Source organism: Tamandua tetradactyla, chromosome 11 (assembly GCF_023851605.1).
Source record: "Tamandua tetradactyla isolate mTamTet1 chromosome 11, mTamTet1.pri, whole genome shotgun sequence".
In the NCBI taxonomy this organism is placed as follows: Eukaryota; Metazoa; Chordata; class Mammalia; order Pilosa; family Myrmecophagidae; genus Tamandua; species Tamandua tetradactyla.
In genome coordinates, this window is record NC_135337.1 from 83,980,351 (window position 1) to 84,046,810 (window position 66,460).

A 66,460-nucleotide genomic window follows, 5' to 3' on the forward strand; every position below is an offset into this window, starting at 1 on the left:
AACTTTCCCTGGATGCCTTAGATTGGACATTTCTACAGACTTGTTTTAATTGGGACATTTTCTCGGCCTTAGAACTGTAGACTAGCAACTCCTTCAATTCCCCTTTTTAAAAGCCGTTCCATTTCTAGTATACTGCATTCCAGCAGCTAGCAAACTAGAACACTATACAATAAAAAATGTTAAAAAAGAAAATAGTACAAACCCCATATAGAGAACGCCAATAACCAATGTGAAGTTTGCCATGCATTGTCTTTGTGTGTGAGAGAGGGAAAGGTGCCAAGGCGTCCCTTTGGGAATCTTGTACATTGGCAAGGGCACATGACACATAAAAGATAACGAACGTGCGGCCTCCTTTAATGTCCCGGAGGAACCTGAAACCCAACTGGTCCAAAACAAAACTCACCAGCCTCGCCTCCCTCACCCAGCCCAGCCCCTCATCTTGTGTTCCTATCTCCACCGCTATCACTACCATCAACTGAGTTGTGAATGGCAAAAAAATCTCCAATGTTCATCCCTCTTCTCCTTGCCTCCTCTCCCCAACAATTTGGCAGACCCTGTCAATTCTAGCTCCCAAATAGGATCTCAATGCCTGCATTCTCTGGAGCTCCAAAGCCAGCATTCTAGGGTTGACGTCCTTACTGAGGTCCCTACAGCCCACCTGCCACCAGTAGGATTGTCTTTTGGGGCCAGGTTTCCGGATCTGGCTCTGTGTACTCAACATGGACAGTGCTCAAGCCATCCCCTCCTGCCACAACCAGGGGGACACGTGGCCATGGCCAGAGATATCTCCGGTTGTCACAATTGATGTGGAGGGCTGCTAATGGAATCTAGGGGATTGAGGGCAAGGATTCTGTTAAACATCCTACAAGGCACAGGACAACCTCCCACAACCAAGAACTGTCCAATCCCCAATGTCAAAATAGTCCCAGGTGTGGGAAACCCTGCACTAATACTACTCAGAGTGTGAAACACAGACTTGTGCTGATCCCAAACTACTGATCACCCACCCAGATGAGAGAGTACAGATAATAATAAGCACTTAGAAACTTTATAGCAATTTGACAGAGTAATTATATTTCAGTTGGCTTGTATTTTGCGTGTCTTTTTCATTAATTTTTTTTATTTATAGGTCGCTTTTTAGAAGAGTTTTAAATTTACAGAAATGTTGATCAGAGAGTAGAGTTCCCATATATCCCCCACGTACTCACATACAATTTACCCTATTACTTTTTTTTTTAACTTTTTATTGTAGTAATGTGCAGACAACTTGGAATTTTCCCATTTGAACCACTTTCTAGTGCACAAGTCCACAATACTAATTACACTGACAATATTATACCACCATCACCAGCATCCATTACTCCAATGTCTTCATCACCTCCAACAGAAACTCTGTACCCATTATGCAGTGTTTTCTCTATTACTAACATCTTACATTAGCACAATACGTTGGTCATAATCAATGAACCAATTTTGATACATTATTTTCAACTAAACTCCATCGTAGATTCAGAGTTCCTCCGGTTTCGCCAGAGGTCCTTTTTTGGTCTCAGGATCTTCCCCAGAATCCCACATGACATTTAGTCATCCTGTCTCCTTAGGCTTCTCTTGACTTTGGTTTTTGGTGCTCTTGACTGTTTGGAGAAGAAAGACGGGTGTATCGGAGGATGCCCACGAACTGGAATTTCTCTCATGTTTTTCTCATGAATAGACTGGGATTAGGGATTCTTGGAGGAAGACGAGAGCTGAAGTGCCCTTCTCATCACTCCATTTCCAGGTCCCTGCTCGTCAACATGACTTAGGACTGTTGCTGTTGACCTTGACCATTGGGTTGAGGAGGTGACGTCACGTTTCTTCAGTGTAAAGTTACTGCCCTCCCCTCTCCTCCATGCTGCACTCTGGAAGCCGCTTAAGGAATGGGGAGCTCGTCTCCCCTTCTTTGAGGGCGGAATATCTACATAAATTTGGAATTCCTCTGCACAGGAGGCTTGTCTCTTCTCCTCTATGTATTAATTAATTCAATCATGCATTTTTATCCGGTATGGCCTCATGGAAATTTATTTTATACCTTGGGTTCTATTCCAACCCTACTTTCTCTTGCTTCTCATATTGTCCAGCTTTGACCTTGGGGGAGCCCTTTCAGTTGGCTCCTGTGCCCCTCTCGGTTGCCCCCATTCGATGTGGTGGTTTGTCCGTTCTTAGCACTTGCTTTCTCCTACTAGGCACGAGTGCTCACATTTCATTCTTCTAGATATTCATTTTTATTAAAAATTTATTTTTAAAAGTGTTCCTTCACCCTAGAGGGTTTGAGAAGCACTGCTCCAAAGACCCTCCACCCTCTTCCACTTTTGCCTTGCTGATCCTTCTGCTCGGAATGGTTCCCCCCCACACCCCTCAATTGCTCCTTCCCATTGACTCTTCACCCTACCTCTCCCTGCTCGGAGCAGCCTCCCCTGACCACCCCAGCTAAATCAGCCCCCACCCCGGCTGTTTTAGTTTCACCCCAGCATTTTACCCCTAGTGGAAATGATCTTAATGACATATTTGTTCATTCATTCATTACCTCCCAATGCCAAAGGTCATGGAGATAAGGAAAGCACCTGGCACGCCCAATATTGTTCTTAATTATTTTGATGTTCTAAAATCGATCATGGTGATGAAGGTACAAGCAAGTGATGATACTGTGAGCCAATGATCGGATGGATTGTTTGGATGGAATATATTCAGATGCACTATATCGCAATAAAATTGCATTTAAAGAAATTAGTTTGAACACTTCAGTGGTTCCTGATAAACTCCCTCCCATAAGGCCAAAATTCAGAGGGGCCACCATGGGACGATGTGTGGGTCAGGAGGGCAAGGCAGTGGCCCTGCCTGAATCCCACCAATAGGGCTCAATTTGAGCTGAAGGGATGGAGAGATTCCCCATCCATTCACCCACCCGCACTCAACCCCATTTGAGGGTCATGGATCTTAGGGAAGTTAGAACCAGCCTCATGATGGCAGGTCGGTCTCATGGCTCAGGCTCAATGTTCCCTTCTGCTCTCCTTGCTGTGTGACTTTAGAGCACTTAGCCTCAACTTTTCCATCTGCAAAATGGGGCTACTACTCTTTATTCTAGGGTTCTTGTGAGGATTGAATGAGATTTTGCTGGCACACAGTACCCTAAGAAAAAAATGACCTCTTCACGTGATCCCCGAAGTGCATGCACAGAGAATTCTGCGGATGATTTCTGGGGGTTCATAAACACCCCCAAACCTAGTCCTGAACCCTTGACCTACAAACCCTCAATCATCTTCACCCCCAGCCTAATAAGCAGGGCCTGGCTCATGAGTTAGGAGGCGTGAGAGCTGCTGAGAGCCCCGGGTGAGGGAGGAGGCGGGAGCCAGGGATTTGGCGAGGGCTGGAGGGGGTGACGGGGAGGGGGCCACACCATGCACACAGGGGAGCCAGTGTGTCTGGAGCTGCCCGGGCCCCGGAACAGGCCCCGGGGGCAGGTGGGACCTTGATTCCAGCTGCCTGTGGGTGGGTGGGGCGGTCCAACCCAGCCAGGTCTTCCAGTTGGCCCGGTGTGGGGGCTGGGCACAGGCACAGGCACTGTGCCCAGCTCCTGCTCCCGGACCTCCAGGTGCCCCCAGGCCCTCCTGGGGTGGAAAGCGTGCTCTCGGGTGCCCACCACACATCCCCCAAAGCGCTGGTGAGCGGCAAGCACTGCCTTCGCTGGTGTTTGTCTCTGGCGTCCAAAAAGCTCGTGGGAACTTTCCCAGGAAACAATGCATGTGAGCTGCAGGACACGCCATGCTCAAGGAAGGGGTGGGGCACGGCAGGTACACCCTTCCCTGGCAGGGACACCTCCCCGTGCCAGGGGCCCAGATTCCCCAACCGCCCCGCAGATGGGGAAACCGAGGCCCAGCAGGGGAAGGACCCTGTCCAGATCCCTCGAGGGGATGTGAAGAGGAGCCAGAGCTCACACGTCATGCACACTCGCATGTGTGCTCAAACACATGCACACTGGCCCCTTTGTGCGCCCACACCTATTCGTGCACAGGCACATCCAGACAGGAGGGCCCACGCCCCAGCTCCCCTCCCTTCGGCACTCCCACTCCCTGCCCAGTCACACGCTCTGGACCCTAACACCCTCTCCCCAAACACATGTGTAAAAGAGTGAGGGGTCTCGGGGTGGGCTCCGGGGCTGCGGAGTTTCGGGGCCTGCCTTGCTGTGGCTCCATTCCTTACATAAGTCAAGGAAACACTGGCTGTCGGCAGTGCGTGTATGTGTGTGTGTAGAGAAAGAACCGCCCTTGGTGGTGAAAATATACAAATCACACTTACACTCCCTTGGACAGACATTCACTCAGTCTCACTCATATACGGCACACAAATGCACCTGGACGCACCCAAATACTCACATTTACACACTCATAAAACACAGTGCAAATACACATGTACTTACACACGCAACCACAGTCACATACTTGCACTAATACCCCCACAAATGCACTCATACATAAAGATAAATATTCTAACACTCAATTTCTATAATTGATACACACACACCCCTCACCTTGTCACACTGACCCACAACTGCAAATACAAATATCCACAAATACACACAGATGTAAATGCCACCTTCATACACACAATATACTTGGCAACAAGTATGATATGTCAACAGTTATAGAAGCAGGAAACACACAAACCCACACCCTTATGTACACTTATCATACACACACAACTACACCCACACAAACAGGCCCACCAACACCTCACATTCACACAAGCACTGACAAACCCCGTAGGTTCACAATTATACACAGCTAAGACGTGCTGAGCAAATGCTTTGATACAAAAACACAACGGAGCACACAAATACTAAGCAAATATCTATACATAGGAACTCCGACATTTACAAAACTACCCAGTAATTTCCACAGTTACACTCATGAACACAAATACCTGCACCCAAGCATGGACAAATATATTCACACACACACCTGTGCTGCCACAATCAGACTCATATGCTACACAAATACACACACACTCTCACAAATGTGAGACATATTCGTACACACTTCGACCTACTTCCATGGTTTACACACCCTGACGCCCTCAGGCTCACACCATAAATTCACACGTGGACTCCCGCAAATACACTCACACATAAACTTGCAATTACGCAAAAAATACATTAAAAACTCTTACCTACATACACATATGCATTACACGCAATCATGCTCATATGCTCATTTACGAATGCACTTAAACAAAATACATCCTCACCTATGCACAAGCAAAACCCTCCAAATACTGCAGATGCCACAAATACACACAAATATGCATGGAGACTGCAATTATACCCAGGAACAGCCACACAACCACATTCTTTTATACATGTAGTCACACAGTTGTGTAAATATACTCACTCTCACGCCCTTTCTCTCAAATACTCCCCCTGCAATACAAATCAATCACATGCTTATACAACACACAAGTACCTTAGATGTACACAAGTATGCACACTCACAGCCACTGACAAAATACAGACCCTTACACACACACACATCTACTTACACACACACACCTCTCTCTCACTACTCTACCCTGAGGATGAAGATGCCTACATAACACAGGCCCTTGTACACTCAACACACACAAGCCTGGACACACTGACACCCAGAAACGCACACACAGACATTCTCACACTCATTCACCACCCCTATACGATCAGAGACACACACAGACGCGACTAGAGATAGATAGAATAGAAACAGGTGCAGACATGCAGACGCTCCTACTGGCCAGAAATCCCATTCCCGCTTTACAATCTTAATCCCGAATTACAGTCCCACCCTTGAGGACACACACTCGGGCCCGCAGCGGCGTCCGCAAACACAGCCCCAGACAGACCGACAGACAGGCGCGCGCGCGCCACCCCCGCCCTCGCCATCACTGCATCTTCGCGGCGCACCCGGGGAAGGGCGCGGCGACCGGGTGGGCGGTGGGAGGGGGTGGGGGGTGGGAGGTGGGGGGTGCGGAGGGGGAGCTCCCCCAGGGCTGAAGGGGGGGCGGGGAGCACCTGGGCTCCGCCCCGGGGCGGGGCCGACGCAGCGTCCCCAGCGCGGGGCGGCAGCACCTGGCTTAGCAGCGGCGGCGGCGGCGGCGGCGGCGGCGGGCCCGGCCGGGGGTACGAGCGCGGCGCCGCGCAGCCCAGCCCAGCCCAGCCCAGCCCAGCCCCGCCGCGCGCCGGCCCCGAGCGCCGCAGCCCCGGCGCCGCCATGGTGGAGGCGGCGCCCCCCGGGCCCGGGCCGCTGCGGAGGACCTTCCTGGTGCCCGAGATCAAGTCGCTGGACCAGTACGATTTCTCGCGGGCCAAGGCGGCGGCGAGCCTGGCGTGGGTGCTGCGGGCCGCGTTTGGGGGCGCAGGTACCGGGGCCGGACGGGGGTGGGGGTGGGGGCCCGGCGCGGCAGGTGCGGGAGGCGGGGCGCGCGGGCCAGGGCCGGGGGAACAATAGCGCCGGCTGCCCGGGTCCCCGGGCCCGTCCCCGGCGCGCCGGGCCTCGGGCTTCCTGCTGGCCCTGTGGCGGTGGACTTTGCTCGCCCGGCAGCGGGGAGCGCGGTGGGGGTGGGGCTGGCGGCCCAGCTCGGTGCCGGGACCCCAGGTGAGCGGGGCGGGGTCTGCGGGCCGGGTGGTGGGCTCCGGCTGCCCGCGGGCCTCCGGGGCCGGCCAACCCACCCCTCCGGGGCCTTCCCTTGTCCTCCAGCCCCCCCCACCCCCACCTCCGCTTTACACACTCACATCAGCGCCTGCGAGGACCCACCCCCACCCCGGCCCTTGCCGCGGGGGCCCCAAAGCGCTGGGGTCCACGCCACCGCGCGCCCCCCCCCACCAGCCCGGACGCGCACCTCGTCGCGGGCGGCGGCTGGGACGCTGGCGGAACCCTCGCCTGGCGCCTCCGTGGCCCTGGCCGGCCGCTGGCAGGTGTGACTGATTGCTCTATTTTACCTAGGCGGCGAGGGAGCCAGGTGGAAGGGAGACGCGGCTCATCCGGGGTGGGCTGGGGCATCGGGGCTCCCGCTCTGGGCCTTCTCCCCGCTGGGCCAGGTCTGGAGAGGATGCGGCTGATTCGGCAGAATCAAAGGCCGTGGGCTGGCTCAGTCGGGACCCAGGGGCAGGCCCATGGCCCCAGGCCAGGCTGGGAGCCAGGGGCCTGGCTGCTGGAGGGAGGGGTTAATTAAGGTCTGGACCCTTTGCAGACCTGGGGCAGGTTGGGGTGGGGCGCAGGCCCTGCTCTCCCACTGGCCCTGCACTCTGGTCCTGGCCCCAGCCGGGCACAGCCCATCCCCCCTGTGAGTGGCCTTCCCAGATCAACCTGTTCTGGGTGTGGGTCTCGATGACAACTGTCCCGTGCCTGTCCCGCCTGAGCCTGTTTCTTCCTCTTTTTCCCAGTCTCCCTCTCTGCATGCTCCTCCAAGGGACCCACTCTGGGGCTTGCATAAACCTCACCCCACCCCACCCCCACTGCAAAGATCTGTTTGAGGAAGAAAAGGGGTCCCCTCATAACCCCGTTTATGAGAGCTTGACTTTGGGAAGCAGAGTTGAGTTGAGCCCCTGGTCCACCAGAGTGTGGACAAATGACCCCCTTTCTCTGAGCCTCTATTTCACCACCTATAAAGGAGGGGCTGTGTTCACTCATTTATCCCCTCTGCAAATGCCTGTGGGGCTCCCGTGACGTGCCAGGGCATGTTTGGGAGACCCTGATACCTCTCAGCAAGGTTGCTGAGAGGCGTGAAAGAGAAACTGGCTAGAGGATTCTAAGCATGGCACCTGGCACACAGTACACCCTAACAGCCCCTAGGATTTTTTTTTTTTTTTTTTTTCTTTTTTTTTTTTTTTTTTTTTTTTTTAAAGGAAAGACAGAGAGAAGGAAGGAAGGAAGGAAGAAAGGGAAACATCTTTAAACACTTTCTTGTTTTATTGTATTTTGTTTCTCCGTTTTTGTTACATGGGCTGGGGCCGGGAATCGAACCGAGGTCCTCCGGCATAGCAGGCAAGCACTTTGCCCGCTGAGCCACCGCGGCCCCCCCTAGGATTTTTATTAATAATATTTGTCATCAGACCCTAGCCAGGGAACAGAGCAAAAATTACTACCCCATTTTGCAGAAAGGAAAATGAAGTCCCCCTAGGGGCGTTGATAGATGCCATGTCTGTCCTGGTTCTGTTCTTACTGACCGGCCTTTGTGATACCTCCAGTGGCTCCCCTAGTCCCAGGTCAAGTTCAAACCATCCCCTACTGCCTCCCCTAAACGGGGAGCTGAGGAAGTGGGACACCAGACCCTGGGAGGGAAGTGGGGAGTGTAGCTGTGCAGGACTCACAAACTCTGGGAACCTTGAGTGATGAGTGGGCACTCAGGTTATAAAGGAGAGGATGGGGGGCTGAGTGGACAGAGGAGTGGGAGGGGGTATGGGACATGGAACATGATCTGCTTAGAGTGATAAGGTCCCTGCCAGGGAGGCATGCAGCAGGGCCCAAGAGAAGAACTTTTCCTGGGAGGGAGGAAGGGAGGGAGAAAGGAAGATTCCCAAGGAGGAAGGGTTTGAGCCCTGCGGGTTGCGTAGGAGTTTGCCAAGGGGAGAGGCACATTTAGAGGCATAGGGTATGAACCAACAAAGAGTTCTCAGAGAAGAATCTGCAGGTCCTATGTAGTGGCAGAGAGGGGAGGGGCAGGAGTTGATGGAGGCTGGGGCCTTGGAGGAGTCTTGAAGGCTATGCGTGCATGTGTGGGGATCTGAGGGCATAAGGGAGCCACTGAAAGTGTTTGAGGACTGATGGAACCAGATATGCAGTTACCCTGTGGGAGTGGTGGCTCCTGGGCAGGGATGGTTCTAGTGGCCCCCAGGCAGAGGTACGAGGAGGTGGTGTAGGAATGAGGGCTGGTGGGCTCAGTAGACGACTTGCTCAGATAAGACAAGAGTTCCTAAGGGTTCTTCATTAAACAAGTGTGGGAAACACTGCAGACCTTTCCTAAACAGAGTTCGTATAGGCTTGGCAGTTGGTAGCTATGTGATCTCGGGCAGGTCAGCTCTCTGGAGCTTGTTTTTCTCATCTGTAAAAGGATTAAGTGAGCAGATGCATGCCAGGTCCTGGTCTAAGTAAATGTTAGCTGTGCTGGAGAGCAGTACTGTCCGATAAGGCCAAGAGCCACATGTGGCCACCAAATACTTGAAACGTGGCTGGTCTGAATCGAGGTGTGTTGTAAGTGTAAAACATACACTGGATTCGGAAGACTTAGTACCAAAACACACACGCACAATGTAAAATATCTCAAGTATGTTTTCATATTGCCTACAGATTGAAATGATATTTTAGAGCTATTGGATTAAATAAAATATATGAGATATTTTATATGAGATATTTTATCTGCCCAGCTCTCTGCTGGGCAGAGAGCCCTGGTTCTCAACTAGGGACAAATTTTACACCTAGGGGACCACAGCTTGGGTGGGGTCGAGGCTGGAGGCTGGGACCTGGAGAGAGTCCTGTGTAGAGCTGAGTGCTTGATAAACAGTTAGGGAAAACTCTAGCACACCTTTTCATCTTGAGGGCCCCTAGAAGTCTTGCAGCAAAGAAACTTATTTGATTAAGCGGGTGGGAGCGGGAAATGACCCAGGGAGGGGGGGAGGGGAAAGGCGGGGAGCAGACAGGAAAGAGTCTGCATTTGGGAGATCTTGGGAGCTTGAAGCCAGAGGGGGATGGGGGAGGTTGTTGATTTCCCACTGGGATGGGACTGGAAGGAGAGGCAGGCTTGGAGCGAGATGCTAAGGGTTTGTGGGAGAGGCCAGGGGGGCAGTGGGGTAGGGGGCAGCCCTTGGATGCCTGTGGAAGCCTTCATGGGGTGGGGATGGGGCATGTTGCTCAGATAGTGCTGTCAGGAGCCCCATGGTGTAAGGGCAAGTGGAGACCTCTGGAGGGAGGCTGGGCCGGGAGACACCAGCGGCCAGCAGAAGGTTTCCGGAAGGAGGTGCTGGGCAGAGAGCCCAGATGAGATAGGGGCTCACTGAAGAGCGCCGGGGCCGCCTCTGTTGGCCTTGGGTGGCTGGGAGCAAGGCAGGCGGGAGTCCATTCCAAAAGGCTGGGGCAGTTGGGGCGGAAGAAAGCAGAGCCTGGAGAGCCCTTTTCTTGCAGGGAGCTGAGCTGGGAAGGGGCGGGGATGAGGCATGAATCTATGTGGGGAGGGAGTGGGGGGGCGTTAGGTGGAGGGGGCTGTCAAGTGTGACTTTAGGAGGTGGGAAGGAACTGGGGCAAGGAGGGTCCCTGTGGGTAAGGCAGGGTCTCTAGGAAGGAGAGCCGTGAAAAGGATCATTTGGGGAAACTGTCTGGGGTGTCAGGTTCAACTCATTTTTAAGCAGTAGACTCCCCCTTCTTTCAGACATACCCAGAACCCCAAAATACCAAACAGCTGCTCTGACTGGAACAAGTATAGGGGCCCTGGTGGACCCCGTGGGGACGGCTGTGGCTGTTGGCTTTAGTCACCGCTTCCCAGCAGCTCCTCCTGCCCTTTGTCCTCCCCACCCCTGCCCTCTCCTCTGCACCAGGCTTCCTCATGCTGCTTTCCTGAGCCTGTGTCTTCTGCCTCGAGGGTGTCCCCAGTGCCCCGCACCCTGGGCTTCCCTACACACACACACCTGCCCTCCCCCCTGACCCCTTTTCATCCCATCTACCATCTCTCAGACCCATTGAGGCCCTGGACGTCCTCCCGGCTCCCGGGTTCCTCCCCCCTCAGTGTTTCTGCCATCCGTTCATTTCACCCATTCCCAGCTTCCCACCGCCCTGCCAGCTAGCACCACCCCCCTTCCTCATGGGTCATCTCATCCCCAGCCTCCAAGCTCAGAGACAGTGCAAAGTTGACTTAAGGCCTTGACTACCTGTGTGACCTCGGGCAGGTTACTTTCCTTCTCTGGGCCTGGAGCTCCTTCTCTGTAAAGCATAGTTAACAGTTGGGCCCTGGCTGTCTCCCTGGGTACTGTAAGCCTTAACTGAGTCCACACTCTCAATGAGCACAGACAGGCGGGTTGCTACTGTCCTTTGACCAGGTATCTGGGGTGGGGAGCCTTCCTAGGGGGCCAGCCTGTTCAAGCCCGGGCTGCCCTGCGAGCCCCACCCAGCACTGCCCAGCTCCAGCCTGGCTGAGCTCCCTCCCTCCCGGCTCACCCTCACCGCTTCCTTGGACCCACTCCTCCTCGACCCCTGCGGGATTGAGCCCGAAGGCCCCCCGCCCCCACTCTCCGGACCCGGGAGTCAGACCCCTTGGGTGTCCGGGGGTCGCGGGGGTCTTCAGTGCGGGGCTGGCCCTGACCCGCTGTGCGCCCTTGCAGAGCACGTGCCCGCGGAGCTGTGGGAACCCTTCTACACCGACCAGTACGCGCAGGAGCACGTGAAGCCCCCCGTAACGCGGCTGCTGCTCTCGGCGGAGCTCTACTGCCGGGCCTGGCGCCAGCTCCTGCCGCAACTCGAGGCGCCCCCCAGCCCCTCGGCGCTGCTGGCTCTGCTGGCGCGGAAGGGGACGGTGCCTGCGCTGCCCGAGCGCCCGGTGTGCGAGACGGACCTCAGGCACCAGCCCATCCTCATGGTAGGCTCCGGTCCCGCCCACCAGGCTGGCTCCTCCCCCTAAAGGCTCCTCCCACCGGGCCTGGCTCCTCCCCAAAAGACCCTGGTGGACTCTTCTCCAAGACCTAGTACCTGATCGCAAAACCTGGCCTGCCAGGCTTGGCTGTTCCATGGTTCCTTCCCTGACTCGGGGTCCCCCCCTGTTAATGCCCCTTCCTTGGGGTGGGCACTTCAAGCCCCTCCCACTTCCAGGGGCTCCTCCTTCCTTCTCCCTTGGTGGCCTCCGGGAGCTTCCAGCCTGGACGCTGGTCTCACCCTCAAGCCCTTGCCCCCACAGGGAGCTCACCTAGCTGTCATTGACGCCCTCATGGTTGCTTTCGCCTTCGAGTGGACAAAGGTACCGCCTGGCCCCTTGGCTCTGGCCAGCTTGGAGCACAAGCTTCTCCTCTGGGTGGACACGGTAGGTGGTGTTGTGCTGGGATGGGCTGGAGGCCAGGATCTCCCAGCGGCCCGAGCACTCACCTCTCCCTGACCCCCAGACCGTCCGGCGGCTGCAGGAAAAGACGGAGCAGGACGCAGCCCAGCGAGCGGGGCCCCCGACCCCGGCCAACGGGGCGACCTCAGCGCAGCCCTCGGTGAGGCTGGCTGGCTGACTGGACGGATGGATGGACGGACGGATGATTGGAGGGCTGGGCGGGCAGGGTGGGGCCCGCACCTCGTGGCCATTGCCGAGGTTGGTGGGCTGGAGGTGACTCTCTTTTTCTCTCTCTCTCTCTGCCCTCTCCCCTGCGCCCGCCTCTGCTGCCCTCCTCTCTGCCTCTCTGGCATCAGTGCCCCACGCGCTGGTATTGGAAATTGGTTCCTGTAAGTGGGGCCGTCTCTCCGACCCAGCTGCCTGCCCCGCTTGTTGCTCTTGTCTGTCTCTCGGTCTGTCTCTGCCTGCCTGTCTGCACCCTCTCCTGCCTCCCTCCAGCTGTGAGCACAGGAGGCGAGACCCTAGCCCTGGGGGGACGGGAGGACCCCCTGTTAACCAAGAAATGGTGGCATCACCCCCCCCGCAACCTTGCCGTAATGGAGGGAGTGGACCCCTTCCTCTCACTAACAAGAGGACAAACTCCTCATTAACTTAGAAGGCAGATCTACCCGCCGCCATAGCTTGTGCCCCCTTAGCTGAGATGGGGAGAGTTCCAGCCCTTCCCCTGTGGCTACTGAGCCCAGTGAGCAGGATACATGGGGAACACTCCCTCTGGCCAGAGGGAGACCCTCAAATCCCAGAGAGGCTAAGAAGAACCTTCCTAGCTGAGACCCTAGCATCCCTGAGGAAAAACCTCCAGCTTTGGGGAGCAAGATGCCCCTTCCTGAAGCACAGCAGGGCCCCCCAATTTCCAGCTCAGAGGGGTTCGGTTTGGGGCTGCTTGGGGTCCCTGCCTTTGCTCACACCTGGGCCTCCTTCCCCTCTCCCAGGGCCTGGGTTGGGGGTTCCTTATCTGCCTCCCTGCTTCCTCCATGTCCTTTCCCTGCACTGCGGGCCTGGGTCTTTGGTAGAGGGGAGACATTCCCTGCATGGAGGGCTGCTCTGGGGGGCCCTGCAAAGCTGGGGAGAGCTAGGGTCCCTAAAACCGGCCAGAGCACAATAGGATGTGCTCCAGGGCTCAGGATGGAGGTCAGGACTAATACCCCCCACTCCAGAGGTGGGCTTGGGGGCCCAGCAAGTCAGCACCCCCTCCTCCCCCCTCTGCTGACGGCTGCTCCTCTCCCCCCCAGCACGCAATTGCCTTCTGTTTGAAGGAGTCGGGGAGCAAACCCCCCATGGTAACGTATCCCCCGCCCCGGGGTCCCAGGAGTCCCTGCCCCCAGCCCCCGCTGCTGGCCTGGCTGCTCACAGACACCTCCTCTGCCTCTTGCTGCTGCCCCTCCCTCGCTCCAGGCTGCCCCCTCCCCACACTCTGGCTCTGGGACCCCCGGCTTCATGCCCCATTGGGGCGAGAACCCCAGGCCTCCCTGCCCAGCCTGCATGACCTCTGACCTAGGGGCCAGCCAAACCTCTTACCTGACCCAGCTGCCATCCACAGATCCGGTACCGCAAGGACCGTGCCGTGGCTCGACGCGCCCCCTGCTTTCCCACCGTGACTGGCCTCCAGGACCTGGCAAGTGGGGCCGCGCTGGCTGCCACCATCCACTGCTATTGTCCCCAGCTGCTGCGGCTTGAGGGTGAGTGGTTGGATCTGGGCCAGATTGTGCCTGAGGAAGCCTCCAGGTCCCTGTCCCCAGGTCCACTTGGAGACAGTGGAGGCAGTATGACGGAGTGGTTACAAGCACAGCTTCCGGGATCCCCTTTCTTCCCCTAATTAGCTGTGTGACCTTGCACAAGTGTCTCAACCTCTCTGTGCTTCATATAATTTATTCATGCAATGAATATTCATTAAGTGGGTACTGTGCCCCAGACCCTTCCCCACCCTAGTCCCCACCACTTCGCAAAGGGCATCATATAAGGCCTTCTGAGTAGATTCTGCTGCCGGGCCCTTGCGTCCCTGGGGCCCCATCCTCTTCTCTTTGGAGTCGGGGACCCAGGTATGCTGTCCCCACAGAGGTGTGTCTCAAGGACCCCATGTCCGTGGCGGATAGCTTGTACAACCTTCAGCTGGTGCAGGATTTCTGTGCCTCCCGCCTTCCCCGGGGCTGCCCACTGTCCCTGGAGGACTTGCTTTACGTCCCACCGCCGCTCAAGGTAAGACCACCATGGGGCTCAGGCAGGCCCTGGCAGACCTCCGGGGCTGGGGGCCTGGTCAGCTGAGCCTGTCCCCATCTCCAGATGAACCTGCTGGTGCTGCTAGCCGAGATGTTTGTGTGCTTTGAGGTGCTGAAACCCGACTTCGTGCAGCCCAAGGACCTGCCCGATGGCCATGGTGAGACCCGGCCCCAGGGGCCAGGTGGGGGCAGGGAGGCTGGGGCACGCCTGACCCCTCTTCCCCTGTGCCACAGCTGCCTCCCCCCGTGGCGCCGATGAGTCCCCACCCCAGAACAAGAGCGGCAGCAGGTACCGGGGCCCCAGCCACCGCTTGGTGCTCAGCCAGGGCTGGGGAGGCAGGGTTCCTGGAGCTGACATCTGTCTCTCCTTGCAGTTCTCCCATCTTCAATTTCCGCCACCCTCTCCTGTCACCCGGCGGCCCCCAATCCCCACTCCGCGGATCCACAGGTAAGGAAATGGGGGGCATAGGGGCGGCCGCTGGCACTGTAGACTCCACCCCAGCAAAGGCCATCCTGGCTGACCTTATGTTGTTTACTCATGAGCACTGCATTGGGTCCCCATGGCACCCACATGACACATGGTGACACCTGGTGACCCCCACAATGGGCCCCAGAGTGACCCTCGCCCGCCTGGCCCCCAGCTGCCCATTTCTGGAAACCTCTGGTCTGACCAGAGCACACAATGACCCATCAGTAACATCCTGCAATGCTCCCACCCCCAAGGGTCCTTGAAATCCTCCCCCTCTGTGTCCCACCTGGAGACCCTCGGGAAGGTGTGGAACCGTCAGCTCAGGTAAGTCCCCCACCTCCAGAGGCCCAGGTGGCAAAGCAGGCTGGGGTGGGGCCTGGCTGGAGACTTGTCCCAAGGGCTGACCCCTCCCTCTGGCCACCCAGCCGTCCCCTCTCCCAGGCTGTGTCGTTCAGCACCCCCTTTGGCCTGGACAGCGACGTGGATGTGGTCATGGGAGACCCCGTCCTCCTCCGCTCGGTCAGCTCTGACAGCTTGGGTCCCCCACGCCCCGTGCCAGCCCGGCCCTCCGCCCCGCCGCCTCCGGAGCCTGGGGACCTGCCCACCATCGAGGAGGCCCTGCAGATCATCCACAGTGCCGAGCCCCGGCTGCTCCCCGACGGGGCTGCCGATGGCAGCTTCTACCTCCACTCCCCCGAGGGGCCCTTGAAACCCCCACTGACCTCCCCCTACCCACCCGAGGGGGCCTCGAAACCGCTGCCTGATGGGCCCACCAAAGTACCAGCCTCCTCGGTCCCCCCGGAGGGCCCTTTGAAACTGCCCCCCTGCCTGGCCGGGGAGGCATCGAAACCCCTGGCCCTGTCCGAGGGCTCCCCGAAGGCAGCAGCTTTGTCCCCAGCGGCTGCCAACTCGGAAGTGAGAATGACCAGCTTTGCCGAGCGCAAGAAGCAGCTGGTGAAGGCCGAGGCCGAGGCCGGAGGGGGTTGTCCCATGGCCACCCCAGCAGCACCCGAGGCCCTGAGCTCAGAGATGAGCGAGCTGGGTGCCCGGCTCGAGGAGAAGCGCCGGGCCATAGAGGCTCAGAAGCGCCGGATCGAGGCCATCTTTGCCAAGCACCGCCAGCGGCTGGGCAAGAGTGCCTTCCTGCAGGTGCAGCCACGGGAGGCTGGAGGGGAGACCAAGGCAGAGACCGAGCCAGGCCTGGCCCCTGGTGGGGAGCGGCCGGCAGGTGAGGGCCAGGGTGAGCCATCTCCCCGGCCCAAGGCAGTGACCTTCTCGCCAGAGCTGGGGCCCGTGCCCCCCGAGGGCCTGGGGGACTACAACCGGGCAGTCACCAAGCTGAGCGCCGCCCTGAGCTCGCTGCAGCGGGACATGCAGAGGCTCACGGACCAGCAGCAGAGGCTCCTGGCCCCGCCTGAGGCCCCCGGGCCTGCCCCACCCCCTGCTGCATGGGTCATCCCCGGCCCCACCGTGGCCCCCAAAGCCACGTCACCCAGCCCTGCCCGCCGTGCTCCAGCCGCCCGGCGCAGCCCGGGTCCCGGCCCTAGCCCCACGCCCCGCAGCCCCAAGCACGCCCGGCCGGCAGAACTGCGGCTGGCCCCCCTGACCCGGGTGCTCACGCCGCCCCACGATGTGGACAGTCTCCCCCACCTGCGCAAGTTCTCGCCGAGCCAGGTGCCCGTACAGACGCGATCCTCTCTCCTCCTGGCTGGGGGCCCGTCTCCCGAGGAGCCTGTCGTCCGGTCTGGCCTCGTGGAGATCCCTCTGGGCAGCCTGGAAGAACCTGCAGCTGACGATGAGGGAGACGGAAGCCCCCCTGGGGCTGAGGATTCCCTGGAGGAAGAGGCGTCTTCAGAGGGAGAGCCCCGGGTTGGGCTCGGCTTTTTCTATAAGGTGAGAGTGAATACCTGAGCCAGGGGCGGGGAGGGCCAGGGCAGTGGGTAGAAGTTCAGGATGTGGGGGCGTGGGTGGGCAGACGGATGGACTGAAGGAATAGGGGTGTGGAAAGTGGACTGATGATTGGGTGTCTAGGGCTCTGATGGTGGGCGGGGCCGATGGACAAATGGGTAGGTGGGTGCATGGTCAGAGGCGAGTGGATGGGTGGGCAGAGGGGCACACGTAGAGTGGGTCAGAAGGTGGTAGATGGATGGACGGGCAGAAGGATAAGTGAATGAGGACAGAGAGATTGTCACGTAGTGGAGTAAGTAGATGGACAGAAGGTGGGTGGATAGATTGACATATGGACAGACGGAATGGGTCAGAAGATGGATAGAAGGGCAGATGGACAGATTGTCACGTAGATGGAGTAGGTAGATGGTCAGAAGGTGGATGGATGGATGGACGGACGGACAGATGGATGGATGGACAGATGGACGGATGGCAGGTAGAGATGGACCAACAAAGTGTGGTTGACCAGATGGACAAATAGGTGGAGTGCGTGGCTATGCTGAAGGAGAATGGATGGATAGACAGACAGGTATGGGGAGATGGATGGATGAGTGTGTGATGGACAAACAGACAGGAGTGGGTGGGTGGACACACAGGAATAGGGTTCTCCCAGGCATCTCCTCCCTCATTCCCCTGCCCCAACCCCCATCTCCGGTCCTTCCATTTCCCATTGCTAACCCTATCTCATGTCATCACTCCTCTTCATCCTCGTGGCACCCCCATACTGGGCCCCCCTCATCTCGCCTGGACACGTGCACTCACCTCCAGAGCAGTCTTCGCTGCCAGGCCTCACTCCCCCAACCACAGCCCCTGACCATTTTCTGCTGAGCAGCCAGGGGGATTTTTTTCTTATATGCACGTTGGAGCTTGTCATTCTGCTCTTGAAATTCCTTCTATAATTCTTCAAATGAAAGTAAAAGTCTCTTCCACTTGCCTGGGATTCTGCCCAATCCCTTTGACCTTGTCTTGTGCCACTCACCCCCAGCTCTGTGACCCAGCCCTTCCAGCCTCCTTGCCTGTCCTCAGCTCATTCTCTACCCAGGGCCTTTGTACACGCTGCTCTCTCTCCTTGGGACATTCTCTCCTCCCCCAGTGCCCTCTAGTTCAGTCCTGCTCATTGTTCTCCAGGGTGGCTTCCTCCAGGAAGTCCCCCTAGGTATCCCTAGATAAGAATAGTTCCTCCCCCAGTGTAGTTTGGCTGCACCATGTGCCTCTCACAGGATTTGCCACTGTCTGTGTGCTATTTGATTGTCGTCCCCATCGGGTTAAGTGCTTTGTGTGAGTAGCAGCATGTGGGTCTGCCCTGGTCCCTGCTCTGTCCCAATAACCCAGCGTGAGGCTGTGCCTGAAGTAGGCACCGACTGAATACCTTTGGAACAATTATGAACATGCAGGACAGATGAGTGGCTGGAGGGCTGGCGGCACATTGGACTCCAGCCGTGCAGAGGGCGGGGTGGCTGGCTGGACTCAAATGTCTGCCCCCAGGACCAAGATAAGCCCGAGGACGAGATGGCCCAAAAGCGCGCCAGTCTGCTGGAGCGGCAGCAGCGGCGGGCGGAGGAGGCCCGGCGGCGGAAGCAATGGCAGGAGGCAGAGAAGGAGCAGCGGAGGGAGGAGGCTGCTCGGTGAGGCCTGGGGATCCCCTGCCTCTTGAGACTTCTGTCTGCTGCCGGCCCCTTGACCCATTCTGACTGCCTGATTCCCCTCCACTTACCTGCAGGCTGGCCCAGGAGGAGGTGGTGGCCCCCAGCGCGGCCCCCTCGGCCCCCACAGCTCCTGCACCCCCTGCCCGGGCCACGGCCGAGGAGGAGGTGGGCCCCCGGCGGGGGGACTTCACACGGCTCGAGTATGAGCGCCGGGCCCAGCTGAAGCTGATGGACGACCTTGATAAGGTGCTGCGGCCCCGGGCAGCAGGGGCCGGGGGGCCGGGTCGGGGCGGGCGGAGGGCCCCCCGGCCACGCTCTGGCTGCTGTGATGACTCGGCCCTGGCTCGGAGCCCAGCCCGCGGCCTGCTGGGTGAGGAGCCAATGAGGGGTGGGGGGTGGGCTTCTCGGGGGAGGGGTCCGGGAGCTGCCCAGTGCTGCCTACGGGGGCTGGCTGGGTCTGTGACAGGTGGGGAGGTAAAGCAGGGTTGCAGGGTGGGTCGGGTATTTGGGGGTGATGGGTATGGCTTGACCGCTGGCCTGTTGGGGGAAGGCATCCACCAGGATGTGGGGACAGGGCTGCAGCAGGGTCAGGAGGCTTGGGCCGGGCTGGCACCGTGTTCCCTCCCCAGCCTGCCGGGCAAAGCGTGTTCAGGCATCTGTGGAGGTGCCAGGAGTCTTGGGCTGGGGCTGACCCAGTGTCCTGTGCCGCAGGCTCCCGGCTCAGCAAGGTCTACTCCCAGTCCACCCTGTCGTTGTCCACTGTGGCCAACGAGGGCCCCAATAACCTCGGGGTGAAGAGGCCCATGTCTCGGTGAGTTTACCTGGGCAAACAAGTGGTCATGTGCCAGGCAGTTTCCCAATCCAGGGTGTGCACTTGTGCCCGTAGGTGAGCCCAAGAGGCATGTTGTGACCCGGAAAGGGCAAAAGGATGTTTACATTTGCAAGGCGGGGGTTGTATGTAACTGGCAGACATACCTGCATGAATGTGAAGTGTGCCCAGGGAAGGAAGTGAACAAGAGGGGCACCTTGCCTTGGACTTGGGAGTTTGTAGCTTATACGTGTACGTCTGTCTCTGTGCACAGCCTGCCATGCAGAATGTTCTGGGCTGGCCCTTCTGCATATGGAGAGATTCCCCACCCACCCCTGACCCTGTCTCCATCTCTGACCCTCTACAGGGCTCCCTCCCCATCCGGCCTCATGTCCCCCAGCCGTCTGCCTGGCAGCCGTGAACGCGACTGGGAGAACGGCAGCAATGCCTCGTCCCCAGCGTCCGTGCCTGAGTACACAGGTGAGCGGGGCTCCCCGGGGTGCCTGCGGGCCCTCCCCGTCCCCCGGCCACCCTCATTGACTGCCCACCCCCTAGGTCCGCGGCTGTACAAGGAGCCCAGCGCCAAGTCCAACAAGTTCATTATCCACAACGCCTTGTCGCACTGCTGCCTGGCAGGCAAGGTGAACGAGCCGCAAAAGAACCGTATCCTTGAGGTGAGCCAGGGCTGGGGCCGGGGGTCGGTGTGTGTGGGGGGTGTCAGTGGCCCGGCCTGGTGCCTGACCCCCTCTGCCCTCCTCCCACCAGGAAATTGAGAAAAGCAAGGCCAACCACTTCCTCATTCTCTTCCGTGACTCGAGCTGCCAGTTCCGGGCCCTGTACACGCTGTCAGGGGAGACAGAGGAGCTGTCGCGGCTTGCGGGATACGGCCCCCGCACCGTCACGCCCGCCATGGTCGAGGGCATCTACAAGTACAACTCGGACCGCAAGCGCTTCACGCAGATCCCCGCCAAGACCATGTCCATGAGCGTGGATGCTTTCACCATCCAGGGACACCTCTGGCAGAGCAAGAAACCCACCACCCCCAAAAAGGGTGGCAGCACCCCCAAATAGCCCCGCCCCGGGCGCTCCACGCCCTGACCTCCCCTTTCCAGGGGACAGGGGGTTACTGTCGGAAGCCCTGGGTCCTGTCTGCGTTTCCAGCCTTGTCTGGGTGGGGCTGGGGTCCCCACCCCTGGAAGTTGTGTCCTGTCCTGCTGTGGGGGGGCTGAGCTGGGAGGTTCAGGGACTCAGTGCTCAGTTCAGTCCCCACCCCCACTGTCTGTCCTCCCCACCTCCTTGAATAAAATAATTTAAAGAGAGATGGGGCCTCCTCTTTGCCTTCTTAAATGCTGCTGGGTTTTTCTCCTACGCTCATCGGCTGTTCCCTCTTGGACCCGCTGGAGTTCCTCCTGCCCTGCCCCACCCCTAACAGCCCCGATGCAGCTTGTGCCAAGGTCCATCCATCAGGTCCTCCCTCCAGGGTTTCCGGCCGCCGCTTAGCTGACCATTCTGACCGCTTGAGCCACTCACTGAGTCCCCCATCCCCTGCTGTGTGGTTCTTAGCGGGTTTCTGCACTTGGTGTAGGGCCAATAGCAAACTCAGTCCCCTCCCTGCTCCTGGCTGCCCCTCTCTGCCTTTCTGGGCTGAGTTACCCACTCTGGGCCAGGGATTTCCGTGTTGCTTTCTCCTTTGGGCCCCATATGTGGGGATCCAATTGCCTCCTTGGCACTGCCACCTGATGCCACAGACCTGGTGCCTACCCCACAAGCTCGAGCCAGATGAGCTCCGGCTGCCTGGTCACCACCCAGTACTAAACGTTTCACCTCCTAAGCCCCTCTTTGGCCTCACCCACCTCTCCACCCCCACACCCACCTCCAACTCCCCACACCCCCAGCCTCCTAATGCCCAAAGCCAGTCCCCACGGGGCAGGCGGGCTGACCTTTTCAACACACAAATCTGATTATATCCCTGGATGCTTAAAATGCTTTAATAGCTTAGAGTCCCCTAATGCTTCCCAGAGCTTAGGTAAAAACCACACCCTGGCCTCACGGATGCACGAGGTCTGAAGTTCCCGGTCCTTCTGCCTTAACCACAGGGGAGAGAAGCACCTTGCTAAGTTCACAGAATGGGACCTGGGCTTGCCTGGTGCCAGAGCTCTCCACCTGCCTTCTCCAGAGGGGTGCCCTCGCCCAGGGAGACGAGGGATGTCGCTGTCCAGGTTGCAGGCAGTACAGGTCCTGGGAGAGTGGGAGCTGTTGAGACCTGGGCAGTCGGGGATGAGGCCCTAGGCTTGGGGCTCAAGGAGGCTTGCTGGAAGGACTGCCTCCGAGGCCGCGGGCAACAGAGGAACTGGGCACTCCAGCCAGGTTCTGTGGGTGAGGCTGCGGAATGTGCCCTGGCCTGGGGCCCGGCCACCCCGCCCCCAGCACCGGCCAATCCTGGGGGTGGAGGGGGAGCTGGGCCCCATGCCAGGGCACTACTGAGCTGGCAATCCCAGCGGGCACCTGGACAGCAGGAAGGAGGGAGGTGCAGACCAGGGTATACAAACAGAGGCTTTATTGGGGGTGGGGAGGGGGTTAGTCGTCTTTCAGGCTCCCGAACACGGCGGCTGGCACACTCTGCTGCTCCAGCCGCACCTCTGTGGGAGGGAGTGGGGACGGGAAACAGTCACCCGACGGGACACTCCCCCAAGCCCGGCTCCCCAGTCTCGTCCTGCACCTCACCATTGGGCTCCAGGTCCATCTCGTCCTCGTCCTCGTCCTCCCCCAGCTCAATCTCCTCAGGGTTGGCCTGCTGTGCCAGCTCCGCTAGCTCCTCGCGGGACGCATCACTCCTGGGTGGTGGGTGGAGAGAAAGGTGCAGGGGATGGGGTCCCGGAGCCTCAAGGGGGGGCCCAGCCCTACTCCCAGAGTCCTCTCCCCACCCCTCCCGCAGCCCCCGCCCGGGCCTGACCCCCACCTCACAAACAGGATCTTGCTCTGGGCCCGCAGGGGCTGGTCCCGCTCAGCCTCGGCGGCCAACTGCTCGGCCCGCTGTTCCAGCAGCTTCATGTCGTCCATACCGCTCTGCCCGGGGGCCAGGTCGGACACTGGCAGGGAGGGCGGCCATCAAGTGCGGCAGGGGCACCCTCCATAGGCACCCCTCACCCCACCCCCCAAGGACCCAGCCTTCCGGGAGTTTCCGGAATGAAGGGCGCAAGGCAATCGCCAGGGGCCCAGGGCCCAGGGGCCCAGGGGCTCACCAGTGCCCGTGGCGCTGCCCGACACCTTGAGCATCTGTGAGGCCATGAAGTTGACCTGCGTGTTGTAGGTGGCCTGCACGCTGCGCCGGATCCGCAGCATCTCCCGTATGGTGTCCTCGTTGCCGTGCCTGACCTCAAAGTCCTTCCACGTCTGCCAGAAGGTGCCCGTGGTCTGCGGGGCGGGGTGGGGTGTGTGAGCTGGGCACCTGGCTGAGCTGACCCCCCACCCAGCCCCACCCCTGCCTACCCGGGGATCGCAGATCTGCGAGCAGAAGCTATAGATGGCGCGGGCACGGTCGATCTCCCCGAGCTTGCACTCCATGTCGGCGAAGCGCAGGCACATCTCCCGGGCGTGCTCGTCCGACAGCACCTGGGCGTGGGGGGTGGGGCACAGGATGACACGAGGCACGGAGGGGGCCCTACCCTGCTCCCCTGGTGGCCCTGGGCCTGCCGCCTCCCCATGGCGGGTACCTCAATAGCCTTCTGGTAGATGCCACGGGTGTGGGTGACGCCGTAGATCTCGGCCGCCCGCTTGATGTAGATGTTGAACATGTCATACTGCTGGGCGGGCTCCACGGCCCGCGTGGCGCGCTCGTACACAGCCATGGCGTGCCGGGCCAGGCCCCACTCCTCCTCCAGCTGGGCGTACAGCAGGTACAGCGCTGCCCGAGAACCCGGGGCACCGGCGGTCAGGGGCCGGGCCCTGGTGCTGCCCCCGGCTGGCCCACCCCCACTGCCCAGGGGGCCCCTCCTCACTCTTGGCATATTTGGGAGGGCAGCCATCCAGCGCCTGCTCAAAGAGGTCCCGCGCCCGCTCCAGCTTGCGGCCCCCGTAGCGGGCAATGAATTTGGTCAGGTAGGTGCTCCAGATGTCAGACACATTGGGCCACTTGAACAGCGAGATACCACGCTCGTATGCCTGCCCCAAGGGGGAGAGAGAGGCCGTGTATGTGTGTGAGAGAGAGAGAGAGAGAGACAGAGACAGGGAGCTTGAGAAAGAGAGAGCACGCTTGCAGGGCAGGACCCTGATGCCCAGGATGGGAAACACCTGCCGGGAGAATGTGCATGCCTGGGTCAGGTCCCAGCAGGCATGTCCCTTCCTCGTCTTATTGGGTCCCCCCATTATGGCTGGGGCTGTATGCTGCCACCTCCCTCAATGACCACAAGGACCCAGAGGACGGGGCGAATAAGACTCTCACTAAACATCAGACCTGACACCCAGGGGTGACCTTATGAGAAAAGATGGGTCGGGTCCTCAGCCCTGCAGCCACAGAGGGCCAGTGCTCTGGGAGAGCGTTCACACTTCCAAGCAAAGGGGCAGGGCCCCCACAACTCAATCAGAGGGCAGGGACAAGCCAGCACCACCTCCCCACACCCTTATGTGTGACCATTCTCCACACACGTGCAAACACGGATCTCTCAGCATGGGGCAGGACTCACCACGCACATGCACACACACCACCGTGAAGAAGGTAGCAGGGCAGGGGTGGCCGCACACGCCCACACTCCCTCCACGCACATCCCGCACACAGGCAGGATGCAGCACGCCCAGCCAGCACCTGGGCAGCCCTGTGGGTTCGGCAGACCGGGCCTGGCCCCTCACCTTGAAGCTCTCCTCGAAGTACTTGTGCTCCTCCAGGAACACGGCATAGTTGATGACGATTTGGGGGGGTGGCGATGCGCAGGTCCAGGACGCGGTCGTACACGGCCTTGGTGGACTGTGGGGCACAGGCTGTCAGGACACAGCCAGGGAACCTGGGACCATGTCCTCTCCCCCATACCGCGGGCGTGTGTGCCGGCAGCTCACCTGGAAGGTGCCGAGGCTCTCCTCCAGGTCCGCGAGCATGGACCACACCTTCAGCGACTTGTACACGCGGTTCTGCACGGGCTCTGAGCCATCGAAGTATTCGGCCCGGCGGGCAGGCAGCGCCGTGGCCTTCTGTGGGGTAGGGGCAGAGCGCTCAGCCCCGTGGGTGGGGGGGGGGCCAGGCCTTGGCTGTGCACCCTGCAGCCCCTCCCCTGGGCCCGGGCCCGCCCTCACCCGCAGCAGCCGCAGGGCCTGGTCGTAGTTCTCGTGCCGCAGCTCCAGTTCGCCGCACTCACACCACACACTCGCCAAGTCATCCACCTGCTTGAAGTTGACCTTGGTGGCCTTCTCCAGGATGGTGCGGGCCTGCCGGGGGCGGAGGCTGGGTCAGACCTCACCCACACCATCTCCCCCCACCAGGAGCGGGCCTGCCTGCTTGCACGCGCACATGCACACTCTCGCACATGGCCCTGTCTGTGCCTCCTAGGTCCTCCGGTCAAGGCCATGTTGTGCTGACAGACACATGTTCACACCCCCCTCAGGACGCCAGGTGGCCGGCGCCAGACAGCGCCAGGTAAGTACACACAGACACAAGAGTGAGCACATCGAACACAGGGCTCACGTCATCCAGCTGCCCGTTGTCCTCATAGAACTTGGCAAACGCGACCCAGAGGGTGTGGGGCTTGCCGGTAGCCTTGAAGGGGTCGACGGTCTGCACGGCCTCTGTGTACGTGTTGATGATCTGGGGGCAGGCGGGTGGCGGGTCAGGGGCCCTGCAGATGTGTGGCGATGGGGGTACAGGGGCGGAAAGCAGGGGGCGGGGCCGGCACACACCTCGCGGGGGCGGCCCTGGTGCAGGACCACGCGCTTGTGCCACTCGTGCACGTGGTGCGGGTTCTGGCGCAGTAGCACACTATTGAGGAGCAGGGGCCGCCGGCTGATGAGCTGCTCGAAGCGGGCCAGACGCAGCTCCAGGTCCACGTCGTCTGGGACATGCCCATGGGGAGGTGCGGGGAGCCGCGAGGGCAGGGTCTGGGGTGAGGGCCGCAGTGCACGGCCCCCCGCCGGCTTTCCCACCCTCCCTGCCTCCCAGCCTCAGCCAAGCATCCTCATCCTTAAAGGCTCCCCTACTGTCCATCCCAGTTTCCCTCACTGCTGGCCAAGCCTCAGCTGCCCCCTGAGCTGACCGAAGACATGCCCAGATGTCCCCCAGCCCTGCTACTCCCCAGGCCCTCTTCCCTCCCAAACTCCAGCCCAAGCCCTATCCTCCCCCGACCTGTGGAACATGAGCTGTTCCCCTAGCCCTGACTCCCGGCTACTCCAAGACCCCTGCTGTCCATGCCAGCTTCCCTCCTTACTGGCCCCACCCCACCCCAGCCCCCTGTGATGGCCCTCCACCCCTGCGGTCTGGCCTGGCCCTCTTTCCCCCCAAGCCCAGGAAGCCCAGTGGCTCACCCTCCTCCTCACGCCCTAGCTCCGATGCGGTTTCCATCTTCGCTGCGATCATGCTCTCCTCGAACTGAGCATAGCTGTCGAACACCTGGGTGAAGTCCCGCACAGTCATCACAGTCCGGATGGCCTCCTCGTACACGTCCCGCGCCTGTGCGGTGGGAACAGAGTCTCAGCACAAGGGCCCTGGGCCCTCCTGGATACAGAACCCTGGCAGCACAGTCCTCTATGCTGCTCTCAGGCCAGAGCCCAGCATGGTCTTTCTGGGCCTCTCCAGGGCCCTCATTCGGGGTCCCTCCACCCCTGGTACCACTTGGCAATTAAGTCCAGAGCCGTGAGCCGGAGCCCTCCCCAGCCCTGCCCTGCCCTGCCCTTCCAGAGACAGCCTGAGCAAGGAAACTGCAGATTGAACTACACACCCCAGGAAAAACATAGGCTTAATCTTAACCCACAACTCTGTGCCTGGGAACCCACTCTAAACCGAACCTCTTCAAGAGGCCATTTTCAGTGAAGATGTGGCCCAAATGGATGCAGCTGGGTCTAAACCCAGATTACTGGAGACCTTCTAAAGAGGACTTGGAAGTCAAAGAAGCCAGAAAGAAGAGGACGCTGCCACATGATGGGAGCCAGAAACACAAGCCAAGGAACCCCAAGGACTCACTGCCCATAGCCCGCAACAAAACGGACAGACTCCAGGAGAAAATGAGTCTTGCTGATATCTTGATTTTGGACTTCTAGCTTCAAAACTGCAAGCCAAATAAATTCCTGTTGTTTAAGCCAAAGCAGTTCATGGTATTTATCACAGAAGCTCGGGCAAATCAAGATAAGACTTCACCTCGGGGAGCTCTGGTCCCTCCACAACACGCTGAATAACAGCCCTGAAGCAGTCATCTTGAGGAACAAGTGAGGGATGTGGGCAAAGCACACGGCACCCAGGAAGGATCCAATGAGTCATCAGCTTCTCCCCGGGCCCCAAAGCCCACTACGCAGGAACCCCAACCTCAGCATGACCACAGAGGCCCAGTCTTTCCTCTATTGCTCCCTTTGTACTATCCTACACTCTTATCTAACTCACATTCTCCCAGGTGCCCCCAAATCCCTCAGCTCAGGCCTCTTCCCTCTGGCTCCACCTGGCTAAGTATTACCTTGCCACCCTTTCCTGGCTCTGACTGCAGCAGCCTCCTACGGCTCTCCCACCACCAGCCTGGAAGTAGCAGCCTGAAAGAGTCTCATGCACACACTCCCTGGCAGCAATGCTTCTGCCTGCAAGGACTGTCCTGACTAGCTCACAACCTCCCTCCCTCCCCCTCCACGTCCCCCTGTAATCCCGGCTGCTGCTCCCCATACGTGAACTCCACTCCAGCCCAGGTTCCTCTGCTCCTGCCAGCTCCTCTGAGACCTCGCAGGGCCCAGCCTACTTCCCCATTGTAGGGGTAGCCATTCCACTGCCTGGTAACAAGAATCCCAACCACTGTGAGAGATGCCTCCCTTGGGCACAGGCTTGGGGCTCTCATGACACGGCCCTCCCTACACTTCACAGGGAAGTTGCTGTTACTATCATTTTGCAAATGAGGATATCAAGGCTCAAAAAAGGCACAGAGATGTGTCCAAGACCACCCAGGCCGGAGGAGCACAGCTGGGACTTGAACCAGGGTCTGGTTTTGGTGGTGGGGCTGTTCTGACACTCCCCACATCAGGAAAGCGAGCATGAACACCGGGCATGCATGTTTGTGCCCAGACAGCATGCCTGCACCTGTTTTCTGCTCACACATGGGCCCTCATGAGTGTCCTCACGGGTGTCCCAAAAAGCTGTTGGGGAGGGAGGCTGCTGGGCCACGCACCTTCTCAAAGTGGCCACTGCGGATGTAGTAATCAGCCAGCGAGCACCAGAGTTTGCCCAACTGGTCGGTGAAGCGGGTGAGGCCCCCACGGATGATGGCATCCACGTTGAGCGACTGCACTTTGTCTGGGTTCTGGGAGATGAGGTCGCACAACTCGTGCCACAGCTGTGGGGCATGGGGGCGGAACGTGAGTCTTCCTCTGGGGGGCTGCCAAAGCCCTCCCCGGCCCAGCCCATAACTGCCCACAGGCCCACCTGGTAGTTGGACTTGCCGGCCTTGGACACGAAGCGCTCGTCATTCACCACAGTGGCCAGGCGCTGTGCGGCCTCATCCAGCCGGTCGCTCGACTTGAGGTACTCGATGTACTCCTCTGCACTCTCGGGACTCAGCTGGGGACCGCCAGCCCACCACCTGCGGTCAGTGGGGGCCAGGGGCCACAGCGCCATGCTGCCCCATGACTCAGCGACTCAAGTTTCCTGCCACCCACCCACCACTGCCTCGGCCAGGAGCCAGCCCTGCCGACCTAGCATCCTTCACACCTGCCCAGACTCAATCCCACTGGTCTAACCCCAGCCCTGACTGGTCTGGCTTAGACTTCAATGGTCTAGACTGCACAGGACAGGCTTTGCACCCATTTTCATCCTCCTTGACCCCCACCCCAGGGCGCTGTGGTGAAGGTTTCACTACATATAATAGACATTCATTTGAGAAGCTATACCTCACCCCACCCCCATACACATCTCAACTCCCAACCCTACCCCTTTACATATCATAGCTCTGTTCTTCTCCCACCCCTTGCCCTTGCCAGTTTTAATCTTGTTTATGTGGCCAGCTAATGGACCTCTGTCTACCTAGACCGAAAATCCACGAGGGCAGGAACTATCTTATTCACACTGTGTCCCCAGCACCTGCTTCAATGCCAGGAGTGAGCAGGTGCTAGACAACCTTTTGGAAATAAACAAATTCAGGCAAAAACCTGTCTGTCTCGAGGAGTCCTCCTTTCCCCACAGCCAGATGTCAGATAGTATCCCACATGGGGCTGGTGTCCAGGGAGCCAGTTTATGGAAACTTTAACCTGAGAACTGAGCCAGGCCCTGCCTCACCACCCCAATGACCTTACCTTGAGGAAGCGCCGATAGCCTCGCACAGCTGTCTCGGGCAGTGGGTGTGAGCGCAGGAAGCGCAGGTACAGGGGCCAAATGCGAGAGTGCTGCGTGATAGGCAGAGCCCGGAGAGCACGGTCAAAGGTGCGGCGGGTATGGGTGACGCGTCCCTGGTCCATCAGGAACTGGCAATAATCTAACCACAGACGTGGCATCTAGAGGAGTGAGGGGAGGCAGGCAGGTCTGAACCGCAGGCCCCACAGACTGGCTGAAATGCTAGATGTCTGATGGCCGTGCCCAGCCTGGGACCTCTACGTAAACGCAGCATGTCCCAGAACCCCCATCTCTCCAGAAGCAAGACCAGCCCAATCTCATAAACAAAGGCAACAGGGCTCCAAGCCCCTGTCCCGACAATGCTGAATTCAGCCCCCCTGCTTTTCCATCTCCAGGGACTCTGAGCCCCATCACCCCACTCACTCCCTGTCCCTGGGTCCCGGGGTGTGGTCCCAGAGACTCAGCCCCCCACCTTGTGCATGAATACAAAGGCCCTCTCATGGCAGTTGTTGACGTCCTCATAGGCAGGGTCAGTTACACAGCGATGTTTCACCTGTGCCCTCCGAGCCTTGAGGTAGCGGTACCAGAGTTTGTAGCTGGAGGATGGGAGGGAACAGATACTGACTGATCAGCTTTATAGATACCCAGAACCTTCACTCTGTCCCAGGAAGCTAATGCTGAGCAGAGGGGATCTTGGGAGAATGACAAGTCTGTTTCAACACATCAGGAGATGTAAACCCAGTGGTAAACACATGGTAATCACTGAGGACCCACTTGTCAGTTCTGCTGTGACAGGACAGGGTGAGGCCAGGGGTGGGATGGGCAGGGCAGCCAGACCTGTTCCTACCTGCAGGGCAGCAACTTCAGTGCCCGCTCATACAGCTGGTTGAGCCTGGGCTTTGGAGCACCCTGTTTGAACTCAATGTAGCGGAGCCAGCATTTGACAGAGAATTGATTCCGCATAATTTCCTCCTCGTAGGGGAGGTCCTCTTCCTCCTGTGGAGACCAGGCAATGGGGAGAGCAGGAATCTTCCCTCAGAGCCTGGACACAGCACTGTGTCATGGGGGCGCAGGTCGAAACGCCAGACCTTTAACAAGATCCCGAATCCCACCATCCATGTCCAGAACTCGGTCACCAGGTGCCCTGACACCAAGACTGGCCCATACATTTATCTCTCAGAATTTTCCTGCCCACAGCCTGACTCAGATCACCAAACTTTTCAGTCATTAGGGCTCCAGGCCAGACATAAGACCACCATCTGGACTCCAGATTTCTGGCCAGACTGCTTTCCCAGATCACCAGACTCCTTAGACACCAGGGCCCTGGTCCAGACTCCAGGACTCTGCCCTGGACACCAGTCCTTATCTCCTCACGCACACCTTTTCCCAGACACCCGGCCTTTGACCTGTCAGAATCCCACTGCCACCACCTGCCCCAGCAGGGCTTTTGGGTCTAGACACCCAGCTGTTGGCCCCTCAGGAACCCCTGATCAGGGTCTAGTTCTTGGAAGAGAAAACCAGACCTTTATCTCAAAAGGAGAGCTATGGACCAGATACCAAGCCTTTAATGCCAGCACCAAGAAACTTCTACCCCAGTACCAAGTGTTTATTCTTCAGGATCCCACTGGCTGTCGTCTGACCCAGTTCCACCCCAGATATCCATCACTGGGCCTTTACTCCCGAACCCAGAGTTCTCCTAGCCCATACAAAAAGCCTTCAGTCCATACGTCAAAGCTGGTGATCAGACTTAGGTGGTTACCCAGGTCACCCAGACTTTATCACAGAAACAAGAGCCCTGGGCTGGACACCAGGCCTTTGCCTCTGAAGATTCAGCTGTCTCAGTCTCCCTCCTCTCTCAACCCCGCACACCGGACATTTACTCAGAACTTCTTGATCAGCCTGGGTCCCTTTAGGGTCCCCCAACCCATGGGCCAAGAGAGCTCTGGCCTAGATCCCTCGGGTGGCCAGGCTCTGGCCCCACGCGGCACCCCGGCCCAGATATCCCCACAAGGGCCAACTAGATCCCACTCCGGACTCACGAAGACGAGGTCCGGCCGCTCCGGCCGTGCCAGGCGCGCCATCACCACCATTTTTTTCGGCACTCGGGATAGAGGCTCGAGTCGCACGCTGTGATGTATCTGGCTGAAGTCCCGCCCCCCAGAACCGGAGACTGCTTCCTATTGGCTAACCCCTTCCCGACATCGCGGCCAGCCTGTGGACTTCCGCGGAAGCTACGCCGGGGACCGGAAGCAGAGCGGCGCCCGAAGATGACATCACGCTAGAAGAGCTCATCGGCCAATCAGCTTCGGCGGTGGGCTTAGAGTGGAAGCAGCTTTGGAGACCCGGAGCAAAGAAATGGGGGTGAAGCTGGAGGTGTTTCGGGTCTGTGAGCATCGGGTGGGATGCTGGGCGGGGGGCAGGGATGTGTCTCTTTGGATCGGAGGGAGGAGGCTCAGAAAAGGCGGAGAGGGGGCTCCAAAGAGGGGGCGCTCAGGAGAGAAATTTGAGATTTGAAAGGGACCTTAACGGTTGGAAGCTCAGAGGCGAAGGCGCTGGAATTGGGACTAGCTCGTAATGAGACCTCTGAGTTTGGGCCCTTTAAGGAAGAGATTCTTGAGAGGGGTGATTTGGGGAGAGCCCTCTAAGAAGGAAAGCTTCAGGTGCTGGGGGGAGCTCTGGGAGGCCCCCTGAGTTTGGGGGATGCTGCTGGGCTCTGATGAGAGGTGTCTCTGAGATGTGAGGGCCCCAGGCTTTTGATTGTAGTCGGCGCTCTTGTGCTCCTGGGTCCGTTATGTGTGTCTGTCTGTCTGTCTGTCTGTCTTTGAGAGAAACTCCCAGACTCAGGAGAGGGCTCTCAGGAATGAGGTCTCCTGAGTAAGGGGGTGAGGCTTTGATATGTAAGGCTTTTGTATCTTTGGTGGCAGTTCTAGGGTTCTTCGGGAGACCCTAACAGGAAGCCTTCCTGGGCTCTGCGGAAGGATGGGCCTCCAGGCTCTCAGGGACCTCTGCATATGGGGGGCGGGGTGGGGGGTGGGAGAAGAAGGAGAGGTATAGTCCCTGGCTCAGTTCACTTCCCTGCCACCTCCCCTTCCAGATGACACTTTACCTCACCTTCCCTGTGGCGATGTTCTGGATTGCCAATCAGGCCGAGTGGTTTGAGGAATATGTCATCCAGCGCAAGGTGGGCCCCGGGAAAGTGTTCACAGTTCATTCCAGGGTGTCGGGGAAGGTATGGGACACCAACCTGGGTGTGGAGTTATAGAGGCTCCTGGCTCGTGTCCAGCTGTTATTTTGTCCCCACAGAGGGAGCTGTGTCCACCTGAGAAGGAGGGCCAGGTAAGTGGCACACTCTTCCTCCCATCAGAGGGACAGAGAAGGCTGGGTCCCTTTGGCCACAATGGATTTGAATAAAAATACTATTCCTTAGCCAAGAGCAGGGAACTGAGAGCAGAGCGGCATACTTTTTTATTTTTAATTCTCTCTCTCTCTCTCTCTCTCTCTCTCTCTCTCTGAAGGATGAATCTAATACCTTTTGGTACCTGGGTGTTAATGTCGTGGGCTTCCAGTGTAGATACTGAACTCTGAAGCCATGGCCTTGGAGAATAGGAGGCCATGAGGGTGGTGGGAGAGGGGTCCAGACCTGAGGGGTGTGCACCCTCTCCTTCCTTTCCATCCACCCCCAGCGTCGAGAGCTAGAAGAATTCAAACAGAAGATACGGAAGCAGCGAGAGGAGAAGCTCCTTCGAACTGCTCAGCAGAGTTCCTGAGGCTTCCATGTTCTTGAGTTCTGTCCCCTCCGCCCGCCAAATAATACACATAGTCATTTCTTTGTTGTTTGTGGAGTGTTTTATTCTCTGCTTTCAGGGGTTCAGGGGGCCGTAGGATGGCTCAGACCTTCATGGGGCTTGTGTCTGTGGCTGGGGGCTGCTGTTGCGACGGAAGCTGAGAGCGGCCGGGTCCTGAGGGGTAAGGAGTGGCTGGGGGCTGAGAGTCCCAGCTCGTTTCTGTGCCCTGTCCTGCAGATGGAGAGGGGGGTCAGCCAGAGAGAGATCCCTAGTGAGATCCCCATAGCTAAAGCCATCCTACGGGGTGACTAGTGAAGGAAAACCCAAAAACATCTGGGATGGTGGTGGTGGTGGTAGTGGCAGACAGAGCCATGTTCCAGGAGGCAGGAAGTTGGGGTTCCTATTTGCACCCTCCTTTTAGTGTTTATGTCACCACCAGTCTGCTGTGCCCTTCCTCCTCTCTCTGGCTGACCCCCTACTCTCTGCCTACTCTCTCCCTTTGGCCTCCATGAAACCCTCAGATTTGGGGGCAGAGCTGTGAATTCCAGGTCCGGCTGTCACATTAGCATGCCCGCTATATGCCCTTGGGCTCTGGTCCTCCTGTCTGAAGTAGAGTATTGGCTCAGCCCAGGCCCTGTGATGAGCAGAGACACAGCTTGGGCACTCCCTGTCTGCTCTAGATACGAAATCCCCGGGTGGCAGGTGATGGGCAGTAGGGGTGGGTCGGGGGCAGGGTTAAAGGGTGCAGCCTGTCCAGTCTCTCTTCAGCCTTGGCAGAACCTCACCCACCTTGGGGCCCAAGGGCTGGAAGCCCGGCAGGGCGCCGACTGTCACCCGCTGGTCATCCATGCGGCGGCCTTGAGTGTTGGCCACCATGTCCATCAAGCTGTCCATCTCAGGCGGGGGGTTGCTCTCTGCATGGGGCAAAGGTGCATGGGCACAGACACAGACCCAGGAGGACCCCACTCACCCCCGCACACCTACTTACGTTCTCCAGGATGCATACTAACTGCTCCCCTACCCTTCGTCCCCTGGTGCCTGCCCATTCCCCCAGGGAGACCCTTGTCCACAACTCCCCTCCCCACCGCCCCAAGGGCCACTCCCCCTGCAGCCTTACACCCCTGTTCTGTTCACACTGTCCAACCCACTCCTCCACCTCCAACCCCTTGCCCCCTCTCACGGATCTCGGTGGCCTGGTCGGGCCCTGCCTGCAGTAAGCAGCGCTGCTCCTCCATCCGGTCTCCCTGCATGTGGCTCAGCAGGTTGAAGAAGCCCTCCTGGTCTGGGGAGCCTGCCTGGGGACAGACATACAGTCCAACCGAACCCTCACCACTACCTCCCCCAAACCCCACCCTGAGCCTGGGGCTTGTCTTCCCCCCATCCTAGGCTCTCACCATGGTCGCCGCCACCGGCTGCTCTGCAGAGCCGCTCCGAATAAGATGTGAGTCTCCTCTCCAATCCCAGCCCCCGCCCCAGGAGCCCCACAGGCAGTGCCACTTCACGTGATACTGCCTCAAGGGAGTGGCTGCCAGTGCCACCGTCCCACCGCCCTAGATTGAGGCCTGACTGGAGGGAAGCCTGGGGGCTGGGGCACGTGCTGTGGAAACAGGGCCCAGGATCCACCCCAAATCCCAGCAGCTCCTCACCTGTCCCTGGGTCAGGCACTGAGAGCCCTGACCTCTGCCCTGGGGCTGGGAGCTTAGACCTTCATACCCCATCCCCACCTCCCTCGGATGGCAACTGGATCAGGGATCCCAGGGGACTGACTTCCTAATTAGGTGCCCTACAAATTAATTAATTAGCCCTGTCATTCAGCAGCTCTGAGACCTTGAGAGTTGGAGGTAGAAGGGGGGATGGGGCCTGCTTACCCAGACATAGGGGGCTGAACCCCCCATACTCTACCTTCTTCTCCTGGTCCATTACCGTCCCTGTGCCCCTCCCCTGGTCTCTGTCCACTTTTCTGCTGGCCTCTGCCCCAGCCCCGTGTCAGAGAAGGCCTTTTAAAAGGCCAGGCTGTCGGGGAGGGGGTGCAGGGAGTGGATACCCTTCCCAGCCCCAAATCCCCAGCTCATGCCCCATCTGCTCCCACCCAAGCTTAAGCTCCATAAAGATGATCCAGATAATTGTTTTCCCAGAACGGCACTGGGCCTCGCATGGGGGTAGAAGACAGGCTGAAAGGGGTTTGGATCTTTCTGGCCCCAAGGACTCTCTGGGGGTGCATAGCAGAAGGTGTCCCTAAAGTGGGGAGCAGAGGACTGGCTGGGCCCCACTGGGAGAGGACAGGCAGAAAGGGCAGAGGAGTGGCCACCTCAGGCAGGGTCTGCAGGTCACGGTGCCCCAGCACCTTGGCCGCCCAGCTCTCCCACCCCCACCAGTACATGGCCTCTTCTTGCTGGAAGGGCAGTTGCTGTCTGCACGGGTACGAGAAGGGGATGCTGGGCCAGACTCTGGTACCCTCTTGAGGGACCACCAGCTGTCCTTGCTCCATCTCCATCTCCTTGGCAGCATGTCCAAGGGGTCTCCTGGCCGTCTTTCCCTATACTGACTGCCCCTTGAGTCTGGGTTGCACAGTTCAAGACCCAGCCCCAGGGATGAGGCCAAGACATGGAGGTCTTGAATCTGACTCCAGCCACCCAAAAGGGTGGTGGCAGATGCCACACTCTCACCTCCAGGGATCAGGCTGAGAAGCTGGAGGTGCTTCTGGCTCCTCAGAGTCTCCCAGCTCCCCTTTTTGCCCCTGCCACCCATCCTTGTCCCCCAAGAACTGGAGGGGTCCTCTCCTTTCCCTGGCCCCCAAACTCTCCCTGAGCCCCCCATTGTTCTCAAGATAAAACCCAAATGCTTTGGGGGTAATAGAAGTGTTGTAAAATTGATTGTGGTACTGTATGGTCTCACTGATATGAACTGACATTAGTGAACAAACGTGGAATATTTCGTTGGTAACAGAGACGATCAGGAGATAGAAATAAGGTAAGATATTGGGAATTGGAGCTGAAGGGATACAGACTGTGCAACAGGCCTGAATATAAAAACTCAGAAATGGACAGCACAATACTACCTAACTGCAATACAATTATGTTAAAACACTGAATGAAGCTGCATGTGAGAATGATAGAGGGAGGAGGGCTGGGGGCATAAATGAAATCACAAAGAAAAATAGACGATAAAGATTGAGATGGTATAATCTAGGAATGCCTAGAGTATATAATGATAGTGACTAAATGTACAAATTTAAAAAATGTTTTTGCATGAGGAAGAACAAAGGAATATCATTACTGCAGGGTGTTGAAAATTGATGGTAATTAATATTTTAAAATTTCAACTTATGTGTGAGATTAAAGCAAAAAATGTTTATTTGGTACAGAATTTATATTTTGACTAGTGCATATCCTAATATAACTTGTGCATGTCCTTATATAACTTGGTTGAACAACATAAGTACATGGAACCTTGAGTAGGACATGAGATTTTGTTGGTTTGTCCAGAGTGATGCCCGGATGAATCCCAGAGTGATTTGATCAGTGAGTGGAAAAGTATCTGCAAAGTCCCCTTGGGCAATGGTGAGAACGGGGGAAAATTCAACCCCCCCTAGCTGAATTCTTGATGTTCTCACAAGCAGTGTGGACAACCAAAGGTATAGGCTGAGCCCCCAGTCTTGGGGTTTGTTCATATGAAACTTAACCCCACAAAGGATAGGTCAAGCCTACTTAAGATTAGGCCTAAGATGTTTCTTGATGATGATTGAACAATGGTATAGCTTTCACAATGAGACTCTGTGAATGTGAAAACCTTGTGTCTGATGCTCCTTTTAGCTACTATATCAACAGAAGAGTAGAACATATGGAATAAAAATAAATAATAGGGGGAACAGATGTTAAAATAAATTTAGTTTGAAATGCTAGTGGTAAATGAAAGTGAGGGGTAAAGGGTATGGTATGTATAATCTTTTTTTTTCTCTGTTATCATTTTATTTCTTTTTCTGTTGTCTTTTTATTTCTTTTTTTAAATCGATGCAAATGTTCTAAGAAATGATGAATATGCAACTATGTGATGATATTAAGAATTACTGATTGTATATGTAGAATGGAATGATATCTTAATGTTTTGTTTGTTAATTTTTTTAATTAATAAAAAGTTAAAAAAAAAAGATTAGGCCTAAGAGTCACCCCCAAGAGAGTCTCTTTTGTTGCTCAGATGTGGCCTCTCTCTCCAGCCAACACAACGAGCAATCTCACCACCCTCCCCCTGTCTACGTGGGACATGACTCCCAAGGGTGTGGATCTTCCTGGCAACGTGGGACAGAGATCCTAGAATGAGCTGAGACTCAGCATCAAGGGATTGAGAAAACCTTCTCGACCAAAAGGGGGAAGAGTGAAAATGAGACAAAGTGTCAATGGCTGAGAGATTCCAAACAGAGTGGAGAGGTTATCCTGGAGGTTATTCTTACGCATTAAGTAGATATCACCTTGTTATTCAAGATGTAGTGGAGAGGCTGGAGGGAACTGCCTGAAAATGTGGAGCTGTGCTCCAGTGGCCATGTTTCTTGGTGATGATTGTATAATGATATAGCTTTCACAATGTGACTGTGTGATTGTAAAAACCTTGTGTCTGATGCTCCTTTTATCTACCTTGTCAACAGGTGAGTAGAACGTATGGAATAAAATTGAATGGTAGGGGGAACAAATGTTAAAGTAAATTTAGTTTGGGGTGCTGGTGGTCGGTGGGGGGGAGGGGTGGGGGTATGGTATGTATGATTTGTTTTTCTGTTTTCATTTTATTTCTTTTTATGTTATCTTTTGTTTCTTTTTCTGGATTGATGCGGATGTTCTGAGAGGTGATCATGGTGGTGAATGTGCAGCTGTGTGGTGATGTTGTGAATTACTGATTGATTATATATGTAGAACAGAATAATTATATATTAAGAATGTGTTTCTTTGTTGTCATTTTTTTAATTTAAAATTAAAAAAAATTGATTGTGGCAGTGGATGGGCAGCTGTGGAATATGCTAAAAGCCGTGGAATTGTACACTTAACTGGGTGGGTTTTATGGCATGCGAATTACATCTCAACAAAGCCATTACCAAAAACAAAACAAAAAGACCCATTCATCTACCAAAGGTAGCCAGCCATTCTGGTCTGCCTGAGATGGTCCCAGAAAGTCCTGTTCCCAGGAAACATTTCTGTGCAAACCAGGGCGGTTAGTCCCAGCTCCTCCTACCTTGTCCTACAGAGGTCTGGTCCCTGTAGCCCTGCTGCCATCCCTCCCTGCCTCCTGCGCACCTCCTCCTTTCCCCTCCTTACTGTACCTCCTAACCCCTTGCCCACGCTCCTCTGCCTGGGTTTCTGCGTGGGATGTCATTCAAGCCTGCCCCATTCAGAGAGGCCCTTTGGGACCACCCCAAATGAAGTAACCTCCACGTAGCGCTTGCTGTCACATCTCCCGACAAGTCCTTTAGGGCAGAATTGTTCATTTTCTACCTTTCCCATTCCTTCACCCTCAGCTGCCACGTGGGCAGGGATTTCTTGGTCTTTCCCATTGTGTGCCCCTTCCCTGTCCCGTGTAAGTGGCAGAGGGCCTAGCACCCAGAGACACTTAATGAAACAGTCAGATGAAGGTGCCAGCTCAGGCAAGCAGGACTCTGTGCATGCAAACTGAGGGTGCAAAAAGCAGGCCCCGGCACCTCAAGGGCAGTGTGAATTGAGGTACGTATGCGTGTGCCTGCCAGCGTCTGAGCCTCCCACTAAATCCCTGTGTGTGTCTCAGCAGGTGAATGTGGCTCTGAGTGTCCCAGGGAGGGAGTAAGGCTGTGACAAGCATTCCTCCTGGGACATTTCCCCTGACTGGAATCCCCAAAGGCCCACCCAGCATGCGACTTTGGACGAGGGGGGCCTATCGAGCCGCGGTTTACCCATCTGGCCCGCATGACTGACCGGGGGGTGGGTGGGGAGGGGTCCCTTCCGACAGGGTGGCGGTGGTGGTGCTGGTGGTGGCTGTGCCTGGGGAAGACTGAGGGGGGATCATTCATTGCCCGGGCCATGCCACCTCTCGCGGCGCACAAGCGGGGGAAGTGTGTGCCCGCGCGCACATCTGTGCCACGAGAAGCGAGCGCGTCGTCGGGGTGTGCGCTCCTGGCGGGCGACTAGGCGTGGACAGCTCTTGCCGGGGGCAAGTCCCAGGCCCGTGGGGGGCGGGGCCCACGTGGGAACGCCCAGGCCCCGCCCCCACCTTGGCACAGACCCGGAAGCGGCGGCGGCGGCGCCCCTGGGGGAAAGATGGCGCCCTCGGGGCTGAAGGCGGTGGTGGGGGAAAGTGAGTGCTCGTCCGGGCTCCTGGGTCCCCTGGGGCGGGCAGAGGCGCGCGGACCCCTGGGATCCCGGCGGCAGGGAGTTGGGGCCCAGGCTGGACGCCCGAACACCTGGACCCTCGAAGGGGCGGGCGGGGGAGCTTGGTCCTGGCCCGTGCCGGAGCGGAACAAAGTTGGGAGAGTGGACACCGGGCACCCAGAGGGGGCGAGCTGGAAGTGGCGTGGGGCCCCAGGTCTTCCCGAGGCCAGCGCCGGGCCCCGCACTCCTGCGCCCCTGAGGGTGCCGGCGGGAATGGGAAAGGCACACCTGGGCGCCGGGACTCCCGGGTAGCTGAGCCTGGCAAAGTTCCGGGGGCTGGGTTCGTGGTGCCCCGCGGTGGGGATCGGGCGGGGTTGGGTGTCTGGGCAGCGATTGCAGGTGGCGTGAACACCCAGGGGTTCCCGGAGGCGTGTCCAGGCACCTAGGGGGAGGGGGGGGACGCCTTCCTCCCTGCCCTGTTTCCCCGGAACCCCTAGCAGAGAAGATCCAAGAATCCAGGCTCCCAGGCCCGGGTTCTTGGGGTTGGGGGTGGGGGTGGAGGCCACCCTCCTCCTACACCCCCTGTAGTTCCGGCCTCAGCTTCTCCTTCCGCCCTGTGGGTCCTGATAATAGTGGACATGACACTGGCAGGACTCGGCCACTCCCTCCCTTCTGCTCTCCCTCCCCTGGGCAGGGCAGAGTGTGGCTCAAGTCCCCAGCACCCCAACTAGAAAAGGAACAAGGGCTTAACCCGGGGCAGGGGGGAACCAGAACCAATGATTGCATTTTACAGATGAGGAAACTGAGTCTGAAGGTTAGGGGATAGGATGACCTCAGCCTCAGAGTGGGTGCCAGGGGTCCTGCGTTCTAGTCTAGGGGAACTGACGGAGCAGGCCTGTGGGGGCCATCAACTCTCCCACAGCAGGAGATCCTGGGGTAGCAGATGGGGAGGCCAGGAGCCTGGCTCAGGAAGCATCTAGAACTCTATGAGCCCTGGCTTTTCATTTATTCGTTCCTGAAAAATGTATGCATAAATGGCTACTCATGCCCCAGGCAGTCTGCCATTTAGGCACTGGGGGTGCTTGGGCAAGGAACATGGCCTCTCTGAACCTCAGTTTTCCCATCTGTAAACTGGGGGTTACACCGACAGCTACCTTACAGGATTGTGGGGAAAAATAAATGGGCATTAAGGTGGGAGGTCCAGCCTGGAAGGGCCCAGCATCCTGAGCCCCCTTCCTTCCCTGCAGAAATTCTGAGTGGAGTTATTCGGAGCGTCAAGAAGGATGGAGAATGGAAGGTAGGGGCGGGGCAGAACACCTGGGTACCTGCAGACAGCATCTTGTCCAAATCCTTGGGGCGGGGACCCTGAATGTGGGGCCCCCAGGAGCTCCCTAAGGAGGCTTCTGCTCCCCTGGGGAAGAATCCCCAGGGGGGATCTGGGATAGGGACAGGTTCTGGGTCCTTCTGCCCCAGCCAGCCCTCTTCTGCCTGCTTGTCTGTCCATCTATCCATTTGTCCATCCGTCTGGACAGGTACTCATCATGGACCACCCGAGCATGCGTATCTTGTCATCCTGCTGCAAAATGTCGGACATCCTGGCTGAGGGTATCACCAGTGAGTGGATGCCCCAATCCTGTGCCCCCCAAGCTGCCTCCCCTGTGGGCAGCTCCCCAAGTGTGGGAAGCCTTGCCAAGGGTGCAGCCAATATCCTGAGCTACAAGTACGCAGCTCACTGGATTGAGAGCCCCATGCAAGTTACTCTCCAAGTGTGTCCCCCAACCTGCAGCCTGAGTCTGCAGCCTCTGTTGTGTGGACCCTGAGCGGGTCACCCCAGGTTGTGTAAACCCTCAAATGTGCAGACCCCTGCCTATGTAGCCCCTAGCTGTGTGACCTGCCTCCAGTTTCTGCCCTCATCCCCATGTGTCCAACTCCCCGAGTCTTAAGACACATGTCCCCCTTGGTCTCCCCATCTGTGTTTGTTCCCCTCTTCCTACTAGTCGTCGAAGACATCAACAAACGGCGAGAACCCATTCCCAGCCTGGAAGCCATTTATCTGCTGAGCCCAACAGAGAAGGTGCCTGTGTGAGCATGGAGTATATGCCTGTGTGTACCCCTGCAAGTACACGTGTGTGTGCGTACGTGTGTGCATGCGTGTGTGCATGTGTGTGTGCATGTCGGGCAGCATCTGGGAGGTCTGGGAGGACAGGGCCAGGTCTGGAGAGTGATTGCATCCCCCAGTCTGTACAGGCCCTGATTGCAGACTTCCGGGGGACCCCGACCTTCACCTACAAAGCGGCACACGTCTTCTTCACCGACAGTGAGTGGGGAGAGCCGGCTGAGATACAGGGTGGGGCTGTGGGGGATGCCCTGGCCTGACACACCCCTCATTCCCTCCCCCACCAGCCTGCCCAGAGCCCTTATTCAGTGAGCTGGGCCGCTCTCGCCTGGCAAAGGCTGTGAAGACACTGAAAGAGATCCACCTTGCCTTCCTACCCTACGAGGCCCAGGTATGGGCCAGACAGCTGCAGGTTTCCTCTTTGGGACAAGGACTTGAGTACATGTGAAGAGAACATCAGTGGGAGAGCAGGAAGTGTTATTTGCCCCCCCAGCGCCACCAGGCATTGCTGGGGGCTGCCTCTGGCCTCCCTCAGGGAAGGCTAAGTGGGTTCTAGAAACCAGAGAAAGCCCTGGAGAGAAGCAGGGGCTGCTGGCTGGCAGGTGGGCAGCTGTGTACTAGCAGCAGCAGCCCTGGCTTGTCTGCCTTCCCAGGTGTTCTCCCTGGATGCCCCCCACAGCACCTACAACCTGTACTGCCCATTCCGGGCAGGGGAGCGGGCACGGCAGCTCGAGGCACTGGCCCAGCAGATCGCCACACTGTGCGCCACGCTGCAGGAGTATCCGGCCATCCGCTACCGCAAGTGGGGAGCTGCCCCCCCCAACCTTGACCCCATCCTGTCCCCCAACCTTCACCCTCTCTTCTGATCCCAGCCCCTGCCCCTGACTCCCTGACCTCCGGTCTGTAGCTGACCCTTCCAGACCCCACCCCCTAATGCCAGCCCCTACCCACCCACCCCAACCCCGTGTCTGACCACCCCACCCACCAGGGGCCCGGAGGACACAGCGCAGCTGGCCCATGCCGTCCTGGCCAAGCTGAACGCCTTCAAGGCAGACACACCCAGCCTGGGAGAGGTGAGGGACAGTGCTGAGGAGGGGTGGGGCAAGGCCTCAGGGCCAGTGTCCTCAGCGCCTAGTCCCCCACCCCCCAGGGCCCTGAGAAAACCCGCTCACAGCTGCTGATTGTGGACCGGGCAGCCGACCCCGTGTCCCCTCTGCTGCACGAGCTCACGTTCCAGGCCATGGCCTACGACCTACTGAACATTGAGCAGGACACATACAGGTGGGCGGACCTCGGAACGCGGCACCTCTCCCCCCTCTTGTCCGCTGTGCACCTGACCTCGACGTTCCCCCCTCCCCCCCCAGGTACGAGACCACAGGGCTGAGCGAGGCCCGCGAGAAGGCTGTGATGCTCGATGAGGATGATGATTTATGGGTGGAGCTGCGACACATGCACATCGCCGATGTGTCCAAGTGGGTGCCGGGGCGGGCGTAGGTTCCCCTGCACCCCCATCCTCCCTCCTGTGTATGCTGGTCCTGGGACCTGCGACCCTGGCAGCGCCCCTCCCCATACCCCTTCCCACCTCACCCTGCCTCAATCCTTTAGCTGGACAATCTACCTCACCCTGAGTCCCATGTGCCCCCCTTCGTGGACTTGCACGTGGCCTGGCCCATGGACCCGTGTCCCCTGGCTTCCATCCCCCCCCCCCTTATGACCCCACTCTCCCCTCAAGCTGCAACTTCGGCACCTCTACCTTACCCCTGCCTCCCCTCTTCAATGCCAGGAAGGTCACGGAGCTTCTGAAGACGTTCTGTGAAAGCAAGAGATTGACTACAGACAAGGTGGGGGGCCAGCCTGAGTCAGGGTGGGCTGCTTGGAGGGGGCGGCAAGGGGAGAGGCAGAGCCAGGGGGTGGGGCCTCAGTCTGTATCAGCCCCCAGGAGTTGCCCACCCCCATCCCTCCCCCAGGCCAACATCAAAGACCTGTCCCACATCCTGAAAAAGATGCCACAGTACCAGAAGGAGCTGAACAAGGTGAGTGCGAGTGGGTCCGGGAGGTGGGTTCCCACGGCGCCTGACTAGACTCGAGGGTCCCTCGGCACTGTGCCCCTGGGCCCCCTGTCTGCCTCGGCCCAGCCTCTGTCACCCCCAACTCCCGTCCCTCACCCCGCAGTATTCTACACACCTCCATTTAGCTGACGATTGCATGAAGCACTTCAAGGGTTGCGTGGAGAAGCTGTGCAGCGTGGAGCAGGTGGGGGCGGGGCCTCCTTTGGGAGGGGCGGGGCCTTGAGGTGGGCCGGTTGGAGGGGCGGGGAGACTTCCCTGGACCGAGCTGGAGCTGGGCAGTGTGAGAGGGGCTGGGCAGGTGGGGCGTGGCTCGTGGAGACCCGGTGCGAGGAGAAGGTGGGGCTTGGGGAGAGTAGGGGCCCACAAGGTCTCTCCCCAGTGGCCCTGGGGTGGCCCTGGCCTGCCCCACTCCTGCGTCGGGGGCTGAGGGGCACCTGGCTGGCTGGCCCCACAGGACCTGGCCATGGGCTCCGACGCGGAGGGCGAGAAGATTAAGGACGCCATGAAGCTGATTGTACCCGTGCTGCTGGACGCAGCGGTGCCCGCCTACGACAAGATTCGCGTCCTCCTGCTCTACATCCTGCTACGGAATGGTGGGGGGGGAGGTTGGGAGCATGGGGGGACCCCGGGCCTGGGCCCCAGGGTATCCAGTGCTCCTGGGAATTCCCCCAGCAAACTTCTATCCCAGGGACCCCCAGGCCCACAGATAGTCCTGTGAACGCAGGAACTGCCCCCACCCCCTTGACCTGGAGGATGCCATTGGCATGAGGGACCCCGAAATCTGTGATTTTTTTTTCCAACCTGGACAAATTGCAGAAAATGGGAGTCCCATTTCCACTCTCCATTCCCCATCCAGAAGTTTCCTGACCTTCACCCCACCTTGCAGGGACTGTGGGAGCTCCCTCAGTCCTGAGGCCAACCCCTCCCATCCCAATCCTGAGACTTCCTCGCCCCACCCAGGACCCTACCTGGCCACCTCCTCTTCCCCCCCTCTGGGAGTGCTCCCCCACCAGCCCTCCTCCCACCTAAACCCGGCCACGGCCATCCTCCAGGTGTGAGCGAGGAGAACCTGGCCAAGCTGATCCAGCACGCCAACGTGCAGACCCACAGCAGCCTCATCCGGAACCTGGAGCAGCTGGGGGGCATGGTCACCAACCCTGGGGTACATGGGGAGCCGGCCGTAGGGGTCAGGGGCTGGATAGAAGGGGAGCATAGAGCAGGGGTCCGGGCTCTGGGGGCTGGAGGGGATGGTGGGGTGGGCATCCCGGGGGAGGAGGCATTGAAGCCAGAGCCTGGGTCCCTGGGTGGGGTGGGGGACAGCGAGCTCCGTGCATGGATGGTCTGGGGACCAGGGGGCAGCACCCCAACCCTGGGCCACACAGTGAGGGGCCTGAGATGTGGCCCAAGCCCTGGTCCTTGGGATACTGCAGCGAGGGGCATGTGCTCTTCATCCTCAGAGCAGATGGCAGGGCCCCCGGTGTCGGGAGGTAGGGCAAAGTCAGATCCGAGACTCCTGGAGGTCCCAGAGGATCCCCCCAAACACTCAGCAGCTTCCTGTAGTCAGCTCCGATTCTCTGCCCCTGTCTCTACATATACCCCTCCCGGCCCCGCCTCCACATGCTGGTCCGCTCTGTCCTAGTCCCTGTCCCCCGCAGGATGTCTCCATCTTCCAGCTCTCTGCCTCTGACCTCTTTCCATAACCATCTTTCTCTCTCTCTCTCCCTTTTTCTCCCTTTGGCCCCCAGCTCTCTGTGTGTATTGTCCCGTCTTTGTATCTCATCACTTTCTCTGTTCCCCCTTGTGCCCCTGTCACTCGCTCTCTCTGCCCCCGTCTTTCTTTACCTTTGATCTTGCCCTCTGTTTCTCCTTCCATCTCTCTTTCTCCCTTTCTTTTCTGGTCCAATTCTCCCTGTCTTCATCTGCCCAGCAGCCCCCCAGGTCGGATGAGGCTCCAGCCCTATCCGTGACCCGCCTCCTTCTCCCCTGTCACCCCCACCTGCCCCGCCCCACCCCCCATAGGGCTCTGGGACCTCCAGCCGGCTGGAGCGGAGGGAGCGCCTGGAACCCACCTATCAGCTGTCCCGCTGGACTCCGGTCATCAAGGACGTGATGGAGGTGGTGGCGCTGGGGGGTGGTGGCAGGGGGCTGGGGGACCAGGGGCCTGACCCCCTCCCCCGTGTCCTGCCCTGATCCAGTCCGCAGCCCAGCCTCTCTCATGGCCTGCTGTTAAGCCTCTGCTGGGCTTAATAGAAAATCCCTCCTAACTGGCATTCCCCTGGCATCCGATCTGCTCTGCGGGGGAGGGTGGGCAGCCCACTCCCGCATCTGAGGAATTGGGGTGGCACAGCGCCCCTCACTGGGGAGCTTCCTTCCTTGCTATCCACCAGCCCCCTCCTCTGGGTCCCCCCTCTGCTGTCTCTCCCTTTGACCTCCCCTGGCCCCTGCCCATCCTAGGAGCTCAAAGCAGCCAGATCCAAAAGTAACAGGCCGAGGGCCTGGCCTCTGGACTCTTTGGCTGGAGCTTGGGCTCCTGGGTCCTGGGGATCCAGACTTCTGCGTCCCCCAAAGGTTTGGGGGTGGTGCCTGCAGGTTCCCAAGGTCCCCAAGGGGGTGGAGCACGATGCATGTGGCACCTCCTATCTGTCAGGACCTTGGTCCCCCAAGGACACTGGGTGGGAGCTCCAGCCCCTGCCCGCCGCCCCCTCCTGGCCCCCGGCCTGGCACTCGTCTCCTAATCCCCACTCTCCGACTGCCCCAGGATGCTGTCGAGGACCGGCTGGACCGCAAGCTGTGGCCTTTTGTGACTGACCCCACCCCCACATCCGGCTCCCAAGCTGCTGTGAGGTGAGGGTCTGGGGACACTGTGGGTGGGGGAGGCCCCTTGCGAGAACTGATTCCACCCCCACCCCCCCATCCCCCAGCGCCCGCTTCGGCCACTGGCACAAGAACAAGGCAGGTGTGGAGGTGCGGGCAGGGCCCCGGCTCATCGTGTACATCATGGGCGGCGTGGCCATGTCCGAGATGAGGGCCGCCTACGAGGTGACCAGGGCCACCGAAGGCAAGTGGGAGGTACTGATCGGTGAGTAGCAGGACTGGAGCCAGCAAACCCTGGGGTCCCAGGGTTGGGGTGGGGCTGTCGTCTGGAATCGCCCATTCCTGGGTCCCTATGGGAGGGGCTGGACTCAGGTTCTTTAGAAGGCTAAGGGCTGACAGCTGGACCCGCGAAGGGCTGGAGCTCTGGTGGTGGGAAGTTGGGGGGGGGGTTAGAGTATAGGATCCCTGGGTTGGGGGCAGAGGAGCTGGGGAGTGGGCTCCTGAGTTTCTGAGGAGGGTCACTTGGGATCTGGACATCCAGGTTTCTAGGGTTTTAGATTCCGGGGTCATTAGGACCAGGGGCCTGGCTTCTGAGGGGCAGGGACAGGCTCCCACAGCAGGGACCCTGGCAGGGGTGTCTGGGGCCGAGGCAGCGACCTCAGCTCCCAGCCTTCCCTCCTGCCCAGGCTCCTCGCACATCCTTACCCCCACCCGCTTCCTGGATGACCTCAAGATGCTGGACCAGAAGCTGGAGGATGTTTCCTTGCCCTGACCCTCCCTCCCCACTCCTCCACTGACCCTCACTTCCCAGATCAATAAATTCTTCCTTTTCTCTCTGCTAGCCGGTGGCCACCTCACCTTTTTTTATGAGGGAGCCCCCAGGTGCTGGGCTGGGCTGTCCCAAACCTGTGCCTCCAACCCCACCACACCCTGTTGTCCTGCCAGAGCCCTTCCCAGACTCCTGAAGTGCCTGAGGGCCCTGCCTGGCCCCCGAGGGGGATCTGGATCTCTTACAGAGGTTAAAAACTCCAGCTGTGGTTTGAATATCGGATCCAAGATTTCCTAGCCATGGAAACTTGGTCAACTGGCTCTGTTATCTCAGTGGCACTAAAACTATTTTGGCTGCTCTGAAGGAACTGTCAAAATTATAATTAAAACGTGGAAGGTACTCAGTATCCTGCCCCCACACCCCACCCTCCCAGCACCCCCAGGTGCTGTCCTGGAAGAACCTGCAGCTGCACAAGGCCTGGAGTTGTTGCCAGCTCCCAGGGATCAGAGCCCACGTTTGTGTGAGGATGGGCATGTGATAAACATGCCTGGGCGCCCATCCAGTGAGTTCAAACTCTCCTTGTCCACAGGAGCTCCTAACCGCAGGACTTCTCAGAGCCTTTACAGGGATGAAATATGGTGTGACTCATCGCTGGGGGCACAGACACAAACCAGACAGACACTGCATGACAAAGGGGGCTGTGGGAGCCTAGCCTGAGGGCAGCCAGGGAGGGTTTCTTCGAGATGAAGATGGTGTTGGGAATGAAGATGGAATGAGGAGGGGAAGTGAGAGCACAGCAGAGGCGATGGCAAGAGAGAGTGGAGGGGAGGCTTGCTTTCGGGGAGCTGGAGGGAAGGGTACTGAGACACAGGCTGCAGTGAGGATTTTGGCCCCTGCCCTGGGGCAGCTGGGAGCCCTAGCAGGGATCAGAGCAGGGGCAGGTAAGGGTGCCAGTCTAATTGTGGAAGGCAAGCTCTGCCGGCCTGGGGGCCTGGGAAGGGTTAGGGGTGGGTGAGAAGGCTGGGCCCAGCACCCTCAGGTGCAGCGCTCCTTTTTCCATTCTGTCCCCTTTGGGGTTGTGGCCCATCCTGACAACAGGGAGGCAGGGGCAGGGGGGCAGGGACCCCCCACCCGGCTCCATGCGCTCTTTCCATGCCCACTGAAGGCTCCGAACCTAAAATTTGGGTCACAAACTCCCCTGGAGAAATCAGAAAAATCTAAACGCACTTTTCCCAGAAAAAAAAAAAAATGCATGCACAGTTTTGCAGGGGGGAAGCTTAGAAAAGTTCAAACCCTTTGACCTGGCAGCTTCGCTTGCACGATTTATCTGCGAGTTCCCACCAGGGGAGAACGAGGGCTGTGCAAGGTTGTTGCGTGAAGCCGGGCGGTGGGGTGGGCTTGGAGGGAAGCAGGTCGGCGGAGACCTCTGAGACCGCGGCGCCGAGAGCTCCCTTCCCGGGCCCGGCTTCGGCGGGGAAGCGTTTTAGGCGGCTGGGAACCGAGGGAGTGGGCAGGGGGCGGTTTTCACGTTTGAAACTTAACCTCACCTCCTGAGAAGCGGCCGTCTCCCCGCAGGACCCTCCTGGAGAGCTAAGTGCTGTGCCCGCCAGGGGGCACTGTGGCGCAATTTTTTACCCCCGATTTCTTTTGTGTGTTTTTTTGGCATCTGTAACTGGAGCTCGGGTGACCCTAATTAGAGGCGACGCAGAAGTAGGTCAGGGATTGTTCAGTGGTTCCCAGCGGTCCCTTATTTTATACCTCCACGACTTAGTGCCTCCACACTAAAGACATTTTGTCGGTTCTGCATATACTCACTCTCCCCCGTGGGAGAGAGAAGCTGACTTTACCAAGCTCCTGGCACATTCCAGAGAATCCTCAGTACCCATGAGAATGAAACCCAAGCTGCCCTCTCTGCATGCACTTTTTCTGCCCCAGGGCCTTTGCCTCTGCCATACTACCTGCCTGCAAAGCTGTTGCCCCAGAAGCTTGCACTTCTCTCTCCTTCCATCTTAGCTCAAGTGTCACCCCCTTAGAAAAGCCCTTACTTTATTTCCTCTCAATGTTTATAAGTCCTCGATGTGGTTTTCTGTTTCTTTCGTATTAGAGACGTTGAAGGTTTACAGAAAAAAATCGTGCATGAATACCGAGTTCCCATAATACCACCTATTATTAACACCTTACATTAGTGTACTAAATTTGTGACAATTGATAGAACATTTTTAAAATGGAACTATTACTTACAGTCCATGGTTTACATGAGGGTTCACTGTTTGTGTTGTCCTGCGTTGGTTTTTTTTTATTTTTCATTTTTTTTATTTTAGTAACATGCATCTGACCTAAAATGTCCCCCTTTAATCCACATTCAAATACATAATTCAGTCTTGTTAATCACATTCCAAAACTTTTCCAGCATGGTTGCTTTGGGGTTCTTTTCCTGCCCCATGGAATGGCCCCTAACCTGGATTTGGCTGGTCGCTTCCTTGTGACCTCACCATAACGTGTTCCTTGCCCCATCCCTACCCTGCTGCTTTCTCTGTAAACAGATCTTTAGAACTACAGGCTTGATTAGGGTGAGGTAAGATGGTAAGGTGGAAACAAGGCCATTTCACTTGGAGGCTCCCATTTCCTGTTGTGTGGCACCAGCTGGTCAGTAATGTCTGCCACGCCCGGGTTTCGTGTCACTACGATTGATCTGTGGTTTCGGGTGGTGCCCTTCTGGCCTCCGCCAGCTCTTTCTGTCAAGTCTTAGCAGTCCTCAGTTCTCGGTGCTTCCATCCCTTACCTCCCAAAAGTCCTTTCCCAACTCTAACTGTTCTTTCTGCTGGAATTAGACTGGGTTCTCCAAAGATGGACTTTCACTCGGCAACTGGCTACTTTGTACAAAAAGTAACCACCTGATAAGTTTTCTTAAACCTGTGATTTGTGGGATCCCCAGGAGGCATCTGGACTTGTGAGCGCCACAGGGAAGTCCAGGGTAGGGGCAGGTCTCAGGGTCACCAGTGGTCACATTGTAAGTAAGTAGGAAGCATCCAGAAAGCACTGGCTACCACTGTTCTAGTTATTATTAATTCAGCATTGTAATGGGGCCCGGGCTAGGCTGGGTGGTGGTTCCCAGGGTGTGCTGAGAAGGAGGGCCGCACCAACTGAGAAACAAGATTCTTTGGGCTGACCTCGGTGCTTTGCAAAGTTCAATGGTAGCCCTGGAACGCATTTGCGTTGCATTCTTGAGGTAGGACTGGCGATTGCATTTAATTATCCCCAAATCAGGGTGGGTGGAATAAGAACTCTTAGGGCCCCAGACAAACTGGACCAGCTGGCTGCACCAGAAGGGTGGTGGGATGGTGGCATCAGGCAGAGGAAAGGAGAAAGTACTAAGTGCTGGAAGCCTCCAGAGGGTCTTAGTGGACCCAGGCAGGGAAAGGAGGTGACTGTGGCACCACAGAGAGCTTTCCAGAGCCCAGCACCAAGAAGACCAGGTCTGGACCAGGAGAACTTTGCTCCTGAGGCTATCAACACGTTGGCCAAGGGAAGTGCACGGAAATGAGGAAAGTAAAGTAAAGAAAGGCGGAAAACAGAGTCCTGGAGAAATCAAAGAAGCCAAGGAGGGCTCAACCCCTCCACCCCTTATTTTTGTGTCAAATTGCTCAAATTCTTAAAACACAAGTTAACCAACAGCCATCGACAAGAACATTGTGAAAAGGCGTCTGGGTGAGGAAATTGCCCTGTGAGTGGGAAGCTTCCGCCCCAGAGGGGGCCAGAGATGGGGTTCCCCAGAACGAGGGGACCAGCACAAGAAAGGGAAGTGATGGCTGTGGACCCCTCCACTTTGGGTATCCGCAGTTCCCGTTCAGTAAAGTTCAAGGCCACAATCTCTGTCGGTGGCTGGGGAAGTTGCAGGAAAATCATGATACTGAGAGGTGACATTTATGAAGCATTTACCGAGTGCCCTGCCCTGCTCCAGATGCACCCAGGGTCCTTCTGAAGTCCTTGCCACAGCCCAGAGGGGTAGTCACGAAAAACGCTCGCATTTCAAGGATGGGGAAACTGAGGCCCAGCCATGCTAAACCACATGCTCACAACTTGTGTAAGTGGCCAAGCTGAGACGTGATCCAAGAAGGGGCTCTGCCCCCCACCCCCACCTGTGTGTAACCGTCACAATTTTTCTTGAATCTTCTCCAGCTTCGTGTTTGTTGCTTTGGCACCCTGGGCAGGGCTGGGAGGGTTGGTTAAGCAGAAGGGGCTGGAGGTGGGGTGCACAAAGTGGTCCCTGCCCCCCTAGACTTTGCCCTCCATGCCCTGCTGTAGGTCAGCACCCCCTCCACTCCTGTGGCCCAAGACAAATCTGGATCTGAACTCTCGCCGGCTGTGTGACTTTGCAAAAGTGGCTCAACCTCTCTGAGCTTTGCTCTCCCCGTCTGTAAAATGGGCTGATGCACGGGACTGCTGTGATCAGTCAGCGAGGCAATACAGAGAGGCTGAGAAGTCAGGGAGCAAGGGGGTGTTGACATGATTTTATACCAGGAAGCCGTGGCCATTCCTTCCCACCCCACCCGATTCCCTTGCACCAGCAGTTCCTCAAATGTGGAGAGGGGTGTGGGTTCCTTTATAAACTTCTGTCCACAGGAGTCCCCTTTCCCCCAATTTTTTGGTTGCTCCTAGGGAGTAGAAATGAGGGGAGATCTTTTGTTTTACATTTTTTACATACTTCTGTATTTGATTCTTTTTTAAAATTTTACATCTATATGTAATATTTTTAAAAGAATGTTTTCTTTGTCATTTCTTTAAAAGAAAAAACAATTAATGCTGAAGGAATGTTCTCCAAAGAACATTGCTCTTTTTTCTTTTCTTTCTTCCTTTTTTTAAAGCTGGAATGGCAATCAGGGTCATCCAGGGAGATGTCCCCCTTCCCCCCTTGAGTGCTGAAATATGCAGGTCAGGAAACCAGGCAAGCCTGGGTTCAAATCCCAGTTTCTCCATGCCGTGGCTGCGTGACGCTCAACCAGTCAGGCTGTGCCTCTGTGCCTCGGTTTCCCCTTTTCTGAAGCAGACGTAATGATCATTCTACTTCACTGGGCGGTTGTGGCAATGAAATGAAGCTGTGCACGTGAATGGCTTAACAACTTAAGGCTAAGCATTCAACAAATAGATGTGATAGCATCGAGGCCCCCTAAATCAAAGAATTTGCCAGATTCTATTCAGAGGCAAGAGCTCTTAAGGCTCCAAGGGCTCCCTAACCTTGGAAGGGACTGAGGAAAGTTTAGGGGTGTGGTTGACACCTCCAAGGTGCCTCGAGGCTTCCCCTGTCCCAGACTCCGGGCACAGCCTGGCCCCAGCTGGGAGCCGGCAAAGGGTCAGGGAAAGAGAGCACAATGTGCTCGGATTGTCCCCTTCCAACCCAGAGCCGTTCCCCCGCTGTCCCCTTCCCGCCTGTCCGACTGTCAGATCCCAGCCACCCATTCTGCAAGGTGGGTCTTTCCTAGACTGCCACCGCGTATGTCAACAAACCCAGGCTCTCGATCTGTTTGTTAAGGAATTCTGGCAGCTTCCCAGGCTTGCTTTCCTACTTTCACCATGCCTAGAGGAGCGGAAGCAAACGTCAATAATTATTTTCGATTAGTCGTAACACCTGTCGTTACAACGTTGTGAGCAGGAGAGTGAGCAGGGTGAGAGGCTCAGGTTTCCTCCGAAGGTCACTTTCACAAGACGAGGCAACAGTTTCCAATCTTCAGAGTTATACAAGCCCCCTTTGTTCCAACAGCCCTTCAAGGGCAGATGTTTATTAACAGAGGAGCGAGCAAGCTGGTAACAGCTATGAATAATTCACAAAGTCTCCACTGCAAAAGCAACCAGTTGTGGGGGGGAGGGGCAGAGAGAGTCTCTCTGTGGCTGCAGGGGAGAGGGAAGCTGTTTCCAGCATGTCTTTCAGAAATTCCTTTTTTCTAAATTTAGATTATAAATATTTGGGGATGACGATTACATGATTGTTTGCATTTGTTGACATCCATAGAACCCATTAAAAGGGTGCATTTTACTGTACGTAAATGACACCTTGATGAACCTAATATTTTAAAAATTACCTGGGGGAAAAAAAATTCATGCATCTTATAGGTATATGTATTTGTCAAAATGCACCAAGCTGAACACTTAAGATAGGTATGTTTTATTGTATGTGAATTATACCTCAATAAAGTTGATTTAAAAGTGGCACGTAAATGGTTGTTCTATTGCATTTTTTAAAGGGTTGGCGCTGGAATTTTATTAGCTAGCATTAGGAGCAAAATTGAGGCCATTAGAGCTCAGTTACATTGGTAGAAATTGGGGGATTAAAAGGATTTTGTGTTCTGAAAGGGAATTAAGAAATTTTTGTGCGTTAGAGGATATTGTCAAGGGAGCGAAAAGACACCGGACAGGTTGGGAGAAAATATTTGCAAGTCACTTATCTGATAAGAGTCTAGTATCCAGAATATATAAAGAACTCCTAACAAGTCAGTAACAATAAAACAAACAACCCAATTTAAAAATGGGCAAAGAACTCTCATGCATTGCTATTAGGAGTGTAAAATGGCGCAGCTGCTGAGGAAAACAGTTTGGCATTTCTTCAAAACCTTAAACATAGAACTATGATTTGACCCGACAATGTCATTGTTTTAGTAATGGATGATCTTAGCATTTTTCAATGCCCAATTCAGGGGAATTGCTTTTACAATGTTGTGCCACCATCACAACTATCCATTACTAAAACTTTTCCATCACCCTATAACCGAGAGATTAAGATTTAAGGGATGATGTTGATTACCGAATCATTATATAGATATTCCCCTTTGCTTTCTGGTATATTGGAGTAGACAGAGGGAAATACCTGAAATCTCTAAATTATAATCCAGCTGCTTGATCTCTGAAAATGACTGTACAGACCTTATTTTCTGCCCCTGTAATTGTAAAAAAAAACCTTGTGACTAACCTCCATTTGTATCTAGCTATCCAGTTTTTCATCTTTAGAGTCTTTAATCACTAAAGACAGCCCCTAATGTTTATTAATGAAGGGTCTTTTCAGTCCAGAACTAACCCACCCCAAGTCCAAAGTTATCCAAAGCAGACCCGCCTGACATGCGCAGTAGCTTAGACTTTCACCTACGAGTCCCCATACCTCATCATGATACTAAAAATCATGCCCATTGTCATATTAAGCCTCCATTTTCTTACCTACATTCTGGGACTAAGCGTGGAATCGATCTGCGCACGCTCAATAATTACGGCCCTCTAATCACATCAGCTGGGGCCACTGTGTTCAGTATCCTCAAACCTGCCCTTTTTCTTTTTCTTTTTCTTTTTTTTTTGTGTGTGTGATCAGACAGCGGGAAATTTTTTTTTTATTATTTGCATGGGCAGGCACCAGGAATCAAACCCGGGTCTCCAGCATGGCAGGCAAGAACTCTGCCTGCTGAGCCACCGTGGCCCACCCCTGCCCATCTTTCAATTCCATAAAACTGCCAGAATGACTGCAGTTCGGGATAAACAGATTTGGGGCCAACAGACCATCTGCTCTCCTGCTGCACACTTAGCAATGAATTATTTCTCTCTTGGGAACCCTAGTGTCTCAGGAATTGGTCCTTTGAGTGCATCGGGCAAAATAATCTACCCCCTTTTGTCCGGTAACAAATGGGTGGCCCTCAGAAGGGATAATGCCTGAGGCGCTGAAGCTCACGCAGAGCCAGGTAACTGAGCCTTTTGCAGCCGCTGGGCTGGATTTAGTCTGGAGGCTTGTCTACCGGGGATTCTCTGTTTTGCTGGCACGCCAGAGACTTTGGGCACCTTAAAAAGCTTCAAAGAGAGAGAAACCACTTCCAGGTCCGTGTGTGGACATTTGACTAGGTGAGTGGGTCAGCAAGGAGTAGAAGTGGGTCAGGTAGTAAAGTAAATACGGCAGTTCAATCCTCTTGACCTCAGCTTTCGGAACAGTCCCCTTACACTGACCTCTACATGTTTTAAGTTATCTGGGTACCATAACTGTACGTGGTTTGAAGCCCTGCCCTAAATGTGTCTGTTGAGTATACTCCTAAAAAAATGAGATTCCAACAATTAATTATTATTTAATGAAATTAAGTAGACCTGTTTAAGTGCTAGCCAGTGTGTTCCCTAGGTATAATAGGATTTAATACTTGTTTAATTGTTAATTGGTGTGTTAAGCATGGAATGCCTATTCAACTGTTACTCGGTCTAGTTTATTAATTGGTGTGTTACTTAAATATAGTAAGTGTTAAGTGGCTGTTTAAATTTGTTAGCTGGTATGTTCCTTCATGTGTACTGGTCAAATGCTCCTAATTGGTTACTGATTACAGAAAGTCTTTTGAAAAGAGAACCTTTGGGCTGTATCAAAAATTGAAAAGATTTTAGGTATGAGCCTATTAAAAAAAAAGTTTTATTTCTGTAACATAATCTGACCTCAAAATGATTTAAAATGAATATACTGCCATTAGTTAAAATTAAAGATATTACAGTTAGAATTGTTCTGCAAAAAGGAAAAAATGGGATGAGGAAGTAATATAGTCAATCCTTTATTTGTTTCCCTCAAAAGCATTTCTATGTTTCTGTTTCTGTAACTAACTTTCTATTTGTGTCTAGCTGCGGATTCAAGATATGCTCTCACACACCCAGATACCTGCAGATGGTAGCAAAGCGACAAAACTTCTTCTAAAATGCTGTATTGGAATTGGTTAAGAAATAAATATGCAGTTTTATATAAATTTTATATAAAATTGGTACTTCTGAAGTAAAAAAGAAAAAACTCTCTGAACAGGAAGATTCAAAAGCTTAGTTTTGTAATTACTGTAAACGAGCCTGGACATTAGAAAGAAATCTCCCCTGGAATTTCCCTAAAGCAGCAGAAAACTGCCAAAGGGCTGCTTCTGGAAAAAGCGAAAACCATTTCCAATGGTCCCGGTCACAGCTTTTAGCAAAGTAAATCTAATAATTGGAAATAGTTAAAGAAGGGCATAGGGACTCTCAAAATTCCATTGCCCTCACTCAGAATTTTCAACAAGCCAACTTCATTCTGCTCCAAGGCCAAATCACGTAAAGAGGTTATAGGGTGGGACAGAGCAGTCTCTTCAATAAATGGTGCCTAGAGAACTGGATATCCATATGCAAAAGAATGAAAGAAGACCCATCTCTCACACCCTATACAAAAGTTAACTCAAAATGGATCAAAGATCTAAACATTAGGTCTAAGACCATAAAACAGTTAGAGGAAAATGTTGGGAGATATCTTATGGATCTTACAACTGGAGGCGGTTTTATGGACCTTAAACCTAAAGCAAGAGCACTGAAGAAGGAAATAAATAAATGGGAACTCCTCAAAATTAAACACTTTTGTGCATCAAAGAACTTCATCAAGAAAGTAGAAAGACAGCCTACACAATGGGAGACAATATTTGGAAATGATATATCAGATAAAGGTCTAGTATCCAGAATTTATAAAGAGATTGTTCATCTCAACAACAAAAAGACAGCCAACCCAATTACAAAATGGGAAAAAGACTTGAACAGACACCTCTCAGAAGAGGAAATACGGATGGCCAAGAGGCACATGAAGAGATGCTCAATGTCCCTGGCCATTAGAGAAATGCAAATCAAAACCACAATGAGATATCATCTCACACCCACCAGAATGGCCATTATCAACAAAACAGAAAATGACAAATGCTGGAGAGGATGCGGAGAAAGAGGCACACTTATCCACTGTTGGTGGGAATGTCAAAGGGTGCAACCACTGTGGAAGGCAGTTTGGCGGTTCCTCAAAAAGCTGAATATAGAACTGCCATATGACCCAGCAATACCATTGCTAGGTATCTACTCAAAGGACTTAAGGGCAAAGACACAAACGGACATTTGCACACCAATGTTTATAGCAGCATTATTTACAATTGCAAAGAGATGGAAACAGCCAAAATCTCCATCAACAGAAGAGTGGCTAAACAAACTGTGGTATATACATACGATGGAATATTATGCAGCTTTAAGACAAGATAAACTTATGAACCATGTAATAACATGGATGGACCTAGAGAATATTATGCTGAGTGAATCCAGCCAAAAACTAAAGGACAAATACTGTATGGTCCCACTGATGTGAACGGACATTCGAGAATAAACTTGAAATATGTCATTGGTAACAGAGTTCAGCAGGAGTTAGAAACAGGGTAAGACAATGGGTAATTGAAGCTGAAGGGATACAGACTGTGCAACAGGACTAGATACAAAAACTCAAAAATGGACAGCACAATAATACCTAATTGTAAAGTAATCATGTTAAAATACTGAATGAAGCTGCATCTGAGCTATAGGTTTTTGTTTTGTTTTGTGTTGTTTTGTTTTGATTTTACTATTATTACTTTTATTTTTTTCTCTATATTAACATTCTATATCTTTTTCGGTTATGTTGCTAGTTCTTCTAAACCAATGCAAATGTACTAAGAAATGATGATCATGCATCTATGTGATGATGTTAAGAATTAATGATTGCATGTGTAGAATGGTATGATCTCTAAATGTTGGGTTAATTTCTTTTTTTCCGTTAATTAAAAAAAAAAAAAAAGAGAAGGGATAATTGGAGATGAAGGGATACAGACTGTACAACGGGACTGGATATAAAAACTCAGAAATGGACAGCACAATACTACCCAATTGTAATGCAATTATGTTAAAACACTGAATGAAGCTGCATGGGAGGTATAGGTTTTTTGTTTTTGTTTTTTTTGTTTTTTTTCTTTCTATTATTGTTTTAATTCTTATTCTGTTGTCTTTTTATTTCTTTTTCTAAATCGATGCAAATGTACTAAGAAATGATGAATATGCAACTATGTGATGTTATTAAGAATTACTGATTGTACATGTAGATTGGAATGATTTCTAATTGTTTTGTTAATTCTTTTTTTAATTAATAAAAAAAAAAGTGAAAAAAAAAAAAAAAAAAAAAAGAGGTTATAGGGGAGGGCTAGGTCCAGAAAGATGGGAGAGGTGTGGGTTAGAATTCTGTTTTTTTTTTACTGGGCCTGGAGATTAGAATTGGTAAAGCATGAAAAAATTCTACAGAGTGGGCCTTGGTGGCTCAGCAGGCAGAGTTCTTGCCTTCCGTGCCCGAGACCCAGGTTTGGTTCCCGGTGCCTACCCATGCCAAAGAAGAAAAAAGCTACAGAATAGCTATGCTTGTTAATATTTTTTTTCCAGCAATACCTTTGCAATGGTAGCTATAGTAATTAGATCATTATTAAAATATAAATAGCCTGGGTGCACAGGTGGTTCGGTGGGAGAATGCTTGCCTTCTATACAGGAGACCAGGGTTTGATTCCCAGACCATGCACTTAAAATATATATATTGTTCTAGTTTGCTAGCTGCCGGAATGCAACACACCAGAGATGGATTGGCTTTTAATAAAAGGGGATTTATTTCGTTAGTTCTTCAGAGGAAAGGCAGCTAACTTTCATCTGAGGTTCTTTCTTACATGAGAAGGCACAGGGTGATCTCTGCTGGCCTTCTCTCCAGGCCTCTGGGTTCCAACAACTTTCCCCTGGGTGTTTTCTTTCTGCATCTCCAAAGTGATGCTGAGCTGCGAGGGCTGAGATGAGGTATGCTGAGCCGCTTGGGCTGTGCTAGGTTGAGCTCTCTCATTTAAGCACCAGCCAATTAAATCAAACATCACTCATTGCAGCAGGCACGCCTCCTAGCTGACTGCAGATGTAATCAGCAACAGATGAGGTTCACCTACCATTGGCTCATGTCCACAGCAACAGAACTAGGTGCCTTCACCTGGCCAAGTTGACAACTGAATCTAACTACCACACACACACACACATATATATAGCCTATAGCCTTAGGATAGGAGTAAATGAATAAAATTACTCCTATTCTAATTATCAAATTTCAGTAAGTAAAATGAAAGATCTTTGAGAGAGATGGAAACGTTTTCCTGTATTCAGGCTTGGAACAAATTAAACAATTGCAGTTTATATTCCAGAACTGGACAATGTACTTTTAAAATTGTAAGATAGTATGAGGACAATTATTTTTTTTCAACCTCTGATAAAAGGAATTTTCTGATACATTTTAGTATTGAACAAATTTGATTTTATTCTGCTATATTCTATTTAAGAAATTGGTTAAGTTTAGTAAGACATATAAATGGCATTTTTAATCACCTTGATTACCTGGATTTCAGAGAATCTAGCATTTAGTTACTTGGCCATTTGTTACCTCAGTCTGTGGAAGCATTTGCATTTGTAGTGGCTTTGTTAATATCAATCAGTATACTGTTGTTAGTCCATGCTGTCCTGAGTAGAGAAAACCTAATTCTTAGCTTCAAAGAGTTTATATTCTAGTTAGCATATACATGTATTAGGGTATAGTATAAGTAATAAAGGGATAAAACAAGTTGGAATTATCTGAAAAGCAGGTAAAGAATGACCTAAAAAGACCTGATAGAAAAGATGACACATGTAAGACCTTTAAATGGGAAAGTAACATTTAAATAAATAGCGCTCAGAACTATTTGTTTTTTAGAAGCCATAACTTAATTCTGTAAACTAATATATTCCTAGTATTATTTAGCACTTGGGAATAATGTGGTGGAAAGTTTGAGTTTTTACTAGATATAAATCCATTAAATATAAAAAAGGTAATTATATTTCAAACTTGGGGCTTTTCTGATCTTTGAAATCAGTGCGGAATTGGACTGAGAGGTTTTAGGCACATATAATAAAGTAATCATGTGTGTGTTCTGAGTATAAAGTATATAGATCCTGGCTGTGTTCCAAAGCCAAGCACACATTTCTTTCTTCTTCCATTATTTTATAGTATCTCTGCCTCTTCTCCCCTACATGAATCCTGTCATTGTAAGGAAGTATGCAAGTTTAATAGCTTTGTGAATTTATTATCAAATTTATTTCTGATTAAGCGCAGTCTGCATAAATAAAAACTATAGGTGGAATGGATATAAAAAGTGGTAGAAAGATTAAGGAAATGAATTCGTTTGTTATAGTCGTTGTTGACTATAAGTCTTGAATGAATATAGAGAGTTGTAAAAAAAAGAGAGAGATTATAAAAATCAATTCTGTCTGTTATAGTCAGTACTGACAAAGTTTAATAAGTAGTTTATCATATATTTCAAAAAAAGGCTTTTGTGTCAAACTGGATATTCATACAACTCTAAAGTTTAGTTTCCTCCCTGTTAAAATAATGTGGATTGTTAGTGTGTTCTTACATAAGGTTTTGAAAAGTTTTTCTTAACCATCTGTGTACTCTGTCTAGAAAACAAAGATTTCACATCAGGATAATCTCCTTGTTAATGTTTATGTTGGCTGTATCATCCTTTATTTCAATAAAGAAACAAGTCTTCTCACTGTCAAGGGAGAACTGTTACAAACAATTTGTTCTCTCACCCTGTATAAGTAAGGTGCTAAAATAGTTTAAAATATTGCATAAGAGGTGTTTGGGAAGTATTACAGTGGTTAAAAGGGATTTTTCTATCCTGTTGCTGGTTAACATTGAATAGGTAAAATCATATTCTTCATATATTTAGAGATTGTATAAAATTCCTAAAAATTTAGCAATGTTCTCACTGTCCATTTTATATCCTGATAATAATCTGTATGGTGGTATAGTTTTGTTAGTCATGGTTTTAGTTATTCTTAGCAAGCTACAGATCATAGAAACACCCCCATTTACTTGTCAGTTGTCCTGCTTTGCTCTAATATTTCTCTAATAGTATATGTGGTCAGCTATCAGTCAGAGCTCCACCTGTAACAAGGAAAATGTTAAAAGAAAGGCAGGACAAATATATAAATTATATTTTATCTGTTAATTAACATAACTAGTAAGTGTGTAAAAGTGAAACAGAATGAAACCTCTGCTATGGTTTGTTGATATGAAACAACTGCCTAATGTTTGTATGTCTGAAAGTAGCTTCATTTACAAAATTAGAGCTTAGAAGTGTGCACGGGTAGTACAGAGGTTACAATGGGTCTCTCCACGTGGGAGACCCAGATTAGATTCCCGGACCATGCACCAAAAAAAAAATTAAAAAAAATAAAGCTTAGATTGTAAGCTTTAACTATTATCTATAAATTCTAAAATGTTTTCCTCTTTGTATAACATAGTAGTTTCCTGGAGCCTTAAGTATCTGTGTGACACCTGAGACTCAGATTTATTTCTCCAGCTCTGAAAGTCAGCATAAGTTCATATAGCAATTGTTAAAAATAAACTGCAAAAAAAAAAAAAAAAGTGACATATGGGTGTGCCACAGTGGTTCAGCAGGCAGAGTTCTCACATGCCATGCCAGAGATCCACGTTCGATTCCTGGTGCCTGCCCATGCGAAAACAAACAAATAAACAAACAAACTGAAAAAGATCAAGCTCTGATTAAAGATATGATTAAATGATCTGGTTAAAACTAAAAAAAAATAGTATTGTGTGTATATTAAAGCTTTAACTTTTGTGTGGACAAAAAGAAAAAAAATTGTGTCCAAAATTTAAATTTTCTGAAGCACGTTATCTAATTTAATCTGTCTAGTCAGTCTATTTAAACAACTAATTCAGCTTTATTTGCTATAGAAGCTAGAGTAAGGAATAAAATCTTAATATTCTGTACAAGTTAATGTTATACCATCATGCATTTCAAAGTATTATGGCCAGAAAGTGAAAAAGTACTTACAAAGTCCCTCGAGGAACTAGAAAAAATAGAATTATTAAACTTCCCCACCTGGGAATTTCTGACATCTTCTGAAGCAAGTGGGGCTCCCAATTTAATAAGCCAAGGCCTCAATCTTTATTTTTATATTTATTTATTTAAAAAATTTTTTTTAAACATGAACATTCTTACCATACAATCATGCCATTCTTGGTATATAATCAGTAATTCACAATATCATCGCATAGTTGTATATTCATCACCATGATCATTTCTTAGAACATGTGCATCCATTCAGAAAAAGAAATAAAAAGAAAAAAGAAAAAAACTCATACATACGATACCCCTTACCCCTCCCTCTCATTGATTGCGAATATTTCCATCTACCCAACATATTTTAGCCTTTGTTTCCCCTATTTTTTTTGTATACCCCTTATCACTCCCTTTCATTGATCACTAGCATTTCAATCTACTAAATTTATTTTAACATTTGTTCCCCCTATTATTTATTTTTAATCCATATGTTTTACTCGTCTGTCGATAAGGTAGATAAAAGGAGCATCAGACACAAGGTTTTCACAATCACACAGTCACACTGTGAAAGCTACATCATTATACAATCATCTTCAAGAAACATGGCTACTGGAACACAGCTCTACATTTTCAGGTACTTCCCTCCATCCTCTCCATTACATTTTAACTAAAAAAGTGATATCTACACAACGTGTAAGAATAATCTCCAGGATAACCTCTCAACTCTGCTTGAAATCTCTCAGCCATTGACACTTTATCTTGTCTCATTTCTCTCTTCCCCCTTTTGGTCTAGAAGGTTTTCTCATTTCAAGGCTGCAATCTTTTTTTTTTTATATTAATTAAAAAAAATTAACAACAAACAAACAAAACAATAAGATATCATTCCATTCTACATATATAATCAGTAATTCTTAATATCATCACATAGTTGCATATTCATCATTTCTTAGAACATTTGCATTGATTTAGAAAAGGAAATAAAAAGACAACAAAGAAATAAAATGATAATAGAGAAAAAAAAGTTATACATTACGATACCCCTTACCCCTCGCTTTCATTTACCACTAGCATTTCAAACTAAATTTATTTTAACATTTGTTCCCCCTATTATTTATTTTTATTCCATTTGTTCTACTCGTCTGTTGATATGGTAGATAAAAGCAGCATCAGACACAAGGTTTTCACATTCACAGAGTCACATTGTGAAAGCTATATCATTGTTCAATCATCATCAAGAAACATGGCTACTGGAACACAGCTCTACATTTTCAGGGAGTTCCCTCTAGCCTCTCCATTACATCTTGAACAACAAGGTGATATCTACTTAATGCGTAAGAATAACCTCCAGGATAACCTCTCAACTCTGTTTGGAATCTCTTAGCCATTGACACTTAGTCTCATTTCACTCTTCCCCCTTTTGGTCGAGAAGGTTCTCTCGATCCCTTGATGTTAATTCTCAGCTCATTCTAGGGTTTTTCTCAGTCTCTTTATGCCGAGTCTCAGCTCATTCCAGGATCTCTGTCCCACGTTGCCAGGAAGGTCCACACCCCTGGGAGTCATGTCCCATGCAGAGAGGGGGAGGGTGGTGAGACTGCTTGTCGTGTTGGCTGGAGGGAGAGAAGGCCTCAATCTTGAGGCTTGCCCTTATTAAATTTATTTCTGCAGTAGCAAACTGAACCTACCTATAATTAATGCCTAAGAGCCATCTTCAGAGAATCTCTGCTGTTGCTCAAATGTGGTTTCTCTTTAAGCCAAGTTGACATTCCCCCCAGGTGGAACATAATTTCCAGTGGTGTAAGCCTGGCATCATTGGGCATAATTGTCCCTGGTGAAGCCGGATGAAATAGGACACCTGTAAGTCCCTGGTTTCCTATTAAGCTTTGAAAGTGTTAACAGATAGGGGGTACAAGGGTAGTTCAGGGGGAGAACTCCCATGTGGGAGACCCCATTTGATTTCTGGTCCATGCACTTCCCAAAAAAACAAACAAACAAGCAAAACAAACAAACAAGCAAAACAAACAAAAAACAAACAAACAAAACAAAAATTCAACAAATGGTGCTGCAATAACAGGATACTCACATGGAAAAATAGTGAAATGTGACCCTGCCATAAAGCATACCAAAAAAAAAAAGAGTTAACAGACAACTGCAAGTTCCTTGTTTCTTACCTAGCTCCAAAGGAACTAGAACAGAGCTGCAAACTTTAGCTGCAAACTTTCTGGGACAAAAGTTTCCCTAAAGCTCCAAACGTCCCCAAACCACTGAAACCTCCCCAAACCATAAAAGCATAAAACTTAGTTAGAAAGCAAACAGTTAATATTAGGGAGCCTAGGGTCATAAAGTTTAACCATTAGCCAACAGACAGATTTTAGGTATGTGACAACAAACCAAAATTCTGCTAGCTATTTCCTCCTAGAACAAAGAAGATATCTAGTCTTCAACGGTTGCTATGGAAACCTACCATTGTAAAACTTTGCTATACAACAAGCTGGCCCACTCCACTCATTGCGTGTCCCTCCCTTGAGCATGTCCATGTCCTCTCTTTAACAAACTTTATTTTTTTAATAAAATTTACTACTTATCCCTACTGGCTCTCTCATCTCTCAATTCTTTTAGTTTTGAGGCTATTTTCCCTGGATCAGGTTCAGCTGGCACCATTGCCAACAGGGCACCAGTTATGCTGGCACCGTAGGACATGCCTGGCCCTGACACCATGGATTAGCTGACCAAAAGGGGGGAAAGAAACAGAGTTTCAATGGCTAAGAGATTTCAAATTGAGTTAAGATGTCATTCTGGAAGTTACTCTTACACACATTGCAGTCAGATATTGCAAACTGCCACAACGTGGCAAATTCCAACCGACAGTATTCCTGGAAACCCTGCAAGTTATCTTGGGTTCTATAGAGTTTTACTTACTGAGTTTGTTTTTCAGAGACTTAAAACCTCCAGATTGTTCCAAATGCCAGATAAGCTCTGAAACCCAGAAATACCAGACACTCCAAGAAAAAAAACTGGTTTCATTCCTTTGCCCCTTACTGACAATGCCTCTTTTCAGCCTTGAAGCAGTTAGAAGAGTCCTTGCCCAGATATCCCTCAAAATGGAGAGGTAATTATCAAATGAAAGGGGGTAATTAGAGCAGAGAAATTAGAATTGCAGGGATGATTTTTAGTACTGAACCATTATATAGATACTCCTCTTAGCTTGCTGGTATATTGGAGTAGACAGAAGGAAATACCTGAAACCTCGAAGTTATAATCCAGCTGCCTCGATCTCTGATAATGATTGCATAGCCTTTATCTTCTACCTCTGTGATAGTAGAAACCTTGTGACTAACCTTCATTTGTACCCAGCTATCCAGTTTTTTCAATTTAAGAGTCTTATAATCACGAACGACAGCCCCTAACGTTTATTAATGAAGGGTCTTGAATCAGTCCATAAATAAGCCACCCCAAGTCCAGAGTTATATCGATAACTGCAACTGGATGTAACCAAAATGGGCCTGTCGGACATGCACAATAGCTTAGCCTTTAACCTACGAGTCCCCTATACCTCATTATGATACTAAAAATCATGCCCATTGTCATATTAAGCCTCCATTTTCTTACCTACATTCTGGGACTGAGCGTGGAATCGATCTGCGCATGCTCAATAACGACCTCACCTCTAATCCCATCAGCTGGGGCCACTGTGCTCATTATCCTAAAGCCTGCCTATCTTTTAATTCTATAAAACTGTCAGAATGACTGCAATTCGGGGAGAGATTTGGAGCCGATAGGCCACCTGCCCTCCTGCTATACATCTAGCAATCAACTTTTTCTCTCTTTGAGTCCCCAGTGTCTCAGGAATTGGTCATTTGAGTGCATGGGCCAAAAGAATCCACCCCCTTGGCCTGATAACAACCCCAAACAGAAACTCTGTACCCTTTAAGCATAACTCCCCACTCCTGCCCCCAGACCCCAGCCCCTGGTAACTTCCAATCGACTTTCTGTTTCTGAATTTGCTTGGTCCGGATATTTCAGGTCAGAGGAATCATACAATATTTGTCCTTTAGTGCCTGGCTTATTTTACTCAGCATGTTTTCTAGGTTCATTCATGTTGTAGCATAAATCAGAACTTCATCCTCTTTTTTTTTTTTTTTTCATGGGCAGGCACTGGGAATTGAACCCGTGTCTCCAGCATGGCAGGCAAGAATTCTGCTACTGAGCCACTGTTGCACCGCCCAGAACCTTCTTCCTTTATTCCAGTTGAGTCATTCCATTGTTTACCCATTCATCGGCTGGTGGACACTTGGATTGCTTCCACCTTTCGGCTATCATGGCTAATGCTGTTATGAACACTGGTGTGCATGAATGGTTTGAGTCCCTGCTTTCAATTCTTTGACACCTAAGAGTGAGAATGTGGGGCCATATGGGATTCCAGGAGAAGTCAGATATCATGGCAGTCTAATACAGTCAATACAATTGTGTCCCCTGAGCCCTGTCTCAGGTTTGTTAGTCTCATCACAAAAAGAATTCAGAGATGAGAGGGGCCATAGGAATCAGTAGTGAAGTTTATTAAAGAGAGAGAGCACACATTAAGGAAGTTAATGTGGACATGTTCAAGGGAGAAACACCCACTGAGTGGAATGGGTTAGCTTGTTTTATAGGAAGGTTCTGTTGGTGATAGGTTTCCATAGTGACCTTTGGACAGTAGGGGCTTACATGGTTTTTATTAATCAGCTGCTTACATGGTTTGCATTGTTTCAGGAAGAGATAACTATTGAAGCTTGTTATCCAAAATTTGTCTTTAGCCAGATGTTTAATAGCTGTCATAACCCCAGGCTTTCTGTCATTGACTAAAAGTCTGCTTTAGGGACCATGATTTTACAAGCTTTTATGGCAGTGGGAAGTTTTGGTTTGGGGAGATTTCAGGGCTTTAGGGGAAATTCTTGCTTTGGGAGTTTGCAGTTTGCATGAATTCTTTTGGAGCTAGATAAGAAACTAGGAACTTGCAGTTGTGTAGTTACTCTTTCCGAGCTGGATAGGAAACCAGGGACCTGCAGTTGTCCTATTCTATCCTGCTTCAGCAGTATAACCACCATGAATAATCCATGGTTGCCATACTTCTAAAATATACCTCTGGAGGTCCATCTTCACAGCTTCCAGGGATTGTT

At 53.5% G+C, this 66,460-nt stretch overlaps 5 protein-coding genes across 10 annotated transcripts; 3 read left to right on the forward strand and 2 right to left on the reverse strand.

Moving 5' to 3' along the window:
* Positions 1 to 6,268: 6,268 nt before the first annotated feature.
* CAMSAP3 (calmodulin regulated spectrin associated protein family member 3) lies at positions 6,269 to 20,540 on the forward strand. 4 transcript variants are annotated; one of them, XM_077121485.1, is made up of 19 exons: positions 6,269 to 6,423; positions 11,372 to 11,625; positions 11,941 to 12,063; positions 12,143 to 12,238; positions 12,435 to 12,467; positions 13,368 to 13,415; positions 13,676 to 13,814; positions 14,192 to 14,331; positions 14,416 to 14,509; positions 14,586 to 14,640; positions 14,726 to 14,799; positions 15,075 to 15,144; positions 15,246 to 16,713; positions 18,253 to 18,392; positions 18,488 to 18,783; positions 19,125 to 19,224; positions 19,589 to 19,701; positions 19,777 to 19,895; positions 19,987 to 20,540. In XM_077121485.1, the coding sequence occupies exons 1-19, from the start codon at positions 6,276 to 6,278 to the stop codon at positions 20,290 to 20,292; spliced, it is 3,816 nt and encodes a 1,271-aa protein (XP_076977600.1). In that variant the 5' UTR covers positions 6,269 to 6,275; the 3' UTR covers positions 20,293 to 20,540. The 4 variants fall into 4 exon arrangements, with proteins under 4 accessions (XP_076977600.1, XP_076977601.1, XP_076977602.1 ...); XM_077121486.1 differs by lacking the exon at positions 12,435 to 12,467; XM_077121487.1 differs by lacking the exons at positions 12,435 to 12,467; positions 13,368 to 13,415.
* Positions 20,541 to 21,193: 653 nt separating this feature from the next.
* XAB2 (XPA binding protein 2) lies at positions 21,194 to 30,862 on the reverse strand. The gene is given in 20 exon segments (XM_077121489.1): positions 21,194 to 21,860; positions 21,946 to 22,055; positions 22,181 to 22,310; positions 22,464 to 22,635; positions 22,711 to 22,833; positions 22,935 to 23,125; positions 23,220 to 23,382; positions 24,067 to 24,132; positions 24,134 to 24,181; positions 24,271 to 24,402; positions 24,505 to 24,636; positions 24,893 to 25,012; positions 25,105 to 25,256; positions 25,726 to 25,870; positions 27,561 to 27,725; positions 27,815 to 27,949; positions 28,681 to 28,878; positions 29,190 to 29,313; positions 29,565 to 29,713; positions 30,757 to 30,862. Coding segments are annotated over 20 exon segments (2,568 nt in total). The 5' UTR covers positions 30,808 to 30,862; the 3' UTR covers positions 21,194 to 21,798.
* Positions 30,863 to 30,969: 107 nt separating this feature from the next.
* On the forward strand, positions 30,970 to 32,553 carry PET100 (PET100 cytochrome c oxidase chaperone). 2 transcript variants are annotated; one of them, XM_077119563.1, is made up of 4 exons: positions 30,970 to 31,099; positions 31,812 to 31,898; positions 32,021 to 32,053; positions 32,401 to 32,553. In XM_077119563.1, the coding sequence occupies exons 1-4, from the start codon at positions 31,073 to 31,075 to the stop codon at positions 32,482 to 32,484; spliced, it is 231 nt and encodes a 76-aa protein (XP_076975678.1). In that variant the 5' UTR covers positions 30,970 to 31,072; the 3' UTR covers positions 32,485 to 32,553. The 2 variants fall into 2 exon arrangements, with proteins under 2 accessions (XP_076975678.1, XP_076975679.1); XM_077119564.1 differs by lacking the exon at positions 32,401 to 32,553 and adding an exon at positions 32,233 to 32,373.
* A 60-nt stretch (positions 32,554 to 32,613) lies between these two features.
* Positions 32,614 to 34,996, reverse strand: PCP2 (Purkinje cell protein 2). Its single transcript, XM_077119380.1, has 5 exons — positions 34,811 to 34,996; positions 33,897 to 34,052; positions 33,683 to 33,797; positions 33,292 to 33,416; positions 32,614 to 32,733 (listed from the first exon to the last, which is right to left on the reverse strand). Exons 1-5 carry the CDS (start codon positions 34,994 to 34,996, stop codon positions 32,614 to 32,616), a joined length of 702 nt encoding a protein of 233 aa, XP_076975495.1.
* A 3,720-nt stretch (positions 34,997 to 38,716) lies between these two features.
* STXBP2 (syntaxin binding protein 2) lies at positions 38,717 to 46,945 on the forward strand. 2 transcript variants are annotated; one of them, XM_077121492.1, is made up of 19 exons: positions 38,717 to 38,811; positions 40,073 to 40,122; positions 40,358 to 40,439; positions 40,823 to 40,899; positions 41,064 to 41,142; positions 41,229 to 41,332; positions 41,595 to 41,743; positions 41,930 to 42,014; positions 42,092 to 42,222; positions 42,306 to 42,413; positions 42,725 to 42,782; positions 42,909 to 42,974; positions 43,114 to 43,194; positions 43,465 to 43,603; positions 44,063 to 44,172; positions 45,030 to 45,125; positions 45,769 to 45,854; positions 45,932 to 46,089; positions 46,770 to 46,945. In XM_077121492.1, the coding sequence occupies exons 1-19, from the start codon at positions 38,775 to 38,777 to the stop codon at positions 46,787 to 46,789; spliced, it is 1,716 nt and encodes a 571-aa protein (XP_076977607.1). In that variant the 5' UTR covers positions 38,717 to 38,774; the 3' UTR covers positions 46,790 to 46,945. The 2 variants fall into 2 exon arrangements, with proteins under 2 accessions (XP_076977607.1, XP_076977606.1); XM_077121491.1 differs by lacking the exon at positions 46,770 to 46,945 and adding an exon at positions 46,511 to 46,665.
* The last annotated feature ends 19,515 nt before the right edge of the window (positions 46,946 to 66,460 follow it).

Coding starts and splice junctions, on each gene's coding strand:
- CAMSAP3 (XM_077121485.1), top strand. CDS start 6,276: ATGGTGGAGGCGGCGCCCCCCGGGCCCGGGCCGCTGCGGAGGACCTTC. Junction 19,225..19,588: donor GTGAAGAGGCCCATGTCTCG/GTGAGTTTACCT, acceptor GACCCTCTACAG/GGCTCCCTCCCCATCCGGCC. Junction 19,896..19,986: donor AAAAGAACCGTATCCTTGAG/GTGAGCCAGGGC, acceptor TCCTCCCACCAG/GAAATTGAGAAAAGCAAGGC.
- PCP2 (XM_077119380.1), bottom strand. CDS start 34,996: ATGGAGATGGAGCAAGGACAGCTGGTGGTCCCTCAAGAGGGTACCAGA. Junction 34,053..34,810: donor ACCTGCAGACCCTGCCTGAG/GTGGCCACTCCT, acceptor GCCTCAATCTAG/GGCGGTGGGACGGTGGCACT. Junction 33,798..33,896: donor AGCCGGTGGCGGCGACCATG/GTGAGAGCCTAG, acceptor GTCTGTCCCCAG/GCAGGCTCCCCAGACCAGGA.
- STXBP2 (XM_077121491.1), top strand. CDS start 38,775: ATGGCGCCCTCGGGGCTGAAGGCGGTGGTGGGGGAAA. Junction 40,440..40,822: donor CCTGGCTGAGGGTATCACCA/GTGAGTGGATGC, acceptor TCTTCCTACTAG/TCGTCGAAGACATCAACAAA. Junction 42,783..42,908: donor AGAGATTGACTACAGACAAG/GTGGGGGGCCAG, acceptor TCCCTCCCCCAG/GCCAACATCAAAGACCTGTC.
- PET100 (XM_077119563.1), top strand. CDS start 31,073: ATGGGGGTGAAGCTGGAGGTGTTTCGG. Junction 31,100..31,811: donor TGAAGCTGGAGGTGTTTCGG/GTCTGTGAGCAT, acceptor CTCCCCTTCCAG/ATGACACTTTACCTCACCTT. Junction 32,054..32,400: donor CACCTGAGAAGGAGGGCCAG/GTAAGTGGCACA, acceptor ATCCACCCCCAG/CGTCGAGAGCTAGAAGAATT.